General features: G+C 37.2%; 1 protein-coding gene and 1 non-coding gene across 2 annotated transcripts; both read right to left on the reverse strand.

Moving 5' to 3' along the window:
• Positions 1–4,015: 4,015 nt before the first annotated feature.
• Positions 4,016–46,688, reverse strand: LOC131158150 (uncharacterized). Its single transcript, XM_058112801.1, has 9 exons — positions 46,268–46,688; positions 37,035–37,244; positions 36,680–36,782; positions 36,231–36,310; positions 36,064–36,141; positions 35,413–35,504; positions 5,085–5,196; positions 4,563–4,688; positions 4,016–4,461 (listed from the first exon to the last, which is right to left on the reverse strand). Exons 1-9 carry the CDS (start codon positions 46,520–46,522, stop codon positions 4,345–4,347), a joined length of 1,173 nt encoding a protein of 390 aa, XP_057968784.1. The 5' UTR covers positions 46,523–46,688; the 3' UTR covers positions 4,016–4,344.
• Positions 17,561–17,669, reverse strand: LOC131159019 (small nucleolar RNA R71). The gene has a single exon (XR_009137633.1). It is a non-coding gene; the product is annotated as a small nucleolar RNA R71 (small nucleolar RNA).
• Positions 46,689–72,089: the final 25,401 nt, after the last annotated feature.

The raw sequence follows: 72,089 nt of genomic DNA on the forward strand, positions 1-72,089 counted from the left end.
AACACATAACTATACAAATATCCCCAAAAGTCATCATACGTCCTAGGGATTACACAAAAACATATCTCTCAGCTCGAATACTTACCCTGAAACTAGGGTAGTACCACAACCTCCTCTACCTTGGAGCTCTCTCCGCTTGTCTCTTTGGATCTCCTGAAATGTTTGAATTCTTGTGGTGAAACACCTCTCAGTAAGTGGGAATAAATTAATATCAATGTATGGCAGATGAGTTTTATATAATCCAATTTAATTAAAAATAACCCAGTTTTACCTTGGTAAAAATTAGGCAACACGAGAGGTTCGGTCGATTGTATTGAGGGTTTGGTCGACCACTTTAGGAGGTTCAGTCGACTATGGTTTTTTTCAACTATGAATATGGTCGACCGTAATGTAGGCGATTTTGAGTGATCCGAGGTTCGATCGACTAGGTTAAATTTGGTTGACCGAATTTGGATGTTCGGTTGACTAGACCATTTTTCAACTTCAAGTTCGATCGACCAGTGCATTGGGATTTCCCCACGTGCTAGTTCGGTCGACATGGGCATTGATGTTCATTTTGAGATTTGTCAACCAAATAGTCAAACCTTTGACCCTGGGTAGGTTCGGTCGACCGAAGGTCTATGTGCATTCTGGTTCGGTCGACTAAATGGTCAACTTTTTTGACCCAGAGGAAGTTCGGTCGATCGAAGATCTATGTGTGTTCTGGTTCGGTCGACCGAACACACAAAGATTGTGCATTTAAGTCCTATTTTTCTTTTGAAGTCACCCCTATTCATATGATTATTACTTCTAAGATATGGGAGACTTTTTCATGAAATATTTTGGGACCTATGGTCAATCTAAGGTCTTTGAGAGCCGACCGAAAAAAAATCCGGCATCGATCGACCGAAGGGTGATCCCTAAGGTCAAACTATGGTCTTGAGCATTCATCCTTATCATGCATGTAGATGCAGTTATTACAAACCATATTAAAATATTACAGACCCAAAACTTAAATGTTTTTACAACACAATATAGACAATGTCTTCATTCCTTTTGCACTTCGTATTGTCATATCATATGTCAGGTGATGTTGAATTTTAGCTTGGCTTCTATTTAATTCTTACCATCCGTGCATGCAAAGTGATAATCCTGCACACATACTCAATGCACAAGTAAGATAATTTGTATTTATCATAATCAAAACAAGATATGACCCAAAAAGTCAACAAAATCTCTGATTTTTAATTTTTTTCCCATTTGGTACTTCTAAGTTCAAGCTTTCAATATGATTTTCATTAAACAATTTAGTAAAGTAGTTTCGCCATCTCTCTTTTATGTCTTCTTTTTTAACAAAGACACCATCATCCTTATCCTTTATTAACATTGTCCTTGCACTTTCTTTCTTTAACTCTAGTAAGTTTATATACGTTCCTATTCCCTTCTTTCGTATCTAGTGAAAATATATAAGAAAAAAATTAAGAATTGTGAACACGCTACTTACTGGTCATAAACTCATTTACAACATATTATAAAGTTTGCTAATTAGAAATAATTGATGAATAGTAGTGCATTAGTGTATTTAACAAAATTTTGAAGAAAAAAAACACCCCCTCTTGATAGTTGGTTTAACTCTTTCAACCCAAAATGGCTACTCTCCCTAATACAAAGGATATCTTTCCAAGAAGAACAAGTGTTTCAAAGATTATGAAGACACTTACTTGTCATAAACTAACAATATTATTGGAAATTTTGAATTATATTATTTAGGAAATATGGAATATTAGTATATTCAATAAATTAATAAACACTTGCACATACACACGTAGTTGGTTTGACCTTTCCAAAGGAAAGACATAGACACCAAAATTTCAAACAATCTCTTCAATAAGCACAAAAGGAAAAAAAAAACACTAAACAACTATTTCACCAATTGAGGAAAACTTTAGAAGAAAAGCAAGTGTTTAAGGATTGGGTGTGGGAAATAAGAAACCTAAATTCACAATTGTAGCTTTATAATACTCAAATATCTGTAAGAAATAAAGATAAATAGGGGAAGCATATGGTCATTGTTATAATTCGTTGTTTACAAATAAAGTGGAAGGCCACTATAACTTATGATTAAAGAAAAAAAATTTTGAAAACACATTTACATTTTGAACTTTAGTCAAAAATGCATTTTTCTTTAACAATTTAATTTTTGAAATCTAACCATTGGTGAAAACTCAATTCTATAAATTGAATCACCTAAAGAAAATACTTTTTTGATTCCATTATTACGAGAAATATCTATTAAAAACATATTATTTTATGAAAAATACAAAAAATTTAAGCTAGTTTCTTTTCTCGTTTACCTTTTAGTTCCCGGGTGGCAAAACGGGCGGGCCGGCCGGGTCCGGGCGGGTCGCCAACGGGCGGGCGGGCCGGGTCCGGGCGGGTCGCCAACGGGCCGGGTCATAAACGGATTGGGTCTTTAACGGGTCAAGGTTAAACGGGTACTAATCATATAAACCCTAACCCGCCCGTTTAATAAACGGGCGGATCGCGGGTTACCCATTTAAAAAAAAATATATTATTTTAAAATTTTAAAACCCCAAATTACAGCACATCTCTCTCTTATTTATTTAAAAAATTAAAGTCCCAAATTACAGCTCACGGTTGAAGGGCCCAGAAGGGGTATCAAGCTTCCTCACTCACTCTCTCTCAAAGTCTCTCTCTCTCTCTCTCTCTCTCTCTCTCTCTCTCTCTCTCTCTCTCTCTCTCTCTCTCTCTCTCTCTCGCGGCTTCCTCACTTATCAGATTCAAACAAATCTCTCTCTCTCTCTCGACTTCCTCACTTATCAGATTCAAACAAAATCAGTAAATCACTAAGCCAGTAAAGCCTGAATGACCGTGAGTCAGCTGGAGACGGAGACGAAAATTGGGATGGAGACGACGGCGAGTCCAGAGAATGAGCAGATTTGTTATGGCAAATCAGACCAGACATGAGTGGAGAACTGTGAAGTCGAAGTTCGAACTGACCTGTCACCTGCGAGGTTGTAAGATTGCGATTGCGAGAGTAAAGAGCGAGAGTCGAGGGCTTGAGAGGCGAGAGGATATGCCGTAGGAGAGGAGACTATTTGCGAGAGAGAGGTGAAGCCGTGGAGTCGGGATTGGGATTTTGTGAGAGAGGGAAGGATATTGTAACTTTGCAAGTCTGCAACCGGATGATGATTGATGAAGATGGCCGCCCATCTCCCACACGACGAAGCAGAAGGGACGAGGGTAGTGAAAGCTAGCAGGAGGTAGCCGCGGCCACAAGGAAATTTAGGGTTTAAGGTTAATGTGTAATATATATAGAGGAATAGGAGCCAAATAAACGGGTCAACCATTGGGTGACCCGACCCAAACCTGGTTGACCCATTTATAAACGGGTCAACCCGTGACCCGCCCATTAAACTGCAATTAAAATCATTTTTTCCACCATTCAAAATAAGAGAAAAACTCATCAAAATCAATTATCTTTCTTTGCATCATAAATAATATTTAATTAATTTATGAGTTTCATTTATATGAACCATGTTTGTTGTACATTTTAAATTATGAATATGTTTGATGTGTAGAATATATTACAACTATTATATCTCACACAACAGACATAATTTATAATGGGTTAATCCTAGAACTTATATTATCATATGTACTAACTATTTCTAAAGTTTCATAAAAGAAATTTGTACATTTTTTATTAATTTCCATTGTTTTTCAAGTTGAAATGGAAATCGTCATCAAAATCAAAATTTTCATCCTCTTGGAGCTTCTAAATTTAAGTTGAAATCAAAATTTAAGAACTTGGTTATGACTGAACCTTTCATCTCAGTGTCAATGATTTCTCTATTTAATATGATTTTCCAGGTAAGAAACCCCAGGTATTATTGCGAAGACCCAAACAGTCCATAACAATTTAGAAAGGCCATAATGAACAATACTGACTACAAGGATAAACCATGCAGATGCCTGCTGCAAAATCCATTCTAGCCACTCATGCACTAGCTGCTGTTGAAGAGTTATGTGCCATTTCATAAACACGCTCCAGGATTCACCCAAGCTCGCCCAATTTCCAAACTTTACAGACTCAACATTTATTGTGTCAATTCTGAGATACTCAGAAATAAAAGAAAGGGGGGGGGGGGGGGTGGGGCGGTGGGCGGGGGAGAAGAAAATATTAAAATGCTCGAAGTTTTTCCATGTTACAAGTTCAAAAAAAGGTATGACTTTTCCAGTGCAGTAAACAATTCGATTTATGCTTCATCTCCCTTGTTGCTGGGGTTGTTGTATACATATAAAAGGGCAAATAACACGGGATGAGTTTGATATAAAGCAACTTTATTTATGCCAACTGCAAACGCCACCGCTATTTATTAGTTTCCAAAGAGCTTGTTTGGCTTCCTCTAGTGTTTCAATAGCATGCCCTTCCTCGAATGATAGCCTCTGTACATTAAACTGCAAAGGAACAAAGAAAATCATAAAATCCTATTTAAGCAACAAAGAAGGAATGCGGAAGAAAAGATGAAGCTAAAAAGGGGCAATGGCACAAGGGATACCTGAGCACCCTGACGGACTCGGATGTCAATTCCCTTGCTGTCGATTGATATAAGAGCAGCATCATCTATCTCACTTTCACTCGACAAAACCTCTTTTAGAGGCTTCGAGAACATTGCATTCAGTTCCTACAGATGAGAGAAATCAGATCATTTGTGCTCCAAAGTACTTGAAAACAAGCACAATCACACCACATGAAGACCAAATTTTCAAACTGTTCTGTCACCACCTTGCCTAGCTTAATTTGTTAGATTGCAGGCAAATAATATATACCAAGCACAAAGGGTAGCCCAAAGGCAAGTGAAAAAGGTAAACCAATGACACATAAAGCCTATTAAGGGGATTGGTATGATTTAACAAATAGAAGATAAATATGAGCAAGACAATCATAGCTCCAATACCATGTTAAGTCACCCTTTCACCCAAAGCTTAAGCTGTTAGGTTATGAGCCAACAATACATCAAGCCTTGCACTAACACATGCTTTCTTGAATTTAAACCATCCAAGAAATACAAAAAGCTCACCTTTAGATTTTGCTCGCCACCATCAACTGCAATTTTATCAGGTTTAAGGGCTTCATACTCCTTTACATCAACCCAAGCAACAGTGCCAAAACCACCAATGAAATATATGTCACTGGTGAAAAGCAAATAAACAAGGATGAGTACCTAATGCAACTGGGGCAGATCACCAAATACGGAAAAATTTTGACGCATTAGGTTGTAGATGAACTAAAATAATAGCTGTGAATTAGCCTACAGCACTGCAATTAAATTAAATGCATGCTAGAATGGCTGGGCTTGACTGCCACCAATATCACTCCCAAAGCAATATGTTCCAAGCCAGTTCAAATCCCCTCACCTCCCCCCACGCTGGGGAAATAAAAAAAACATTAATACAGCAGGTATAGAGTCGAACAAACCATGACAAATACAGAATGTAAGGGCTTAAAATTGTCGAATTTTCTAGGTAGTCACCTACTTTTATCCTTGACAACATGATGGAGGATGACCACATGATGGAGGACGGTCATCCAACATAAATTCAATTCCAATTACTTTCGTGTGAATTGTTGGAAAAGGGTTCATATAGCCGAGCCCACCTAGTGGACTTGAGGCTTCTTGTTGTCATTGTTGTTGCTCTCTAAGCATTGTAAGAAACAACAAAAATAATAATAGAATCCCAAATAGCAAAAATACAATTTTCTAAAATAATAATAGTACAGAAAAGATATTTCCCAACTAAAATACCCTAAATAAAAAATGAAAATACAGTATAATTTATGAAAATATGATCATTCTTGCTTCCATGGCATCAAGTTGCCCCAATAGTTTCCATCCCCAAATGATGTAGATAGTTGGGAGATAAGAGGAAAGAGAGAGAAATAGAAGGGTAAGAGAGAAAAAATCGGGAAGAGAATATTAAAATAGAGAGGAGGGGGAAAGGAGAAAAATAGGAGGAAGGAGCTATTGTGCGTTAAAGGGAAAAAGAGAAACAGGGAAATTATGATTTAAATTGATAACCAGCTCCAACATACAACTAAAAAATGCATAATTGCAAGTGAACCCCTAAATAACATAAAATACAGAACAAACAAAGCTGAGTGCATGCACCCTAATTTTCTAAATAGCCAAATAAGCAGCCTAAATGGTGCTTCCTGCCCTCCATCATCCTTCCCTGGATGAAAAGAACTTGAATCTGAGCAGTGAATGCAAATGCCAGTATAACAGTGGACAGCTTGAGAATGATCTTGCAAACATCATCCTTAGTAAATCATGTAGCATCTAAAACAAGACGGCCTTTTGCCACTGAACAAAATATTGGTGTAAACAACCCTGAGGAGAATGACAAACTAGTTGTCAAGAATAGCCTTGCCTGTATCTTCCGTGGTGGGGAAATGGGAGGAGCCTAAATGACTGTAAAACCTGTATGACCACTAGAAGACAGTGGCCCAAAGGTGCCTTGGTAAGGTGGCAAGTCCTCCACATTGAAAACAGGACTAGTATTCATACTTCATATGATTCGCAAATCACGCATATATGCATTAGGTCCAAGTTTTATAAGAAGGGGAATAGGAAAATGGCACAAAGATGGAGCTTCTTAAGGGAATTTGGGTACCGTTCAAGTCTAATGCAAACCATGGCACTATCAGCCACATCAAACTCTCTAGGGCTACCATAAACATAAAAGCAAGTACACAATCCATATTGTTCATAGGAAGTTTACACCAAACCTCAGCATGCAACTCATGCATGTGACAAAGACTCTACAAGCTCAGGAATATGGGCGTCGGAAAACATCAATTGGTGTATGAGACTTGTAACAAAATAGATACTCAAAAGGACCCCAACATGTGTACTTATTTGCAGAGTTGTAATAAGCAACCTTAACATTAGGTTGCAAAAAGTCTGAACTGGCCTGTTTTCCTCCTACTGAACATCTAAGAAAACCACTCAAACTGCAATCATTGATAACTGTCTGACCATCAGTTTGGAGACAACACTTCGAACAAAATATCAAGCAGTTTGGGGATGACACTCTGAATAAAACATCAAGTTAGTGCTGCACACCGTCAAAAGTGTCTTCCAAAAGTAACCAACAAACTTGATGTCCCCATTACAGTATAGAGCCTGACAAACCATGTTTGTGGGACAAGAGGCACGACCTTGGGAAGATTCCCATTGGAGAATAATTAAGATTTGGGTTAAGGGATTGTGGGTTTAATTAGTAGTTTATTATGTGCTTAGTTTAATTAGTTGAGAGCTTGTTTGCAATACTTGTGTATTTTAGGGGCACACTTGTAATTTAATGTAGTTTATTCATGTGTTTTGAGGCTTTATTGTAAAGAGTATGAAAGCCATGTAGAAGGAGGTCGTTGAATTTGAATTGAATTGAATGTGTGATTTCCACCTTGTATCTCCTCTCTCCTCTCTTACGTCTTCCTTCTTCCTTCTTCCCCTCTCCTCCCTTCTACCTCTCATGGCTGCAAATCCTTGATGCTGCCAGTGCATCATGTCACGAGCTAAGCTTGTTCAGGGCATTATGCTTGCCTGTGACCACTTGTCTCGTGTGCTTGAGATGGGTTTCCATCATGTAAATACTAGTATAGGATTATTTTCTGCTAGTAGTGTCTTTATATGCCAAAGAAGATAGTATGACTTCTCGGTCACTTTGATGTTTCCTAGTGTCAGGATGATAATTACATAAAAACCTCTTTAAGGGAAGAGTAAGTATTCATCAATCATTATAAAACTCACTAGCTATTGTCAACGTGTTTAACCTACTTGCCTCCCTTGCTAAACACACAATGTCAATGGAGGTGTTGTTAATGAATTGTGTAGATTCAATGTTTACTGCTTGCTTGCCACTGCTTTCATGATTGCTTACCGTTTCCGCTGCCATTTGATTGAATGCTAATGAAAGTGTTTCGTGGATGATTGTTGGTAAACGATAGGCTGGCTAGTTAAGCAAGAGTGCTTTAGCTAACGCCGCACAGCCCTTTCACATAGGTGTGAAAATACTCGGCCCATGACACTTGGTATCAGAGCCAAGGTTCAGTTGCTACGAGAATTCAGTTACCTTCGTTGTGGGATTTGGAAAGCTTTGGTAAGTGACCATGGCACCAAACAATGCTGAGAGGATCAGCGTGTTGGAAGCACAAGCTGAGGCAACGACCAACACTGTGGCTGCGGAGGTGACCCAAATGAGGGAATTTGTTGATGAAATGATGGGATCACAAAAGCATCAAGCAAGTTTGTTAGGTGAGACGTCAGAGGACTTTCGTCATACAGTGGAAACTTTGCAATTGCGGATGGTTGATCTAGATGCAAAGATGAATCTAATGGTTCTTGCTATAGGGAACTCCAACACTCCGAGAGTTAGCAAGACCAAGGTACCATAACCCAGGACGTATGTGGGTGCCCGTGGTGCCAAGGAGTTGGAGAACTTCTTGTTTGATGTGGACCAGTATTTTCGCGCTATGAGGATGGCCTCAGAACAGGTGAAAGTGGATACTACGACCATGTACTTGGTTGGTGACGCAAAATCGTGGTGGCGTACCAAGTACAAAGAAATTGAAAATGGAAGCTATGTAATCGATAGTTGGGCAGACTTGAAGATAGAGCTTAAGGCCCAATTCTTTCCTGAGAATGTTGAGTACAATGCTAGGAAAAATCTGAGAGACCTCAAGCAAAGTGGGTCAATCAGGGAATATGTGAAACAATTTTCTTCTTTGATGTTGGATATTTGGGATATGTCGGAGAATGACAAGTTGTTCTATTTTCTAGAGGAAATGAAACCGTGGGCAAGAATTGAACTTCATAGGCAAACAGTTCAAGACTTGTCTACTACACAAGCTGCTGCGGAACGTTTGACTTACTACGCTGGTGATGATACTGCTTCGTCCAAATGGTTTGGCAGAGAGGGAAATAGTGAAAAGTCTTTCAAGAAAGGCAAACCCAAGAGTGGGGGAGTCGACTCTAAATCATGAACCTCAAAGAAAGCTTCGTCATCAAAAGGATTCAACACACCCAATGAAAAAAGGAAGAGTAAAATTTGGTGCTACTTGTGTGGAGGACCTCACAGAGTGAGTGAGTGCCAACACAAGGGATTACTCAATGCCTTACAAGCTTCCCCTTCGGGACAAGTGGTGGAAAGCGAGGAGGAAGAGGATGATACCCCAAGGATAGGTGCAATGTGGCAGGTGAACGCATTTGAAAAGCAGGTGAAAGCACCAAAAGTTACACGAGCAAAAAGGCTAATGTTTGTGGACTTGAGGATCAATGGGAAGAGTACCCGCGCTATGGTGGATATGAGTGTTACTCATAATTTTGTTTCGCAACTAGAAGCATGGAGACTCAACTTATCCTTAGAGAAGCATAAAGGACGCATGAAAGTAGTTAACTCTGTAGCCTAGCCTACTCTCGGAGTAGCCAAACAAGTTATTGAGAAGCTTGGACGGTGGTAAGGACATGCGAATTTCATAGCAGTACCATTGGATGACTTTCCAGTCATTCTAGGAATGGAATTCCTAAGGGGGACGAGGGCAGTGCTGATGCTTTCAGCTGGTTCCCTATGTCTGATAGGAGATCACTCGTGCATGGTGCAAGTCGTTGCAACGAAAGGAGATGAAGGGAAGTCCCTTTCAGCCATACAATTCAATGAGGGATTGAGAAAGGGTGAGTAGACACATCTAGCCATGGTGGTAGTAGATGAACAAGTAGGCCAAAAGCTGGAGCCCATGACCATCCAAGCGGTGTTGGATGAGTACAAGGAGGTGTTACCGGATAAGCTGCCTCACAATTTGCCTTCATGACGGACTGTGGAGCATGGGATCGAGTTGTTGCCAAGAGTGAAACCAACTGCTAAAGAGCCATGTCGGACGGCGCCTCTAGAGATAGCAGAGTTGGGGAAACAGCTTGATGAATTGGAAGCGGGATGTGTTTGCCCTTCCAAAGCACCATTGGGAGCATCGGTGTTGTTTTAGAGGAAACAAGTACTGTTCGGCAAAGGAGATGACACAATTGTTCCTTGTGACTATTGTGAGACATTGGGGTGTTCCAAATTATTCTTTGTGACCGAGACTTAATGTTCACTGACAACTTCTTGACATAATTTTTCAGGATATTTAGGTCACATCTTGATATCTATTCGAGTTATCACCAACGGACAAACGGACAGATGAAGAGATTCAGAGAGCTACTAGAAAAGTACTTGTACCATTTTGTCAATGACAACCAGAAGAATGGGGTGCAACTACTTGATGTGGCTCCATTCTGTGGCAATGCCCAAAGGAGCTCAACAACCAAAAAGAGCCCTTTTGAGCTTGTTACAGGCCAGTAGCCGCTGTGACCTCACACAGTGGGTGAGCCGTACAGACGTAAGAGTCCTAGGGCGTACATCTTCACCAAAGAATGGAGACAGAATGCCGAGTTTGCCCAAGCCTATCTAAAGAAAGCTTATAAGCAGTTGAATAAGTAGGGAGATCAAGGGAGAAGACCGCAGCACTTCAACCATACGAAAGTGCATCATGTGTTTCATGTCAGTTGTCTCAAGCTGTTCAACGCCGACACCAATGATTTGAGCAGAAGTCAGTCAAACAGAGCAGAGTTGAAGACAGTGCCACCTAACAAACATGAAGTTGACGATATCCTTACAGACAAAGAGTTCATACCCTCAAGGAAGAAGCGACAGGAGTTCCTAGTGAAGTGGAAAGGCCTTGATGACAAAGAAATCAGCTGGATTTCTGTGGAAGATATGCAACCGATCATGGACAAAGTTGAAGTGTACTTAGCGCCAAGTTTACAAGGACGTCGACCGCATAAGTGGGGGAGTGTCACGAGCTAAGCTTGTTTAGGGCATTATGCTTGCCTATGACCGCTTGTCTCATGTGCTTGAGATGGGTTTCCATCATGTAAATACTAGTATAGGATTATTTTCTACTAGTAGTGTCTTTGTATGCCAAATAAGACAGTATGACTCCTCGATCACTTTGATATTTCCTAGTGTCAGGATGATAATTACATAAAAACCTCTTTAAGGGGAGGGTGAGTGTTCATTAGTCATTGTAAAACTCACTAGCTATTGTCAACGTGTTTAGCCTACTTGTCTCCCTCGCTAAAAACACAATGTCAATGGAGGTGGTGTTAATGAATTGTGTAGATTCAATGTTTACTGCTTGCTTGCTGCTGCTTTCATGATTGCTTACTGTTTCTGCTACCATTTGATTGAATGCTAATGAAAGTGTTTTGTGGATGAATGTTGGTAAACAATAGGTTGACTAGTTAAGCAAGAGTGCTTTAGCTAGCGCCGCACGACCCTTTCACAAAGGTGTGAAAATAGTCGGCCCGTGACACATCACAATGCTATTTAACAATGCCCTAAAGAACAACTTTGCTAAATGTGATTCATTAGAGGCTCTTACTACACAAACCTACCATCAGCAAATGCTTCTTATCTTTACTTAAAGAGCCAACTAACCAACCAACATACAAATCCTAAACAATGAAATTATTTGAAAAGGTGCGGGAGATGCATAACCCAGTGCCATGAACATGGGACCTTCATGGATAAGAAAGCTATAAACCCTGTAAACACATCAGACGCTCAAAGTCCCAATACCTTGGGATACATGAGACCAAGAATGAGCACAACTAAACACTAGAACAATGTTTGAGGACAAAGGGGTAGTTGTTAAGGAACCTACCCAACTAGTATGCTTAGCACTCAACCTTTTTGTGAACCCAAATATCAAAAAGCATGTGGTAAAAAAGAGGAGTATGGAGTCTAGAGTAAACGATAATATCTCCAATGTTTGAGGAATCTCCCAACAAGATAAAACTTTTTATCACAAGTTTTGTATTTTTGTTTAGTCTTCAAAATTTTCTTAGTAAAAAGGTATCCCACCAAAATCCTACCAATATATACCCCAATGCATCACAAGCAACCCTCAAAGACTTTACTAAAGTCTGGAGGCCCAAGTACATGTGGTTTAGTCATCTCTTGCTTAATCTCTCCAAAAGCTCTAGAAGCGAAAAAAGTTCAATAAAATTCCCATTTAAACAATTAGTAATATGAACTATAATAGTGCCAAAGCCCCACATGAATCTCTATAGTAAGTTCTAAAAGCCATCAACCTCAAGAATAGTCCTAGGCTCAAGCCACTTCGTAATAGTTCTAATCTCATCAAGACCAGCTGCTATACCTAGCCTAAAAACCAAAAAACCAAGAAAAAGCACCCTAGAATCTACGTGGTGTTTGATAATTGGGAATCAACTCCAGGAATCGGGATCGGAATGGTTGACTTCCATTTCTAACGTTTGTTTTACGATAACCTTATTTCGATTCCCATTCCATATAGGAATGGGATTCCCCTTTTTACTTACATTTTGATTCTTAACTTTTACTCTAGAATCGAATCCTAATTTCAAGAAACAGAGTATTTATTATAATATGATAATTTATATAAGACAATATAATATAATATATTACACAAATTCAAAAAATAATATTAATATTATGATATCATTATATATTTTAAGATAAATATTAAACCATCATTATTTATATTTTTTATTATATATAGTAACATTATAACATATAAAAATTTATCAAACAATATTAGATGTTAAAACATTATGATATACTTATGATATGATTATTGATTTATTATAATATTATTTATAATCTTAAAAATAAAATAAAATAAAATATTTATTATTATCATCAATTATAAATATATATAATAATAAAATTTAATAATGATATAGTATAGGAAAAAAAAAAATATAATACTATATTAAATATACGCAGGCACGTCTATATTATAATGTAATATTATATGTAATGCAATAAAATATATACTATAAAAACATAAAAAATAATATTAATATAATACTATATATAGTATAATATATATTACATAAATCTAATATTAATATTATGACATCATTAAATATAAATATATAATAATATATTATAAATTACAATATAAAATATTTTAACAATTATTATTAATATTTACATTAAATACAATAATATTATAACACATAAAAAGTAATAGAATAGTATTAAATTATAAAACACTATGCTGCAATTGTGGTATGAGTATTTATTTATTATATTATTATGTAGAACCTTAAAATAAGATAAAATTAATATTATTAATATCATTAATACAAATATATAATAGTAAAATTTACTAATTATACAATATGCAAAAATAAATAAAATACTATTATGCAATAAAATATAATGCTATGATGGTCGTTTTATTATATTATTAATTAATATTACTAATATCATCAATACAAATATATAATAGTAAAGTTTACTTATCATATAATATAAATTAAAAAAATATTGTGTAACAAAATATAATATGGTGGTTGTTTTATTATATTATTATTTTATATTAAATAACAAATTATGTTATAGTGTTATTATTATGAGGATTTTATTTACATTTACTAAATCACATATTAAATACAATGCTTATAAAATATAAGATAAAATATGATATTTATAATATAGTTAAAACAAAATAATAGTAAAAAATATGATCAATATAATACACGAAGTATAATCAAGTACATGATTATCAAAATCATTTTATTGTAAAAAATTATTTATTATATAGTTTAATAAAATAAAATTATTTAAAAATTATATTTATAATATTATTATTTCTTATTAAATTAATTGAATTATTTTTTTATACTAACTAGACTCATTTCCAATTTCTATGTCTATATATACCAAACACTATAATACAATTCTGATTCCAATTCTATGTCAAACCAAACATGAGAGAGGAATTTAGCATTTAGTTTCCGATTCCAGTGAATTCCGATTCCGATTCCGATTCCGATTCCGATTCCGACTCCAACTATGAACCAAACGCTACCTAGATTGTAGAAAGATCTACTCTTGAGCAGTTTGGGAGAGTGCCTGTAGCCTACTATAGACAAATATATCATCAAAATAGACAAGGAATTCCCCAATGAATGGCTGCAAATCATGAGTCATAACCCTCATAAAGGTGCTAGGGGCAGCAGAAAGTTCAAAAGACATGCCCAAACACTCAAATAAACTATATTTGTGTCTAGAATGCAGTTTTCCATTCATCCTCATTGAATTTAGCATAGTGGTATCCACAGCACAAATCAATTTAAGAATACCAACTACAGCCAAGTAACATCAACTATCAGGCTGTCCTAAAGTCTAGGCATGGCCTATAGTTTATGGTTTTTTTATGGATCCATGATCTAAGCAACATCCTCCAAGATTGTTCTTAGGAGTAAAAAGGGCTGGAACAACCCACGGAATAAGGCTATGCCTCACAAAACCCCAGTTCAAAAGCTCACTTATTTGCCTAGTCAATTCAGCAGGCTCCTTAGGATTCAATTCATGATAGGGAAGATTAGCAAAAGGAACAACCAAATCCACAACCCATTGAGTCTCTCTTGTTTGCATCTCCCAATGAGCTCATCTGGGACAACATCTGAAAACTCAATCAACAAATCTCCTACAACAAGAGGCAACTCACACACACAAAAAAAAATCACAAAGCACTAAAGGGATCTCCTTGAGAACAACCAAGCAGTGCTCACTCTTCGAAGTCTCTTTTCAAATGCCCTACCATCTTGGATATGGACTCCTTTCCTAACTGGACGTGTGGGGCTGAATTCTTGTTCCAAGAGTCCTTGGGCGAGGTGATTATGCGTCAAAGTTGCATAATTAGGCGTTCAAAACTGTTAATTAAATATTACAATTTCACTTAAATGCCTGATTATGCCCCGTATTTTAACATTGAGCTCATTCAATAACAGTGAGATAATAATCCTATTTTTGTCGTAAATTTACGGATATTTATGTTTAATTATTGCAGGATAATTTCCGTAAACCGGACCACGCACATGAGGAGAGCCCAGAATTGGAACACGTGAGCATGCGAGGAATTATTTACTTAAAGCCGTGTAAGTGAACTGTGTGCGTGCGTGAAAGGAAGCCGTGAAGGAGGCTATGCAACATAAATGAAGGCTACGCCGGGCCATGCATGCAACATACAAAGAATCCGAAGCCGTGCATTGAAGAACCATAGCTGGGCCGAGAATCAAGTGAAGACCCGTGAGAATCCATGCAAAACATAAAGCCGTGCATGAGCTTGCATTTCATATGGGTTGTATGTCTTGGGCAATGTACAAGGGCCCATGCGTGAAAAGAGAGCTTGGAGACCCATGGAGTGATGTGACTATGTGGATGGGTGCTGGGTTCTAAAAATGCAAGAAGCTGAGCCGTGGGAAGCCGTGTGTGCATTGGGCGTGCGTGACTAGAAGCAGCTAACAGCATTAGGGGCTGGATGTTAAAAGGGCCGTGAACTTCAATTAAAGAAAAGAGCCCATGTGGTGATGTGACCACGTAGGCCATGAAAAAGCTTGAATGCGCTTGGGGCTTGCTAAATTGTGCAAGTGGCTTTGGGAGGGAAAAGAAGGGATTGAAAAGTCAAAAAAGGGCGCTAGGGTTGCTTTTGTGGAAGCATTATTAGTTTATTATTTCTTTAGGTTTTGAACGAGGGTTTTAGAAGGGTGGAGAGGTCTTCTCTGGGGGTTGGCGCCGCACTCAGCTTGCTGCTGTGTCTCTCCTCACAGCATTGCCATATTCCTTGCTCTCTCTCTCTCTCTCTCTCTCTCTCTCTCCTCTTTAATTAAGTAGTTTTGTTCACTTATTATTTATTTTTCTTTGTCATTTTCCATAGATATTTTAATGTGTAGGGTGAGTTATTTAATGCATTGAATATTTATCTTAAAGTATTGTTGGGTTTATCTCTCTCTCTTATTTTGTTTCTTTACTTTAATGTTTGTTTAAATACATTGTTTGAGTAGTTAATGTTAGATTTAAATATTAATTTTTACTTTGTTATTTCGGTGGTCTATTAGATTAATTTAATTTCTTATCTTTTAGTTTGTTATTTTAAATGCTTCAATGTTGAAATAATTAGTTGTTTTAATTTGTTCGCTTTTATTTTAACGGTGCAATGGGTTATTGTGGAATTAATTTAAACTGGAAATTTTGGATTGCAAACATGAGTCGCTAAGTTCTACAACTTGGGTTGCGGGTCAATGTCGGTTGCTTTCCATGATCTATTAGCTTTCTGTCGATGTTATTGTTAAACTCTTATTTAGCTAAAACCGAAAATTGAAGACATCATTGATAAATCGCTTGCTCTTATTTCTTATTTTGTTGTTGACGTTAGGCAGAACAAAATCTTGATTTAATCTAAGATTTTCATAAATTAATTTTTACATGAAATTCAGTTGATGCTTAATGAGAGTATTTATTTCGTTCCGTTTGGATGTGACAAATTTACTCGAGCTTTAGTTTGAAAATTTCATCTTATTTATGTCTTGATTGGATTAACAAAAAGAGGAGTTACACCTAGGGAATTAGTAAATGGTGGAAGCAAAAGGACGTTGAACCCGTAACCCAAGTGTTTGACAAATTGCTTCAGTGAATTTGTTTTGTTTTGGCTATACATTATATAGTTATATTTTTGGAATCTTGGTAAAAATTCAATCTCATTTTAGCATTTTCTCAAGTACTTCCCATCTTGTTTACTGTTTTCAAAAACATAAAAAAAAAAAATTCAAAAAGAGTTTCACATAACATTTTACATCAACAGGTTTTCACTAAACTTTTACAAATACTTTGAAAATCAGTGCTCCCTGTGGAATACGATTCTGGACTTATCCTTGATACAACTTGACACTTCTACACTTGGAAACACAATTCAGAACAAGACAAGTTTTTGGCAACGTTGTCGGGGACCAATTGGTGTCATCAGAGTATTTTTCTGATTACAGAGAGGGTGTTTATAGAGCTATGAACGTCTTCGCAACTTGAGTGATATCTATTTCCTCTCCCTTAACCTGTTGCTTTTATTTTTCTTTTTGTTGTAATATATTTTTGTTTTATTTCATTTATACTGAGTTTGTATGTTTGGTTGGGCTAGAGATAATACATTTAGACTGGTTAGGACAGACTCATCAATCTCATCATCGAGTGCACCTGTTTCACTTGATTCACTCGAATCATCATCTGACACTCATAGCATCATGGCTGAAAATGAACATCATGATAGGGAGAACCCTAACAGGACCCTCAGAGAATACTTGCAGCCTGTTAGGATCAACACCCCATCTTGCATTATTCTACCTTTGAATGCAAATGCCTTTAATTTTAAAGGTGGGATGATCATTGCTACCTCATTTTCATGGCATTGAATCTGAAACCCCTATTTGCATCTCAAAGAGTTTGAAGAAGTGTATTCCACATTCATGGATAAAACTTACACTGAAGAGGTCATAAGATTAAAAATGTTTCCATTTTCGTTAAAAGACAAGGCTAAGATCTAGTTGAATTCCTTAAGACCAAGGTGCACTGGGACTTGGCAAGAAATGCAAACTAAGTTTTTAAAGAAATTTTTTACCATGCAGAGAACCAATGCCTTGAAAAGACAAATTATGAATTTTTGCCAAAAGGATGGTGAAAATATTTTATCATTGTTGGGAACGTTTCAAAGACCTTTTAAATGCATGTCCTCACCATAGATATGAGAATTTGAGGGTCATTAGTTTTTTCTATGAGGGGTTGCAAGGCAATTTGTAGAAACCATGTGCAATTGTGAGTTTTTCAACAAAGGGCCCGAGGAAGCTTTTGAATATTTTGATTATTTGGCTGAAAACGCCCAATCTTGAGATGTCTCTAATGTGTATGATAGATTTGAAACGCAAAAATGTGTTAGTGGGGGTGGTAAATATCAACTGAAAGAGGATGATGATATTAATGCTAGGCTTGCATCGATTTCTAAAAGGTTAGATTCCATTGAACTTAAGAAAGTAAATGAAATGCATGTATTACCATCATCTTCTGAAAAATGCAGCATATGTGAGGATCCAGGGCATGTGACTGATGCATGCCCAACAATTCCTGCTTTTAAGGAAGTTTTGCTTGATCAATCTAACCCAATGCATATGGTTTCTAGGAATTCTTCTGGACCCTATTCTAATACTTACAATGCAGGTTGGAGAAGTCATCCAAATTTTAGTTGGAAAAATGACCAAGTGGGGCCATCTACACAGGGACAAAGTCAATATGCTCCTTATGCAGCAGCTAGCCAAAGTTCGGGTCACTCTCATTTTGCAAATCTGCCTCCTCCAATGCAAAGAAGGGGAATGGAAGACCCCACACAGCAGCTAACTGTTAGTCTGCAACAGTTTATGCAGACTCAAAGCACAATCAACAACCAAAACTCCCAGGCCATCAATGACATCAGAGGGACCCTCACTAAAGTAACCACTACTGTAAGTAACCAAGAGAAGGGAAAATTCCCAGCTCAACCGCAACCCAATCCACAAGGGCAAAGTCAATCATCTCAGAATACTGGTGAAGGGGGCAATGTGAAATCAATGAAAGCTATTACAACTTTGAGGAATGGTCATGTTTTGGGTGACCCTGCCCATAGTGCAGAAAGTTCAGGTAAAAAGGCTAACCCTCCTCTAGATAGTGGTGAGTCAAGCACTTTAAATTCAAATGATAATGCATGTCCCATACATGTACCTTTTTCACAACGTTTGTTTTCTTTGCACAAGGATAAACAACATGCTGAAATCCTAGAAATTTTTAAGCAAGTTAGGATTAACATTCCACTTCTTGATGCTAAAAACAAATTCCTGCTTATGCAAAGTTTCTAAAGGATTTATGCTCCGTGAAACGCAAATTGAATGTGCAAGAAAAAGGCTTTCCTCATTGAGCAAGTTAGTGCCATTATTCAAAATCACACACCACCTAAGTACAAGGATCCTGGGTCACCTACTATTTCATGTGTCATTGGAAATTCTAAGATTGGGTAGGCCTTGCTAGACTTAGGTGCGGGAGTCACTTTGCTACCTTACGGTGTGTATGAACAATTGGGGCTAGGGGAATTAAAAGCCTCTTCAATCATTTTGCAACTTGCGGATAGATCCATAAAAATTCCTAAGGGTATTGTTGAGGATGTCTTGGTCCATGTAGATAAATTTTATTACCCTATGGATTTTGTGGTATTGGATATGAAGGTGTTATCCCACGCAAATTCTTCACTACCTGTGATTTTGGGAAGAACATTCTTAGTAACTTCTAATGCCATAATTAATTGTAGGAGTGGTGTTTTAAAATTGAGTTTTGGGAATATGACGTTAGAATTGAATATCTTTTAATTTGTGCAGGCAACCTCAAGAACATGAAGACATTCAAGAAGTCAATGCATTGGAATCCCTAATTGCAATCACTCCTTGGTTAAATTATAATTGTGATGAGCAGTGGGAGGATTTAGAAGACTCCTCTGATTTAACTTAGTCCACTAACCACTTTTCTTCTCTTTGTGCTACAGGAAATTCAATTGAGATGCAATGGAAGCTCAAATTTGAGCCACTACCAGCCATTCAAACCCCAGCACAACCATCCAATGAAAAGACCCCAGTGCTAGAATTGAAGCCACCACCACTGGAGCTGAAATACGCCTACCTCTGACCAAAGAAATCATTTCCAGTGGTGATTTCGGCATTGTTGACCCCTGATCAGGAGAATAAGTTGTTGAGAATTTTGACACAACACAAATCAGCCATTGGCTGGTCCCTTACTGACATCAAAGGTATAAATCCTCTCATTTGTACACAGGATATATCTGGAAAAGGATTCAAAACCCTCTAGAGAGATGCAAAGGAGACTAAACCCCACAATGAAGGAAGTGGTAAAAAAGGAAGTCTTGAAATTGTTAGACATAGGCATCATATATCCAATTGCTGACAACAAATGGGTTAGTCCAATACAAGTTGTTCCAAAATCTGGTATAACTGTGGTAGAAAATGATAAGGGAGAATTGGTGCATACTAAAGAGACCACAGGCTGGAGGATGTGTGTAGACTATAAGAAATTAAATGCCGCCTCTAGGAAGGGTCATTTTTCTTTGCCTTTCCTTGACCAGGTTTTAGAAAAAGTGGCGGGGCATGAAGAAAATTTTATTCGCAATTGAATCTTTACCATGGTATGCTGATCTTGTGAATTTCTTGGTCACAGGGAAAACTCCACCTCATTGGAATGCTCAGGACATCAAGAGGATGAAAGCTGAAGCTAACAATTTCTTTTACGATGATCCCTACCTCTTTAAATATTGTTCAGATCAAATCATTAGGAAGTGTGTGCCTAATAATGAAATTACTAGTGTCTTAAATTTTTGCCATACAGAAGCTTGTGGTGGACATTTTTCAGCCAACAAAACAGTGGCTAAAGTTCTTCAAAGTGGTTTTATTGGCCAACTATGTTCAAGGATGCTTTTGAGTTTCTGTAAAGCTTGTGAACCTTGTCAAAAATTAGGAGGAATCACTAGGAGAAACATGATGCCTTTGCAACCCATACTAGTGATTGAAATTTTTTATTGTTGGGGAATAGATTTCATGGGACCATTTCCTTCTTATGGCTATTTATACATTTTGCTTCTTGTTGATTATGTTTCTAAGTGGGTTGAGGCAGTCCCTTGCAGATCTAATGACCATCAAGTGGTTATAAAATTTTTGAAAGAAAACATTTTTACAAGGTTTGGCATGCCTAAAGCCATAATCAGTGATAAGGGCACCCACTTTTGTAACAAGCATGTTTCAAACTTATTGAAGAAGTATGGTATCCATCACAAAATATCTACTTCCTATCACTCTCAAACCACTGGACAAGATGAACTAGCAAATAGGGAAATTCCAAACATCCTTGAGAAAACTGTTAACCCAAACAAGAAGGACTGGTCTTTGAGATTGTTTGATGGTTTGTGGGCCTATAGAACAGCTTTTAAAACCATTTTGGGCATGTCTCCATATAGATTAGTGTATGGTAAGACTTGCCATTTTCCTCTAGAGCTGGAACATAGGGCGTATTGGGCTATTAGGCAATGTAATTTTAACATTGCTGAAGTTGGTTATGTGAGAAAATTGCAGTTGTCTGAATTGGATGAGTTGAGGATGGATGCTTACAACAAATCTAAATTGTCCAAGGAAAGAATGAAGAACTTCCATGACAAACACATTCAAAGTAAGACTTTTGAGCCTGATCAACAAGTGTTATTGTACAACTCTTGATTGCGCTTATTTCCTGGTAAGTTAAGGTCTCAATGGAGTTGGCCTTTTGTGGTAAAAAAATATTTTTCCTCATGGTGCTGTAGAGATTCTGAATCCTCATAATGGTAACGTTTTTAAGGTTAATGGTCAAAGGCTCAAGCCTTTTATCTCTAACTTTGCACCTGAGGAATCTACTCTACATCTGCTTGTTCCACTTAATATAGTTTTTTTCTTTTTCTTTTTTCTTTCTTCTTTTCATTTGTATTTTTATTTCTCTCATTGTTTTCTTTTGTTCTTTAGTTTTTTTTTTTTTTTTTATTTTACTTCCTAGGATTGCACTCTTTTCAAAGTTGTTCAAGTACTTCTTCTTCCTATTTCTTGTAATTTTTCTTTTACTTCTTTGCTCGTCTTATAGTTGTTTTGCTTTACTTGTAACTGCTCTCATTGGGTAAATTCTTTCATTTCTCCTGCATCATTAAGGACAATGCTACATTCTAGTTCGAGGGTGGAAGAGAATTTACTTTGTTGTTTGCATGCTTTAAACATGTGTAGGTCCACCTTTTGGGAAAGTATTGTTATTGAGCTCAAAGCATGCTAAATTCTTTATTTGTAAACGTTACATGCCAAAATTTTTTTTTTTCTTTTTGAGGATATGGAACATGTAGGATGTAGTGCAATCAGAGTTTAAATCAAAAGAGACCTTTATCCATTTCACTTAGTTTCAACCAAGAGAAAGGTGTTGAAAGTCTTGCTACACACACTACACAGGTCAGAAGACTTAGAAAGACTACCTTAGATCATTTTTGGTTGATGTATACTTCAGTTATTTGGGACTCTAATGAACCATATCCCAATGGCTAGGAAAAAAAGAGAAAAAGAAAAAGGCTTGAAGCAAATGAAAATGAGAAACAAGCCAAGGATCAATTGCAAAATGAAAAAAGAACAAAAAGGAGAAATAAAAAGAGGGAAACAATTATGTATTGGAAAGGGCTACCTATTACCGAGGTCCTAACTAAATAAAAAAAGTGGGTAACTTTTAAAGTGTAGTAGCATGAAAGCCACCATTGTACATTCATGCATTGGAAACGACTACCTGCTATTGGGGACCTAACTAAACAAAAAAGTGGGTGCCTTTTAAAGTGTAATAGTGTGAAAACCGCCAATACAATGGTTTTGAATTAGTAAGACCGTGCGATTGTCTCAGACTAATTTTTGTGATTGAAACCGTCAATGTCTATTGGTAGTCAATCTTGGAATTCCAGCCTTATTCTCATGACACGTTTGGTTGGTTTAGTAAATGGTGTATAAATCTCTCAGTTGATACGTAATTTGGATTAATCTGCTTCCTGTGTTCCTAAACTCATTGAGCATATTTCATGGTATGTGATTTTCATGAGTATTGAAATTTTAGTTGCTACTCCCTTGGTTTGATTGCATTCATGTTATTTGCTAGAGACTAGCAAAATGTTAGTTGGGGAGTGTGAATATGCGTCAAAGTTATGTAATTAAGTGTTTAAAAACATTAATTAAATATTACAATTTCATTTAAATGCCTGATTATGCCCCGTATTTTAACATTGACCTCATTCAATAACAATGAGATAATTATCCTATTTTTGCCATAAATTTACGGATATTTGTGTTTAATTATTGCAAGATAATTTTCGAAAACCAGACCACGCACATGAGGAGAGCCCAGAATTGGAACTTGCGAGCATGCGAGAAAATATTTACTTAAAGTCATGTACGTCAATCGTGTTTGTGCGTGAAAGGAAGCCGTGAAGGAGGTTATGCAACATAAATGAAGGCTACGCCGGGCCATGCATGCAACATACAAAGAATCTGAAGTTGTGCATTGAAGAACCATAGTTGGGCCGAGAATCAAGTGAAGACCCGTGAGAATCCATGCAAAACATAAGGCCATGCATGGGCTTGCATTTCGTATGGGTTGTATGTCTTGGGCCATGTACATGCATTAAGGAAGGGCCTGTGCGTGAAAAGAGAACTTGGAGGCCCATGGAGTGATGTGACTACATGTAGGGGTGAGCATAATTCGGGAAAAACCAAATTAACCGATTTAACCAGCTAAAATTGGTCAGTTCAGTTCGGGTAAAAAAACCAGTTCGGTCGGTTCAGTTGGGCTTCACCAAAATTCGGTGAATCGGGTTTCGGTTCGGTTCACAGCACATATTAATTCGGTTAACCGATTTATTAATTAATTAAATTTTAAAATAAATTATTATATGTTAATTTGTTAGGGATGGGGCTCAGCTTGGGGTGAAAAAAGGCGGAGTGGAGGGCTAGGGTTTAATTTGTTTACTATTTTTGCCTCTGTGCCGCAGCGAAGCTTTGGGTCTCCCTCCATCGGACCATCTCCATTCTCCACTCCCCACTCTCTCTCTCTCCACACTTTCTCCCATCCCTTTCTCCTCTCTTTTCAGCTTCTCTTTGCGGAGACGAGCAGTGCGTTTTGGGCACAGTGGTTAGGGCTTTTCTTTTCTGTTTTGGTCTCCATTTGCGCTGCAGAAATTGTTCAATTTGAGCGATTCAGCGACTGATTTGTAGGGTTTTGGGACTCGGGAAGTGTTGGGACTTTGTTCAAAGAACATTCTCCCGACAGTGGTTTCTTCAGCTCAGTGGCGTTTGGGTGCTGCAACTCTGTCTGCTGATTTTGAGGTGAAGTTTGGAATTGTAGCTTAATATTGAGAAATACCTTTCATTTTAGAAGTTCAAATTCTTCCAAATATATGTGAATGTGCAGAAAATATTGGAAAAAATTTAAAGCTGAAATTATGAAACTGTCGATGCCTTAAATTGTTCTTCAACTGCGTTGGCATAACATGAATGTTCAGAGGTGGGTGCTTGCTGTCAATGTTTTCCTTTTTAAAAACCCAGGAAAAGTTCTTATTAATAAAATTAATAAATAAGGTGTTTAATTAAGTTGGAATTGGTAAAAAAAAATTATAATTATATTATGTATTTAGCAATTAATTACAAATAATTTCGATTAAATTTGGTTAAATTCAGTTAATCGAATTACCTGAAAAGGTAATTCGGTCGGGTGAGGTGAGGTGAGGTGAGGCAGTTCGGTCGGTTCGGTTAACATCATTTATTAACCGAAATTTTCAGTTAATCCGGTTAATTGCCTAAATTTGGCCAAACCGACCATTTGCTCACCCCTAACTACAAGGATGGGTTCTGGGTTCTAAAAATGCAAGAATCTGGGCCGTGAGAAGCCGTCTGTGCATTGAGCGTGTGTGACTAGAGGCAGCTGGCAGCATTGGGGCTGGATGTTAAAAGGGCCATGAACTTCAATTAAAGAAAAGGGCCCATGTGGTGATGTGACCACGTAGGCCATGAAAAAGTTTGAATGCACTTGGGGCTTGCCGAATTGTGCAAGTGGCTTTGGGAGGGAAAAAGAAAGGATGGAAAAGTCAAAAAAGGGGGCTAGGGTTGCTTTTGTGGAGGCATTATTAGTTTATTATTTCTTTAGGTTTTGAAGGAGGGTTTTAGAAGGGCGGAGAGGTCTTCTCTGGGGTTTGGCGCCGCACACAGCTTGCGGCTGTGTCTCTCCTCACGACATTGCCATATTCCATGTCTCTCCTCACGACATTGCCATATTCCGTGCTCTCTCTCTCTCTCTCTTCTTCTCTTTAATTAAGTAGTTTTGTTCACTTCTTATTTATTTTTCTTCGTCATTTTCCATAGATATTTTAATGTGTTGTGTGAGTTATTTATTGCATTGAATATTTATCTTTAAAGTATTTTTGGGTTTATCTCTCTCTCTTATTTTGTTTCTTTCTTTAATGTTTGTTTAAATACATTGTTTGAGTAGTTAATGTTAGATTTAAATATTAATTTTTACTTTGTTATTTCGGTGGTCTATTAGATTAATTTAATTTCTTATATTTTAGTTTGTTATTTTAAATGCTTCAAGGTTGAAATAATTAGTTGTTTGTCTTTTATTTTATCGGTGCAATGGGTTATTGTGGAATTAATTTGAACCAGAAATTTTGGATTGCAAACATAAGTGGCTAAGTTCTACAACTTGGGTTGTGGGTCAATGTCGGTTGCTTTGCATGATTTATTAGCTTTCCGTCGATGTTTTTGTTAAACTCTTATTTAGCTAAAACCGAAAATTGAAGGCATCATTGATAAATCAGTTGGTCTTATTTCTTATTTTGTTGTTGACGTTAGGCACAACAAAATCTTGATTTAATCTAGGATTCTCATTAAATAATTTTTACATCAAATTCGGTTGATGCTTAATGGAAGTATTTATTTCGTCCCGTTTGGATGTGGCAAATTTACTCGAGCCTTTGTTTGAAAATTTCATCTTATTAATGTCTTGATTGGATTAACAAGAAGAGGAGTAACGTCTAGGGAATTATTAAATGGTAGAAGCAAAAGGACGTTGAACCTGTAACCCAAGTGTTTGATAAATTGCTTCAGTGAATCTGTTTTGTTTTGGTTGCACTATAGAGTTACATTTTTGGAATCTTGGTAAAAGTTCAATCTCTTTTTAGCATTTTCTCAAGTACTTCCCATCTTGTTTACTGTTTTCATAAACATAAAAAAAATTTAAAAAGAGTTTCACATAACATTTTACATCAACAGGTTTTCACTAAACTTTTACAAATACTTTGAAAATCAGTGGTCCCTGTGAAAAACGATCTTGGACTTATCCTTGATACAACTTGACACTTCTACACTTGGAAGCACAATTCAGAACGAGTCACGAGGGCATGGCAAGGTTAAGAATCATGTTATTTCCTTTGTACCTAAATAAATATGTATTACCCTTATTATGATTGGTGCATTCAAATCATATAATGAAGGATGCACTAATAGAGCATAGGCCAAATCCATATGTAATCCATGACCTATATAGTTTCCTAACTGGATGGGCACTTAACACCTCTGCAACTCGTAAAGTGGCCCTATTAACCCAAGCTACATTACAGGGCTTTTGTTTTTTTGGGGAATAAGGGGTGGCTGGTTGGTGGCTCAGCTTGGACCAAAGCAGCCTTAGACATAATATTCGGGCTACTTACCCCATTGATGACTAACTTATATGACCTATGACCACAGATAAAGAAAGTGAGGAAGATGGTGGTCATCTTCCAGTCATTATTATCCACAATGCCTGTTAAAACACATCTCACGACACCATGAGCGCTGTCTACCTCAAAGTCATCAATTATATCACCCTCACCTCTAGGGTATCCTACAGCATTCACAATCTGATTCTCACTCTCCTGTGGATCTACTAGCTCACACTCTAAACCTCAAGCTTGTTGGGGACATTTGGCAGCTATATGGCTTCTAGCACGATAATGATGATACTGGACTGAAGTGCTTGTTAACAGAGATAATTCAGGCATTTAGGCTGTAAATAATGCTGATTAGGCAGTAAAGAATGCTGAAAAACTGGCAGCATTTAAGTGCTGAAAATCAGGCAATTAGGCTGTAAATAATGCCGATTAGACTGTAAATAATGCTAAAAATCTGATGGAAAGGGCATTCAGACCAAAATTAACATGGTATCGAAGCCCCTCTTCCGATTCTGTCGTTTTGGTCTTAATCACTGGGTGCGATTCTCATTGCTGTTTTTTTTTTTCTTTCTTTCTCTCAGTTTCAGCAAGTTCTTTCTTGCTTTTCGTGGGCGTCGGCCTTCTCTATGGTGTCCACTTTGGTGGTTTTGAGTTTTGTTTGGGGTTGCCGGAATTTTTTTTTTTTGTTGCGCACACTGTCCTTCGTTGCAGGCTACTCATCTCGGTGTTTTTTCTCGTGGTGGCTGGGCATCTTTATGGCTGTCGGCAGTTTCTGTGGTGGTCAGCAGCTTCGACTCTCCCTGGTATGATCGACAAAGGTGCTGTGTTTCTTCCTCTGCTGTGTCGTTTTTCATGCAAGGCAGGTATTTCGAGTTAGGCTTCCGTGTTTGATCTGGTTTTTTTATTTCTGCTGGGCTTTTGTAATCTGGTTGTGTCGGTGGACCTCTTATTATTTGGATTTGGACTTGATTTGAGTTAGGCTTGCTGTTTATTTGGTTGACTTCTTGGGCTTTTTTTTTTTTTAGTGCCTTTCATCATGTCTATTGAAAAGACTAATGTTCGATTTACTGGAAAGAATTTCTCTACGTGGGAATTCCAATTTAAAATGTTCTTGAAAGGGAACGAATTATCAAATCATATTGATTGTTCTACTCAAGTTCCCACTGATGAAAAGGAATTTGTACAATGGAAGGTCAAGGATGCTAAGGTGATCTCTTGGCTTTTGGGGACGATTGAATCTCACCTTGTGACCAATCTTCGTTGTTTTACTAGGCTCAGGCTATGTGGGATTTTCTCCATTGTATTTACCACCAAGATCACAATGCTCGGAAGTTCCAATTGGAGTTGGAAATTAGTAATTGCAGTCAAGGTAATTTACCTATTGAACAATTTTATTTTGGTTTATTAATCTTTGGAGTGAGTATTCTGCTATTGTTCATGCTAAGGTTCCCCCTACGGCGCTCATGGCTCTTCAAGCGGTTCATGCTGAGAGTCAACGTGATCAGTTTTTGATGAAACTTCGACCTGAATTTGAGCTTGTCCGAACTAGTTTATTGAATCATAATCTGGTTCCTTCTTTGTATATTTGCATGGGAGATTTTATTGCGTGAAGAACAACGCTTATCCACTCAGATGGGTCTGACTTCTAAGAAGGTATTTTCTGAGGTTGTGATGTGAATGTAGCATATGCAGCACAAGAGAGAGGGAGGAACAAGTTGCAATGTTTCAGTTGCAAGGAGTTTGGTCATATTGCTCATAATTGTCCTAAGAAAGTTTGTAAGTATTGCAAGAAAGAAGGCCATATCATCAAAGACTGTCGAGTGTGACCTTAAAATCACCAATCCCAAGCTTTTCAAGCTGCTGTTCAGTCCTCTTCTTCTTCTTCTTCTGCGCCACCCACCCACTGTAAGCTTCTATTCTTCTGTTCTCACACCAGCAATGGTCCAACAGATGATTGTGTCTGCTTTTACGGCCTTAGGCTTGCAAGGTGCGACTACTAACTCAACTTCTTGGATTGTTGATTCGGGCGCTTCTAATCATATGACTAGTAATATGATGGGTCTCCTTGGTGTTCGTAAGTATAAAGGCACGCAAAATATTCAGATTGCTGATTGCAATACTCTTCCAATTATTGGTGTTGGTAATTTGGGCTCTTCATTTCGCGATGTCTTTGTCTCTCCTAGATTGTCTACCAATTTGATTTCTGTTGAACAATTGGTAGATAATAACTGTGATGTTCATTTTTCTCGTGGTGGTTGTCTTGTGCAGAATTAGGTGTCAAGGACGGTGATCGCGAAGGGACCTAAAGTGGGACGTTTATTTCCTTAATAGTTTTCTATTCCTTATGTTGTTTCTCTTGCTTGTACAGCTACTGCCAATAATTATGACGTCTACCATAAGAAATTGGGTCATCCTAATTCTGTTGTCTTGGCTCATCTTATGAAACATGGTTTTTTGGGCAATAAAGATTCCTTTTCTTCTCCTGTATCTTTTGATTGTGCCACTTGTCGTCTTGGTAAAACTAAAACTTTACCTTTTCCTATGCATGGTAGTCGTGCTTCTAATTGCTTTGAGATCGTGCATATTGATGTTTGGGGTGTGAGTCCCGTTATTTCTCATGGTCACTATCATTATTTTGTGACGCTTATTGATGATTATAGTCGATTCACTTGGATATATTTTCTCCATTCTAAAGCTGACGCTTTTTTTGTCTTTCAAAAATTTGGTGCACTTGTTGAGACACAGTTTAGTACTTGTATCAAAACTTTACGTTCCGACTTAGGGGGGGTGTACATGTCTCATTCTTTTCAAACTTTTCTTCAGCAAAAGGGGATCATTTCCCAGCGTTCTTGTCCGTATACTACTCAACAAAATGGAGTCGCTGAGCGCAAGAATCATCACTCTTAGATGTCGTTCGTACTTTGTTGATTGATTCTTCTGTACCATCTAAGTTATGGGTAGAAGCTTTATCTATTGCTGTCTATTTGATCAGTCGTTTGCCTACTACCACTCTAAATTATGATTCTCCCTATTTTTGATTATTTGGCATATCCCCCGAGTATCAATCCTTTCATACTTTTGGGTGTGTTTGTTTTGTTCATATACCACTTGAGCGTCACAAGCTTGCTGCCCAGACTGTCACGTGTGCCTTTATGGGATATAGTCCTACTTAGAAAGGATTTGTTTGTTATGATGCTTATGCAAACAAATTTTGGATCTCCCGGAATGTGATTTTCTTCTAAAATCAATATTTATTTCAACCTCAAGTTATTTCTGATACTCCTATTACTCTTCTTCCCGCTTTTGATAATGTGTCTCCTTTTATAGAGCGATTTAAACTAGGAGTGGTGTATCATCGACGTCCTCCTCCTTCAACGCCCCTTCCAGACACTGATCTGTCATCTGATTCTGTGGTTCCTCGGCGCTCCACTCGGGATACACATCCACCGGATAGGTATAGTTTTCCTCATAACTCGCTTATTGCCACTCTCGACACTATTTCTATTCCTCACTCATAAACCCAGGCAGCCACCCAAGCATGTTGGCAGCAGGTCATGCAAGAAGAAATCCAAGCTCTACAAGATAATCACACTTGGGATCTTGTGACTTGTTCCCTCTAGTGTCAAACCTATTGGTTGTAAATGGGTGTACTCAGTCAAGTATCAGTCCGATAGGTCATTGGACAGATATAAGGCTCGTCTCGTGGCTCTTGGGAACTGGCAAGAGTATGGTATTAATTACGAAGAGACCTTTGCACCTATTTCCAAAATGACTACTGTGCGAATTATATTGGCACTTGCTGCGTCGCAGGGGTGGTCTCTCCAGCAGATGGATGTAAAGAATGCTTTTCTACATGGGGATTTTGAAGGAAGAAATCTATATGTCTCCACCTCCCGACATGTTTGCTACACCTTCCTCAGAGGTTTTTCGGCTACGCCAATCCTTGTATGGACTGAAACAGGCTCCACGTGCATGGTTTGATAAATTTCGCTCTACCCTACTTGCTGTTCATTTTACTCAAAGTTAGTTTGATTCCTCTCTCCTTCTTCACAAGACTTCTGGAGGAATTGTATTGCTTCTAGTATATGTTGATGACATTTTAATTGCTGGCTCTAATACTGAGTTAATTAAGCAATTACAACAACATCTCAAGGCCTCTTTTCACATGAAAGATCTTGGTCTCCTGTAGTACTTTCTTGGCCTTGAGGTGTAGCTTACTCCGATTAGTATGTTGTTGCACCGCACAGATACACGCAGGAGGTGATTTCATTGGCTGGTCTCCAATCGGGTAATTCTGTTCTTAATCCCTTGGAGGTAAATCTTAAGCTTCGTCAAGAGGAAGGCAAGTTTCTATCAGCTTCATCCTTGTATTGGCAGCTTGTTGAGAGTTTAAACTACTTAACGATTACTCGTCCAGATATTTCTTTTGTTGTGCAGCAAATCAATCAATTTATGCAGGCTCCCCGACATCTTCATTTAGCCGTTGTCCGCCGCATTATCCTAAAGAATCTTCTTTACAGTTGGTGGGGTATAGTGATGCTAATTGGGCCGGATATGTGGATACTCGTCACTCTGTTACTGGCTAGTGCATGTTCTTAGGCAATGCTTGCACTCATTTCTTGGAAGAGTCAAAAGTAAGAAAGAGTTTCCAGGTTCTCTACTAAGTCTAAGTATCGTGCTATGTCTTCCGCATGCTCTAAGATAACATGGCTTCATGGGTCATTGGGTGAACTTGGTTTTCTCAGCTTCATTCCACCCCTCTTCATGTTAATAATACCAGTACTATTCAAATCGCCGCTAATCCTATCTTCCATGAGCATACGAAACATATCAAAGTCGATTGCCATTCCATACGCGAATATCCTTTGACAAACGAGTGATTACTCTTCCTCACATTTCCACCGAACGTCAAATTGCAGACATATTCACTAAAGCTCTTTCTCGGCACCGACATCAGTTCTTGGTTGACAAATTGATGGTTCTTGATTTATCAGCATCAATTTGAGAGGGGGATGGGGATGTTAACAGAGATAATTCAGGCAATTAGGCTGTAAATAATGCTGAAAATCTGGCAGCATTTAAGTGCTGAAAAACAGGCAACAACTATGTAAATCTCTTCTATATAATGAAAGCAAACCTGATGGAAAGGAAATTTAGACCAAAATTAACAGTGCTATGCCGCTACTAGCCCTGAGAATTCCAAAACAATGCACTAGGACAAATGATGGACTGAAGTCTTGGCACTACTCTTTAGAAGAAAAATGAAAGGGCCCTAGACTGTGAAATAGGTTTAGACTCATGCCCAACAAGAAGCAGCCTTTAGGTACTTTTCAATGACAAGGGCCATTCTGTAGGCATCTCAAGACAAACTCAACCTCTCCCCCCAATCTCCCCTTTTAAGACCATGGATAAAACCTAGTGACTGAAATTTATTCTCCACGAGAGTTACCCAAATAACTTATTCTTATGGGAGGGAAGGTTCTTCCGGGTTAATGTCTGCCAGACCACCTAATGACCTCTCATTGAGTGATGGGGGCTAGTGTAACACCCTAAGAGTAGGAGGTTTTGGTCCACATTTTGCATAGAAATGTAGTCCAGCCAGCTTCGTTTTGGAAAAATATACTTCCTCCTCGCCTCTTATGCAATGCCACTCAAAATAGTCCTCCACCTCTATCCAAACTAAGAAGGTACTAAAAACCAGTTTTCCATCATATATGCAAACATTAGCCGTGACCCTCTTAGTTATATCTCCTAAATCCTCCTGGCCTTGCCTAGATGGATATGGGAGGTGCCTAGTTGCTGGACATGGGAGATGGCCTAGGATTATGCTGGTACTCTGCATGGTCAATCTCATCAATGCTACCCTCTTCAATCTAAACTCTCAGTTGACTTGAGACTCAAGGAGGTGAACAGGTATGTTAAAAGGTCTTGGGGCCCAACTCATCCAGTTAGAAGCTACTTAAGAACAACCAGGGCTGACCCCAATGGAACACAAAGAACCATTAGATTGCCTAAATCAAGTCTTCCATTATAAGGCATTTAACCAATAACTTTAGAAATTTGAGCAAATTGTTCATTAAACATTAATAAATTAAATGGGAGAATATGTTACATCACCAAGGACCCCAAACACATAGTTGCATTCAATCTCAGCTACTTCTGCAATTTTTATGGTTGTGTTCGTCATTTGAATTTTTTGCAATAATCAATAGATTGAGAAAATCTAACAAACTCTCTCAAATACTCCACAAAATCCTGCAAATAAATCCAGATTCCAGGAACTAGATAAACTGAATCTTCCTCCAAAAATGTGGATGGTACGCCACAGTCCAATATCTCATAATAGAGACAAAATATAGTGAGTAGAGTCAAAATATCATGAGGAATAGCCAATTTCTCATGTTTGGGATAAATCAGCACAGAAAAATGAAAAAGAAAAAAAAAATGATATAAACTCCCATCACCAGTCATGGAGCACGTGCGCCACCAGCAAGGCACCAAGGCAATGATCAGTACGCTGGCAGATCAGAGGGTTGCAAGCTTGTTGGTGGTGGTCATGGGTCAAGAAAACTTCAACAAGAGGTTGATGATTTTGATGAGATGATGGCTAAAAAATCTTTGTCCTGCACATGAAACCACATATGTGGTCAACAAGTAATGAAATTTTGGGTAGGATATTTTTGGGGTGTCAGAAAAATATTCTGGCAGTATAGCCCACACAGAAGTGACAAAATACATAAGCCCCAATTTCTAAGTAACCCGACACAGACACCAAACACTAGAATAGACTAACAAAAGGGGGACTTGATGCCAGTCTCTAGAAGCCAAAGGAACATGATGAAGCTTTCCCCATTGACATAACTCATACTCAATATGACAAATGACTCAAACTAGGGACTAACTTCTTCAAATTCTACAAAGACGGATGTTGAACATGTAAATGAATCGGCAATAGTAGAACTGATGCAGAAAAAGCAACAAAAGAAAGGCAATGAGTCAAAGAAATAGAGATCATTAGACTCATGCCCACCATTAATCATCTCCCTAGCCTTCAAATCCTGAATCACAACAGAAATAGAAAAGAACGTGACCAAGGGAAATTCTACAAATAAGAGAAATTCAACTCCTAAGACCTGAGATTTCATTTCATTAGATGGAATCCAAGTTACAAATGAACCAAGAACTTCAGTGCTACCACTGTTCCCTTTATTTTTGCAAAACTCATCAATAGTAACAGATTGAAGCACATTAAACTCCTTATAGCCCCGTTTCACCTCTGCAAAATAGTCTGTATTTCTCTTCTTAGAGCAACTGACAGCAAGCCTTAACAGTAATGGTTTTTACATCCAAACATGAAGGAAAATCGTTCAATTACAGAAACAGTCTCAAGAATGGAGAGACAATTTCGTAATTTTTGCCCTCCCCAAACACCCAATGGCATGGGAGCCTTGTGCATTGGGTGTTACATTTAAGACAGCAAGTCTAGACTCTAGTAAGGGTGTCACATCCAAACTTGAAGATCAAAGGTTCAAATCATGGAAACAATCTCTCCAAGCTCGGAGGTAAGACAGCACAGCTCAAAAACATATGAAGGTAGATGATACATCCACACTAAAATTATTGGTAAATAATAACATAACGCAATCCAATATCTCCTTACATGCATTTAAATGTGCACATAGATGAACAATATCAGGCTCCATACAGCTCCAAAACAAACCAACCATGCATCCACTTCCTATCAGTGTGTTCTTCATTAGTCAAATGACATTGCTTCCTTGATCATGAGATATGTTTAAAGAGCCTTAGACCATTACTTACAATTACTACCATTCAACTTGCAGGCAGTAATTTGTTGAGGTAGCAATGTAGGCATAGTACTTTGCATAGGGTTCTTTGAATTCCACGAGAAACTCCAAAACAAACAGGAGTGACAAGAGAAAATCACACTGATATTGCACTAAACAGAGGACTAGCACACTGATAGACACAAACAAGAGACTAACGCGCTAATATTGCAATGAAAAACATCACATAAGTGCTACTAGCACATGCATCAAAACCTGATCATGTGGATCCAACCATGATCTTGTAACAATAACAAGAGCTCTTTCTCAGCAGAGATATAGAGCAAACCATTTGGCCCAGATCTGCTATTTAGACTCCCATGATGCATTTTTTTTTATTGATTTAAGTCAAAACACTTCTAGGGATTGCGACTTCAATGAAGGGAAAAATTGCAGTCAACAGGCAGCTAACGGCTGCAAATTTGAAGCAAACCACAAAATCATAAGATTCTCTAATCCAGAAAAACCCAAATTGACAGCCCTTGGAGTGAAAACCTCAAATTTTCTTGAGGGATTCTGCTCACCAAGGGAGATGCGTGATCTGTTGTGACCCTATGACCTAACAGAAAGCTGACATCACAATGACTGCAATAAGGGTGAACAGTGACTGAACAGTAAGGGTGAGCAGTCAACACACGATAAACAAGACTCGAGCATGGAGGATCAAAGGTTGCTCTGATACCATGTTACATTTTATGGTAGAGAGAGAGAGAAGAAAAGAGGAGAAGAGAACGAATTAACATACAGCTCAAACTTGCAAGGCTCCCTCTGACATTACGTTTCAATCATACATTCTTTGGCATAATGTTATATTTTAATCAAGAAAAAAAAAATCACAACCACAATAATTGATTAGTTAAAAATATAATAATTTTTTATTTGGTTGCATCTAAAAAAGAACATGTTATATATTGATAATTTTCACATGCACGGTGCTTTACAAATGTAAAACACAATTCATTTATAGGCACGCACTCACCTATTCTTACAGGCGCGCACACACCCTATTGTGTGCTAGCCCTGTATTGTCCGTCCATATCCCATCACTATCCCCATATCCATGTACATGCCCGTGTCCATGCCCATACTTCTAGTAACTTATAAACATCACCACAACCCAAACATACATTATACATGGGATCAGCTATATAAATCCTCTTCTGCCATGTTGGACAATCGAGGACAATGTCCTCAAAAAGTTGGGAATGCTATCAAATCCGCAGTCCAAGTTAATCATAGTAACTTAACATTTTACAAAATAAATTTGAACCATTTTTTTTTTAAATCAATCTCCATAAACTTATATCGAACCTTATAGTCTGCATTCTGAAGTAGTAGAAGTTCCCCCACTGTTGGGAAGGCCCTTGATGATGCTTAGCTATATACTGCTTATGAGCCCATTCCTGGCACATCATAATAAAATCAAAAGCAGCATGATTACAAAAGCAAAGCAAAGCTGAAATCCATGCAATATGTGTCATTAAAATCATTGTTTCCTCGACAAATGCCACATGCAAGTGGGTGCATAGGAATGGAGTAACTATTTCATACATGCAATGAACAAAAGTCTGCAAACAGCAGGATATCAACACCAATATAAATTGTAATGAATAAAATCCTTTTAGAAGGTGAAAGGGAGGGAAATAATTTTTTATTGAACCTTTGGAGCATTTACTAACTAACTATTAAAGATATCAATCCTTTTTGGGCTCCACAGCCAATGGTAACGAGAGTTGCATCCAAACGAGAAGGTGATAGGTACAAGTCATAGAAGTAGCCTTTTTCCAAAGGTGCGGGTAAGAAAGCCCACATCATGCCTTCCCTAGAACCCCAGTACAGTGCGGGACCCTTGCACATTAAGCACTGCATTTTTTTCCCCTTCTGCATTGGGTTCCATAGCCAATTGAATGGTGGAAGGCAAAACAAGAATTTCCATTAAAATATATTGAGAAAGGCAACCACCTGTTGATCTTCTGGTAGTGGCAAGACATCGCCAAAAATTGTTACCCTCGCATTTGATAGTCCACTCCATCCAGGAATCTAAGAAACCTAACTGTCAATAAAATTCATAAATAGAGAAATACTATAAATCCAAAATATATTTAAGGTGTGACGATGGGAGCACTAACCTGCACAACAAGGGTGCATCTTGGATCAGCTAACAAATTCCGTGTATGGATAGCCAATGGTGAGAATGAAAATATTGGATCTGCAAAAGCAGAATTGAGTTTAATCATGTTGACCACCCAATTTGTTGAGAGAGAGAGAGAGGAGTTAATAAATCCAATAAACAAGGTTAAAGGTCACATTTTACCCCCAATACAAAACGATAACCATCTATTTTATGAGGTTCTCTTTTCATTGGCGTTACTTCTCCAATCAACAAAAAATATAATCATGCAGATATTATCAAAGGCATAGCCTTTTCTGACATGAAACACTACAAGCTCCAGCATGGCCTTGTTAGATCAGCACAAGCATTGGCCTTCTTAGATCAGCACAAGCATAACTCAATTTGCATGTGAAAAGATCATAACATATAGGTAGAAAGACACACACAGAAAGTTAAATTACTTACGTCCCATAGAATCTGGTGCAAAATCTACCAGTGAACCAAATGGGTATCCTTCTCGACGGTGGTGCATCCGGGACATGACAGTGCATAGATGAGCAAACCTGGCCTTGAATCACAAAGTGGGCCAAAAGAAGGTTCATAATTCATAATTCATATTTCACATTTTGTGTGTGTGTGTGTGTGCATTAACGCACGCATGCACAACGTATGCATCTTAGTTGCGTACACAAGGCCATCAATTACTGATGCAAACAGAACTAATTCAAAAGGGCATGTATCAATCAGATTTTTCAGGTTAATTACAGTCATTATTCTTTAAATGCAATTATTATCTATAAACCAAAATAAAATCCTTCACCTGCTCCATCAGATTGCGCACTGCTAAGGCAGGTCGAGGTAAACCATGAGCAGAGGTAGCACTCTGCACTCCACCAGATATTGGGGTTCTAAAGAGCCCTGCCCTCGTCCCTCCCCCTGCTGCACTTCCATATGTGACTGTAAGAGGCACCTCCATCTTTAATGCTTCTTTTGCATCCTCTTCACATTTGTTATTGTCATCTGAGTTATCCTTCAAAGTGGATGAAAGGCCACAACAGAAAAGAAAAGTATCATTTGCCATATTCATTTATAAACCACATCATAAAAAATTAATTTTACTTCTCATAGTGGAAAAAATAGAAAATCATCAAAGATGATGCTCCCGCCTTAGAAGAACTGTAAAAAAAATGTGAACTTTAAAATGAAGCAATTAGTAAATCTCAATGCCTTAAAAAATTCCTATTCTATTCTTTAAAAATTCACAAGCACCACGCATGTTAAAGTGAATCATTTTTTCGTCTGCATTAGGGAAATCAGTGAACTTAAAATAAACAAGTCCTTCTGCTTTCCAAATCAAAAGATTAAAAAAATAAAAAGGCGTCCCTGACTCCCTATGCCACAAGGCTCCCTGCTCCATCAGGGTACGGGGAGGGTCATCACAGTGTACACAGCCTTACCCCGGCTTTTTATTCCGAGAGACTGTTTCCTTAGACTTGAACCCATGACCAACCGACAAAGGAACAACCTTACCGTTGATCCAAAGCCCGCTCTCCAAAAGATAAAAATAAAATAAAAAATGAAAATGAAAAAGAGCAAGCACAACACATTATATTGCATAGCATCTACATACTATTTGTCTACAAAAGAGAGATTGCAAGATCACATAGTGCGTAGGACGAGTACCAAGACCTTGGGAAGATCCACGTTGGAGAATAATTAATGAGATGGTTCTTTTGACCAGGTTGCTTGATTCCTTTCACATTCATTTGGAGAGTGATAATAGGGGTTGGAGTTTAGATCCTTCTAGGGAGTTCTCCTGTAAATCTTTTTGCACCTACTTGACTTGTGATTCTACTGCAGATCCTTTTGCTTTGTATCTTTTGATTTGGAAAGCTAAAGCTCCTAAAAAATAAAAGCTTTCATTTGATTGCCTCAGAAGAGAAGATCTAATAAGGCACTGTCCCCCGACATTTGTGCCCTTTGCAAGAGTGAAGAGACTTGTGCACATCTCTTTCTCCATTGTCCTTTCACATTGGCCATTTGGAATAAATTATACATTTGGTGAAAAATGGGTCTGCCCATACACTTTGAGGCCTTTTATACCATAACTTTCAGGGATTTTGGCAAAGGAAAGGATAGGAAAACTCTATGTTGTTGAACCGTCATGGCTATCTTTTGGGGTGTTTGGTTGGAAGGAACACTAGAATATTAAAAGGTGTGGCTACTACTAACAACTTTCTTTGGAGTAGAGTGGTATATCTTGCATTGTTGTGGGCATCAGTAAATGGTCTTTTTGTCATATTTCTCTGGAAGACTTACAGCAGGATTGGTTGGCCCTGTTACAATGAGTTTAGTTCTCTGTTTAGGTTGCATTCTTCATAACTAGTTTTTATTGAAGTAAAGGGAGGATTTCTTATTCTCCCTGTCTTTTCTTTTTTCTTTTCCTTTCTCTTTCTAATTTTCTTATGTACATTCTTCTCTCTTTAAGTACAATTCTTTGTTTATAAAATAACAATAATTAACAAGAATTCGTATAAAAAATTGTTGGGTTTCGTTAATAGCTGATTGTGTGTTTAGTTTAGGATTATGTGTACTTGGAGTGTGTTAATAATATTTGTGTAGTCTAGGGGTATGTTTGTAATGTAACTAGTTTTAGAGGTTTATGTGTAATTTCATGTGAAGAAGTTTTCTTATAAATAGTGTGTGAAAGCCATGTTGTAGGCAGTTGATGTTGAATTCAAATCGAAGTAAAGCTGAATTTCCCCCTTGTATCTCCTGTCTAGGTCTCTCCCCCTTTCTTTCTTCTATTTCTTCATATTTTTCCCATGGCTGCAGACTATTGATGCTGCTGCTGCATCAGTTGGTATTAAAGCCCAATATCGATCTTTGTTCTTCCATTTCAATCCCCCCATCTTCAACTCAATCTTCTCTTCTACCATGTTCATCCAGAACCTAACCCAGAGCCTTATGAGATGTCATGGATTGATAACACTACCTTAAATGTTTATGAAAGATGTTTGGTTCCTATCCAAATGGGTGATTATTTTGACAAAGTTTGGTGAACAATCATACCTATGATGATTGGCAATGTACTCCTTGGTTCTCTTTGCTTGGATGATTTGGGTACGACTCAAGGACCTAAGAACACATATATCTTCCACTATAATGGTGAGATCATTATGAAGCTCGCACTACCAATCATCCAAGACAAAGAAACCTGAAGACACTACAAGCAAAGTAATGAATATGTTTGAAAACATCCAAAGTATTTCAAACATTCCTATTATTGAGTTTGTCATTCCCAATGTGTTTATTGATGCTAACTCTTAATTCAAGTCTATGATGATGCCAAAGGATCGTGGTTTCATATATCATTCAAGCACTTGCTTTCAAAGAATCCAAGTTTGCTTCTCAATTCTGATCCTCCAACATTTCAAAATTCAAGGCTGAATTTTTTTCTAACTGGGGGAGACTTGATGTAGGACAAGAAGCAAGACCTTGCAAAGATCCATGTTAAAGAATAATTAAGAATTGGGTTTTTGGGTTTAATTAGCTATTTGTGTGTTTAATTTAATATTATGTGCATTTGGGGGCATGTTTGTAATATTTGTGTATTCACGGGGTATGTTTGTAACGTAATTAGTTTTAGGGGTTTGTGTAATTTCATGTGAAGAGGCTTTCTTAAAAAGAGAGTGAAAGTCATATTGTATGCAGTTGACGTATTGAAGTGAACATAAGTTTCCTCCTGGTATCTCCTCTCTTCCCCTTCCTCTCTTCAACTTCTTCTTATTTCTCCCATGACTGCAGACCATTGATGCTGCCCCTACATCACTTAGGTTATGCTTGGTTTGCGTCTTCACAAAATGGAATAGGGTGGTAATGGAATAGAATTTATATAGAAATACTTATGGAAAAGTCATTTGTGCAAAAGTTCCCGCAGCAACACATGTTAGGATGACAGCTGGAAAATGGTAGCACAAGTGCAGTCACCTCTTATCGAAGAGAAACTATCTACTCATTTTTCAAAACATGAGAGCACCATATTATGATGGCATGATAAGTTTAGTGGCAAACAATTTCGCTGACTACGTATTTTAGGGAGAGAACTGACGGGAGAATTAGGATGGAAGGCATAAAGACAGATGGAGATACAGTCGGAAGGAAAAAAAAACGCATAGCCTGAAAAAAAGAAAGGAGGGGTACAAGAAATCATTGGTAAGAGAGGTGTAGGCACAGCCAGCATGTCAATATTACAGTGCAGATCCAATATGCAATAACAACTCAACCTATGCTAAAGATAGGCTTATAAACAAAACTAATATGCCCCAAATGCCAATTCAAGGGGCAGATCAATGTTTGATATAGGGGAAAATAAAATAGTGGAAATCCAGCCAATTTCCATAAGAAGGAAATACTAATATGCCCCAATCATCAAATTGAAGAGGCAAATCAACGCTTGACACAAAGAGAAAGGAGAAAAGTGGAAACCCATTCCTAGCTCATTTCATTCTATGAACCAGAGGTAACATTAGGATGCACCATTATCTATCATGAAGTTGCAACTGCTAAAGGAGTTTGCAGAAAATTTAATAAATTAGGTGTGCTTCATTTTTCTGATGCTTTGAGTTGTTTGAGAATTAACAGCACTTAACATTAGCATGTTTTAATGTTGCTTCTTTTTCATTGACAGATGCTAACAAATTATGTGGAAAAAAATGTAGGAAACCTTACTTTTACATGTTTTAGAAACATATGCTAATGCAGGTTTTAACTCTATAGCGACTTCCAGCGGAAACATTTCCTCCCTCTTCCCTATCAACCTAAGAGCCTGTAATGTGCCATGTGTCTATTCACCTTGGAAACCAGCTTGCTTCTATTTTCTGCACTCAATCTTACTCTCTCTCTCTGTCAACCTCACTCTCCTTCTCTTGTTCTCTGTCACACCCACCCTGCATACAAGTCGGGGAACCATGCGCACCACTGTCCTCCCTCTCTCATTCTACTTCATCTCAAAACATGTTTTCATGTCAATGTTGTGAAGGAGTGTGAAGCGCTGCTATTCATCAACCCATTTTGGATGATGAGAGCTACTATTAGGGCAGCATTTTTTTGTTCTTGGCAAAGACATTATGAGCAATTTCATTGCAGATAGGGATGCAGGTTGGATAAGCCACAAGGAGCATTTTTCTGCCTTAGATTTCTATTCATTTTGATCCCATACAAATCTATTAATGACAAGAAATAATTGCAATGGAAGCAGGATAAGAAATCCTCACAGAAAGAATGCGCAAAAATACATCAAAGCTGCCCTTACATCCCTTGGATATCGGACAGCTAGAGACCCCAAAATCCCAAAAGAACGTGCCCAAAAAATCATGTGTATCACTATGATGCTTTCCCTATCAACTTGATCATAATTATTCGGCAGTGCAAGAATGCAGAAAAAATTGGATCAAGCGATTTTACTATTTTAGGTGTAGAAGGCAAAATCACAAGAATCTTTGCCCAAATGGCCTACTTGAGTTCAATTCTTTTGATTAGACCAGAACAATTAATTGCACAATTAGACGATCCGCTAACAATGGTTCATATTTTTATGCCAAAGCATTTCAGGGGGTGGTTGTACATCAAAGCAGGACTATTGTTTTGAAGTGTGTACCATTTTGGTCATCATCATATGAAATTAGGCATTGGTACTTTATATTCTTCTTCCAACATGCATTGCTTAATTTTCGTATTAATGCCTTAATGGACAAACTCTCATGAAAACATGCCATTTGTTCCACCCATCCAGATTTATTGAATTGAGTGCAATATTTTAAAAGACGAAAGCGTGAGGCGAGGTGTTTTAACCCTTAAGCAGCAAGGAGTAAGCCTTAAGGTGTTGGAGCGTAAAACTTTCAAGAATTTTATTCTTAGATAAAAATATGTAAATAAATTAAATATATTTTTAAAATAAAGAAAAATTACGAAAATCACAAATATAATGTAAAACAAAATCAAAATACATGTTGACCATAAAAAAATTGCTAACACTTGAACTCATTATGTAAATCATTACAAGAGACACCTATAGCATTACAAAGTTCCAATTATTTTCAAGATCTAAGATACAACTTTCAATTATTTTGGCAAGGGTGAGGTTCAAGAGTTTTAGCAATCAATTCATATTATAACATTCTTTTTTATTTAAATGTGTGCTTCACCTGTGTAACACAAATTCTTTGTACACACAGTCGGTCCCAAGCCCAAATAAAGGAGTAAGGTTGTGTTAGGTACTGATAGTCAGCATGAAACTTTGTCAGATCTTATTATCATGAATTCTTACCAAATTTACCTAGGTCAAGGGAATAGACCGGTTGGTATAAAAGGGAGAGGGTTAATAAGTTAGCACAAGAAACTAAGATAAGATTAGCAGCTTGGAATATAGGGACTCTTACAGGAAAAAGTATGGAAATAGTGGAAATAATGTTTAGAAGAAAAATTAACTTAATTTACCTTCAAGAGACGAAATGGGTAGGAGAGAGAGCTAAAGAAATTGAAAAATCAAGCTTTAAACTTTGGTACACTGGTAAAGTGAAACATAAAAAATGGGATGGGTATTATTATGGATATAGACCTAAAAGATAATGAAGTAGATGTTAAAATAATATGGAATAGGGGATAGGGTACCAAGGAAAGTTCTTTGATATAAGGGAGTTTGCAGTAGATATACAGAGGTCATTAAGGATATGTATGATAGAATAGTGACTAACGTTAGAATTGTAGAAGAAGATTCTAGAGAGTTTCCAATCACAATAGGTGTACATCAAAATGAGATCCCTTGGTGTATGTTGTTTGCAAATGATATCATGTTGATTGACGATGGTAGAAGCACGGTAAAATCTAAGCTAAAACTTTGGAGATCCACATTAGAGTCTAAAGGGTTTATGATAAGTAGGAATAAGACAAAATATATGAAATCTAATATCAATAACGTAAGGAGTAGCAATAGAGAGAAGATTAGACTGGATAATCAAGAAATTAATAGTATTGATAGATTTAGATATCTTGGATCTATTATGCAAGCTGAAAGGGAAATGGAAGAACATGTAGTACATAGAATTAAGACAGGTTGGTTAAAATGGAGGAGTACGTCAAATGTATTGTGTGATCGTAGAATACCCTTAAAATTAAAATGAAGGTTTTATAGGGCTATAAGGTCAGCTATGTTGTATGGTTCAGAATGTTAGGCAACTACGAAATAGCATGTACAAAAAATAAAAGTTGCTGAGATGTGTATGTTAAGGTGGATGAGTAGTTTAACATTAAAAGATAAAGTAAGAAATGAGCATACACGCAATAATTTAGGTATAGCACTAGTTGAAAAAAAAGATAAGAGAGGAGTAGCTTAGATAGTTTGGGCATTTGAAACGCATGCCTAATAGAGCACCTATGAGGAGTGAGTTATTGTTTTTGGCATGAAAAGGGGTAGGGGGATGCCTAAAATAACTTGGAATGAGGTAGTGAGGAAGGATTTAATAGCCCTTAATCTAATAAAGGAAAATGCGCTAGATCGAGTGAATTGACAGAAAAGGATTCATGTAGTCGACCCCACCTAGTGGGACTTAAGGCTTGTTGTTGTTGATGTAGCTTTTGTTGTATTTAAAATTTTCAAACCAAATATGACTCAAGAATCACACACCCAAAGTGCATAAGCTTCAACTAAAAAGGCGCAAAAGGCACCCCTTATGACAAATGCGTAAGCCACAACTTGTAATAAGTTAGCCATTTTGAAATTCAGTATTTCAAATTGAGCCTCAAGGCGTTTTAGGCATGTTTTGCCATGAGGTGAGCCTCAATTAAGCTTTTTAAAACATTGATCAAGTGTCTTAGGCTTGCTAGCATTGTTTTTGTTTTTGTATTAAATATTTTTTCCCATAAATTTTTGGAAAGAACGTTACATTACCTTACATGTTTTATTTTTTTAAGCGCAAATGACACTAATCTCTTCTAAGATTTGGTAGAAAGATAGCGACCATCCCTGAGGTTTTAAGCATTCCAAGGACCTCCCCTAAGGTTTTTAAAAATTCCAAGGACCTCCCCTAAGGTTTCAAGAATTTGACAGACCTCCCTTGAGATTTGCTAAAAAGGCATAAACACCTCCACTTGTATTTTGCGAAAAGATAAATCCTTTGAGGAGTGTTAGTATCCCAAAAATCAAATGTCAGGGGAGGTATGTCACATTTTTGAAACCTCAAGGGAGGTCCATGAGATTTTTGAAGCCACAAGGGAGGTCCCTATCTTTTTGTCAAATTGTAAGGAAGGTCAATGTCTTTTTCCGTTCTTTTAAAAGGAAGAAAAACAACACAAGAACATTTTCTCAATCTTTGTTAAACAAATAAGTTTTAAAAAAAAAAATCAACTTTTCCAATGCAACCTGGGATATTAAAAATACCAAAAGCCGCAACATCCACAAGAAGTACATTTGATGGGAAATAGCAAACTAATAGATGCATAAAAGAGGCTTATGGGTTAATAAAAATCACATATCCTTATACCAAGAGCACAACCCATATCTCATGCCCTTGAATCATTTCTTATTAGTAGGATATAATGGGTGGTAGCAACAGATAGCATGCCATTGCACAACCAATAGCAAAATCACCATGAATCTTAATTTTAGAACCCCAATCCAAAAATATAAAATCAACAATTGACATAGGTATGGAAGTTCCTAGATGATCATCTAGATAATACAAATGATATGAATTATGAAGTATCTAAAGGATGAGATGGACAATAGAAGAGCTCAGCATAGACATAGATTGGGTTATATATGTAAACTAGTGTTTTAAAAGGCTCAATCAAGGCTCGCCTTGAGGCTTGCCTCAAGGCAAGGCATGCTTAAAACGCCTTGAGGTTCAATCTAAAATACCAAATTCCAAAAAGGCTAACGCATTACATACTAAGGCTTACACATTTTTGCAAAAAGCACGCCTTTTGTGCCTTTTTAGTTGAGGCTTACACATTTTGGGTGTGTGATTCTCAAGTTAGAATTGTTTAGAAAATTTTAACTACATGTTTGTACAAAAGGAATGTCATAATATGAGTTTATTTCTAAAACTCTTGAACCTCAACCTTTTCAAAATAACTAGACTTGTATCTCAAGTCATGAAAATAGTTTGAACTTTGTAATGATATAGCTATCTCTTGCCATGATTTATGTCATGTATTCAAGTTAGCAATTTTGGAATGGCCAACAAGTATTTTGCAAAGTACATCTCGTTTTCCTTTTTTACATTATATTTGTGATTTTCTTAATTTTTACTTTATTTTAAATATATATAATTTATTTAACAAATTTTTATCTTAAAAAATAATTTTTCAAAAGGCTTATGCCTCACCTTTTGAGGGCTAAAATGCCTCGCCTTATGCCTACGCCTTTTAAAACGTTGATGTAAACAAGTCGAGCAAGACAATTCTCCCAGTCTATCCTATGCTGAGAAATACCAGTTAACACAACAAAGGCAAAACATAAAATAGTTGCCTAATGCCTAGCTTCTTACTAAAACCATTCTTTGATCTTAGATCCCGATTGAAACCTTCCTTATGTTTTTCCGACATTCAAATTCACCTAGTTCCTTCTAAAAAATAATACTTTTCCATTCTTAACTTTAAAAATATTCATATTATGCTTCCTCACACCCACCAGTGCCCTAGTTTTACACCTTCTATTCTTCTACTTTTTTTTCCCTTTTTCTAATAGCACTTCTTGTTTTTACACATCCAAGGCACTAAAATTCAATAATTAATTCCTCTGTCCGGTAGCTATGAAACCAGAGGGAAAAAATGAAAAAGGAAGACTGCAATTTTATATTTTCCCCACAGTTTGAAGCTTGATAAATTGATAATCAAATAAAGTCTCATAGAATTGTTCCTCTGATTCCCCCCCCCCCCCGGGCCGCTTTCAAAGAGAATAACAGCAGATAATGTAAAACTTCAAAAATACTATATATAAACAAAGCATAAATTTTCAAAACTGGGAGTTCGGAGAAAGAAAGAGAGAGTTACCAGAGACAAAGACATGGTTTCTTCAGAAACCGACGCAAACCCATTATCAAACCCCTTCTTCTCCTCTTCACCTTCGCCTGAAACCTCCCGCGTGAGAGCAAGAACTCGAAGCTTCGAATAGTAAAAATGATTATCACTGATTTTGAGACCCCAACTTCGTTTATCGGATGGTTTCACGGGAGAGACCGGTGTTTGAAGAACAGGGTACCTTTCCGAGAACTTGGAGACAAACACAGAGCTCGAGAGCGCTTCCATGGAGGTAGACAGAGGGTAGATTTTATGAGGGGTTTAGTCAAAAAACATTGTGGAGACAATGGGGTTTTGGGGTTTTGGGCATTTTGAGGTTTCTGTAATTATGTCCGGGAAGTATTATTGTGAGAGAAAGAGAGAGAGAGGACCCCAAAAATGGCAGTTTTCCTGTATGGGGCATGGACATAATGTGCTTTCCAAAAAAGGAAAAAAAAAAAGTTGTGGACATGGCAAATAATAATGAGTGCCATTAAAACTTATTATGTTATGAGAAATAATAATAATAATAATAATGGTTTTAAGAAAAAATAATAATAAGGATCTTCTTCTAATTCGTGGCTGGAAATAAAAAAATATTTTTTTTTACAATTTCATATTATATTTTCTAATGGTTATAAGAAAAATTAATAGTTTTAATATTGATTCTTATTTTGATTAATAAAAAATTTTATTAATAAATTCAATCAATTAAATTTTTACAATTCAACAAGTATGCAATAAATTTAGATTATTTTTAAAAAAATTCAATCTCATTCTATTATATTTTTGTACAATGTAAATGACTGATTTATTAAAATTTGACTTGAACATTGAAGTTATATAAATGTTTATAATTAATCAAGCTATTAAATGGAAGGTTGAACTATTTTTTTTTTTTTATTTAAGTAGATGTGAATTGATTTAAAACTCTTAAGGCCATTTTTTGGGTTGGATGTCCCGATGGGTTGGAGCTCTACAAAGAACTTTCTTAGATTTCCTTAAATAGTGTTATGTAAAACCCCCAAATATGCACAGCAGAATGTATATTTATATATAAAGAATCAAACAGACATTACAACACTCTAATGATGAAAATACAGAACAATCCACAACCATAGCAAATTAATAAAAGTAATAACAATCACATACAAGAGCAAATGGCAAGAATTCACTCTCTTCTTGTGTAAATTTTAAAAGCAATACAAGAACCCTCTTAATTCTCTTAACAACTATCAACCAACCCTTTAAATACATCACAAGTGACATATATATAGAGTTCCTAGAGGTTTTCTATAGAGATCCGATGAATTATATTAATTAAATAATGGGAGGAGGAGAGAAAAGGGAATTGAATTTGGAATTCAACAGGGATCTCGTTGATGAACGCAGCACATTCGTTGATGAACACACTTGATGGGATCGTCGACAAGGACATGCGTCTCGTCGACGAGAAGATACCAAGAGGCAATCTTCAGTTTTGAATTTTGTCGATGAGGAATAAGCAGTCGTTGATGAACTCCCTTCGTGACCTTGTTGACGAGGTGACATGTCTCGTTAACGAGCGCGGGTGTATAAATAGCCTAAACTTGGTTTTTGCAAAAAAAATCACACACACAACTCCTCTCGCTTACTCTTCTTCGGTTTTCCTCCCTTCTCTCTAAGATTCTGGATCCATTCTTTGCTAGATCGACAATCTGAAGCCGCCACACTACTCCCGGGGAAGTTCTCTTCAAGTCTACTAGAGTAAATCGTTGGTGGGGTTAACTTGGACTCTATCCCAAATTCAAGGTAAGACTTTATGTTGAGTATTTAGCTTTCCTACAGTTGTATAATAGGTAGTACTCGAAGAAATACTGAAGTTTTGTTTGGGGCAATGTTGTTTTCAGGGTGTTGAATGGGGAACCCTACGGGTGCAAGACTAGTCATTTTAGGAGCTTTTCAGTAGTCAGGTAAGGGAGTAAACTAAAACAGTAATTTTTTCATAAAAATTATTATTATTCAATAGCAGATTAATTTTAGAAAGCATGTATTATGTATGAGTATATTTGGGAAAATGTATACATATTTGGGAAAATACTACTGTTACACAGGAATATAAATTTTTAGTATGAAATGTCAGGAAGTGTGATTTCAGAACAAATTTCATGATTTTATTCAGTTTGTGTGGCATGAATATTATTTCATGTTTATTATATTATGTTAAGTTAGATTTGCAGAAAAAGCATGTTTATAGTTATTTTCAAGAATAATATGATAAAACAGGAAATTATGATTTCAGAACATATGATAAACAATACATATGCTCAGTTCGGTATTTATGAAATGTTCGGCTTAATGCCGCAATTTTGCATGTTATTCGGCGCAAAACCGCAGTTATATATGTTATCCAGCGCAAGGTCGTGATTATTTATGACATAACAGAATTCAGAAAATTTTATCAATTTATTTACGTTAAAACAGTATATTATCATGTACTATGTTATCAGAACCTGGATGATAGTTCAGATAAGTTATCAGGAGCATGGTACCGTAGTTATATAGTTCAGTTCAGACTTGTGCCAACCGCTTCTGCCAGTAGAGGGGGTGGGAGATGGATAGTCGATGTGGCTTTTAGTGTAGAGTTATAGACGTCCACCTGGCAGTTCGGACCAGGGTGTAGCGGGTCCATCGTACTTACAGACATTTTTGACTCGACAGTGGTCGACCAGCCATTGTCGGGTCCCACCTTCGGGCTTCACAACCCGTCATGGGGGTAATACATGATATCAGCTAGCTATCCATCTTAGGTAAATTTCAAAATCTCTAGTTATATTAGACGATTTTATGAACAATGAGATGCAGTACGATTTAGTATAACGATGAATTTGTATGTTTATCCAATTATGATATTATCAGTTTTTCAAACATGTGACATGTATTATATATTTATTATAGCACACAAATATTCATGTTTTCACACAACTGTATTTAGTTTATTTCCCTTACTGAGAGGTGTCTCACCCTAACTTAAACCATTTCAGGGAACCTAGAAAGACAGGTGGACCGAGCCCCGCGCCATTGAGGCGGTTGTACTACCCCACTAGAAAGGTGAGTCTTTTGAACTAGGGTCAGTAGGTTTTTGAAGTAGGATTCTAGTTTTATCTTTTGATGTTTTGAGGATTGTATATATATATTTACAGAAACATGGTGGAATGCAAGTAACTCTGGTGTTGTGTTATATGGTCGGGCAGATGAAATTTATATTACTACTGCTTAGGTGTTTGTTGTGTATGACAGGTATCTCCTCATTACCCATGGGTTCGGGTTGACTTTGTTATGCTTTATGTTAATGGTATCTGGGTATTTAATGTGGTTGATTATGTAGTAAATTTAACAGGTCGTTACAGTTTGGTATCAGAGCCCAAGTTGCTAGGTTTTATAGACTTTAGAATGCAGCAGTAATATTACCAGAGTATAGGATAAGAAAATTTGAGGTCTGGTTTTGTAGTCTAGATGCAGAACTTCCGTGATGGTTTGTGTGTCTTTCCTAGGGTGACGATTTCAGGAAAACCATGGTGAACTATTGTCGGGTTGGGTATCTAGGTTGCAGGATTGAACCTTGAATTAAGATCAGGGATGATGAATTAGTTAAGTATATAATATACTAGTTAGATGATATATTATGGTAATAGGGCCTAAGCTAAGTTTATTGCCTTTTTAGGATGGACTTTGGAGGTAGTAGCGCCCATGCTAATGGTAATGAGGGTGCTGGGCCCTCGGGTGCTACGGGTGGCAATTCAGATGCAATACTGCCTAACGTGGCTCAGCAAGTCATGGATGAAATTTCTAAAAACTCCAGAGGGTAGGGTGGTCCATTTGTAGGCCATAATAGTTCGATTGAGAAGTTTATTAAGATGAATCATCCGACTTTCTCTGGAGGAATTGATCCTGCAGTTGCTGAAAACTGGATGTAGGAGATTGAAAAAGCGTTTGCAGTGCTACAGTGTACTGAAGAGCAGAAGGTGTTGTTCGCTACGTATAAATTGACAAGAGAGGCCGAGAGATGGTGGACGACAATGAAACTTATGGAATAGCAGAGGACAGTGCCTATAGAGATGACATGGGAGCGATTTAAGGAGATATTTTTCAATAGATATTTTCCAACCTCGTACAGGGAAGCCAAGATTGAGGCGTTTTTGAATTTGAAACAGGGACAACAGATAGTGCAGCAGTACGCGGCGAGGTTCATTAAGTTATTTCGCTTCGCCCCGTACATTATTCCAGACGAAAAGAAGAAGGTAAGACAGTTTGAAAAAGGTCTGAGGAGAGAATTATATAAGCAAATGTCGATACTGAAATTGCAAGATTTTGCTGGGCTGGTAGACAGGGCAACTATGGAAGAAGCTGGAGAACGGTTGGAGGCTGAGGAGCAGAGATAAAGGAAGAGATCCACGCCTTCTGGTTCCTAGCAAGGGCTCAGTCGTGGTTCGTCAAAGAGAGGTGGCTACTATAGGGATGGGAGGCAGGAGTTAGGGAATCGTGGGTTTCAGGGTATGCAACATTTTCTAGCTTGCCCGACTTGTAGGAAGCGACACCCAGGTGAGTGTCGTGTCGGGCAAGGTATTTTCTACCGATGAGGGGAGTCAAGGCATATGATGAGAGATTGTCAGACTCAGATTGGAGCTGCTCCCGTTCCTAGACCTGCTCGAGGAGGCTATCAGGTGCCTCGTGGAGGTCAACAAAGGAATATGGCTCTAGCTAGAGTTTTTTGCTTTTACGTCGGGTGATGCTGAGACAGCTGGCGACGTGTTGACAGGTATGGTTAGCATGCTTCCATTTAAATTTGTTGTATTATTTGATTCAGAAGCCATACACTCGTTCGTGTGTATGAGGCTTATTAAATTGTGTGGGGTAGAAACACAGTTATTAGCCAGTGAACTGTTAGTAACTACACCAACCAGGTCAGTAGTGAGGTGTAGTAGGGTGCTCCGGGCTGTCTAGTTGATATCCGAGGGAAAATTTTGTCTGCTGATTTGATAGTGCTGAACATGAACGGGTTTGATGTAACATTTGGCATGGATTAACTAGCAGCTAACTTTACCAATATAGATTGTCATTCAAGAGAAGTGATATTCAAACCTCTAAGAAGACCAGAATTCAGGTTTATAGGGTTGCGAGTGCAATCCCCACCTTATTTAGTTTTAGCTATTCAGGCGAGGAGACTGCTCTTGAGTAGTTGTCAAGAATTCATGGCCTTTGTGAAGGAAATGACCAGGAATGAATTGAAGTTCACTAGTACGCCAGTAGTAAAAACGTTTACAGATGTGTTTCCAGATGAGCTATCAGGCTTGCCACCTGATTGTGAGGTATATTTTTCTATTAATCTGCTTCTAGGTACAGCATCGATCTCTAAAGCACCTTATCGAATGACGCCAGCAGAATTGGTAAAATTAAAGAATCAGTTGTAAGATTTGCTTGATAAGGGATTTATACGACCTAGTGTATCTCCGTGGGGAGCTCCAGTGTTATTTGTAAAAATGAAAGACAGGTCCATGAGGATGTGTATAGATTATAGGGAAATTAATAAGGTGACAATCAAGAACAAGTATCCTCTACCCCGTATAGATGATTTATTTGACCAGCTCTAAGGTACACAGGTTTATTCTAAGATTGATCTCAGATCAGGTTATCATCAAGTAAAGGTAAGGGCAGAAGATCTATTGAAGACAGTCTTTCGGACGAGGTATGGTCATTATGAGTTTCTTATTATGCCTTTTGGTCTAACGAATGCTCTTACAATATTCATGGATTTGATGACTAGAATCTTCCACCAATATTTAGACCAGTTTGTTGTTATTTTTATTGATGATGTACTGGTCTATTCGAGGAGTTATGAGGAGTATGAGACGCATTTGAGGCAGGTCTTATAGACGTTCAGGGAAAAGAAGTTGTACGCCAAGTTCAGCAAATGTGAATTTTGGCTCGAGAAGGTTGTGTTTTTGGGGCATGTTATCTTAGGGGATGAAATTTTTGTGGATCCTAGTAAAATTGTTGCGATAGTGAATTGGGCTAGATTGAGGAATGTCTAGAAGATCAAGAGTTTCTTGGGGCTAGCTGGTTATTACCATCGTTTTGTTGAGGGATTCTCAGCGTTATCAGGGCCTCTGATGCAACTGACTAGGAAAAACGTCTGATTTGAATGGGATGACAGCTATGAGCAGAGCTTCTAGGAATTGAAGCAAAGGCTTGTCACGGCACCAGCGTTGATCATCCCGTTAGGGGGTGAAGGTTATGTTATCTACAGTGATGCGTCCTTGAAGGGACTTGGTTGTGTATTGATGCAGCATGGTAGAGTGGTAGCGTATGCTTCCAGGCAATTAAAAGAGTATGAAAAGAACTATTCTGCCCATGATCTTGAATTAGCTACAGTAGTACATGCATTGAAGATTTGGAGGCATTACCTGTATAGCGAGCGATGCAAAATCTACTCTGACAATAAGAGTTTAAAGTACTTTTTCACTCATAAAGAACTGAACATGAGGCAAAGAAGGTGGTTGAAGCTTATTAAAGATTTTGATTGTACTATCAGTTAGCACCTAGGGAAAGCAAACGTGGTAGCTAATGCACTAAGTAGGAAATTTGTGGGACCAGCGCTAGCAGCTATGGAGATTCAGTATCCGATCATAATGGATCTAAAGAGACTTGACATAGAGTTAGTCAAGAGTGATCATTAGGCATGTATTGCCAGTTTAGTGGTGCAGCCTACTCTGCAGGAAAGGATTAAAGTTGCTTAGAAAAAAGGATCTAGAATCAGCAGAGGTAATGGTCATAATACAGAGTGCTCAAGGAGAGGAATTTTGTATTACAGATGACGGAACTTTGAGGTTCCGTTCCAAATTATGTGTTCCTACTGATGTTGATATCAGAAAGACCATTTTAGAAGAGGCTCATAGATCTTTGTACATAGTTCATCCCGACAGCATGAAAATGTATAGGGATCGGCGAGAGTCTTATTAGTGGAGTGGTATGAAGAAGGAGATTGCTGAGTATGTAGTATAGTGTTTGACGTGCCAACAGGTAAAAGCTGAGCACCAGAAGCCAGTAGGTCAGTTGCGGCCACTTTTTATCCCAAAGTGGAATTGGGATCATATATCTATGAATTTTGTTTCAGGGTTGCCATCGGCATTGCATGACCAGAATGCGATCTGGGTGATTGTAGATTGTTTGACTAAGACAACCCATTTCCTTCCCATCAAGATTAGCTACTCCATTAACAGACTGGCAGAGATTTATATTCAGGAGATAGTTCGTTCTCACGGTGTGCCTGTGTCTATAGTTTCAGATCGAGACTCGTGTTTCACGTCACGATTTTAGAGGAGCTTGCAAAAAGCCTTGGGGTCTCAGTTATCTTTCAGCACGACATTCCATCCTCAGTCAGATAGGTAGACTAAAAAGACGATTCAGATATTAGAAGACATGCTTCGAGCATGTGTGCTGGATTTTGGGGGTGGTTGGACTCAATTCATGTCGTGAGTGGAGTTTGCGTACAATAACAATTATCAGGCCAGCATTGGCATGACACCGTTTGAGGCACTTTACGGTAGAAGATGTTGTTCTCCTCTATATTAGGATGAGATGGGTGGATGGCGAGTTATGGGACTAGAGTTAGTACAACAAGCATGTGATAAGGTTCGGCTCATCAAAGATAGAATCAGTGCAGCTCAGAGCCGACAGAAGAGTTACGTCGATAACCGCCACAGGAAATTGGAGTTTGATATTAGCAATCATGTGTTTTTTAAAATAGCTCCATTAAAAGGGGCTATGAGATTTGGAGAGAAAGGTAAACTTAGCCCTAGGTTCATTGGCCTTTTTGAGATTCTAGAGAAAGTGGGGCCAGTTACCTATAGGTTAGCTTTACCACCTGTGTTGTCCAGGATACACAACGTATTCCACGTCTCCATGTTGAGGAAATATGTCCCAGATCCTTCTCACGTGATCAGTTATGGTGAATTAGAGCTTAGTGATTCATTAGTTTATAAGGAGGTACCAATACATATTCTAGACAGGAAGAGCAGGAATTACGTAATAAGAAACTAAAAGTCCTATGGAGAAATCATGCAATAGAAGAAGTTTCTTGGGAACTCGAGGAACAGATAAGGTAGAAATATCCGCATTTATTCAGTAGAGTTCAGTTGTAATCAGGAAGTGTAAGTAGTAATGAAATGTTTCTTTTGCAGGTTAGTCAATGTATGTAATAATTTAGTTAGTAAGTAGTATTTTGGTTTTGGGAGAATTTTATTTTGTATATGTAATCTCCCAGAACTCTGAATGTAACCACGATATTCCTCCGCCATAAGTGAGGGTACGTAATAAAATAAGTAAACTGTTTGTTTTAGGGGATGGTGAATCATATAGAAAGTAAATTTCGAGGACAAAATTTTTATAAGAAGGAGACAATGTAGAGACCTAATGAATTATATTAATTAAATAATAGGATGAGGAGAGAAAAGGAAATTGAATTTGGAATTCAACAGTGGTCTCGTCGATGAACGCAACACGTTCGTCGACGAACATACTTGATGGGATCGTTGATGAGAACACGCGTCTCATCAACGAGAAGATACTGTGAGGCAATCTTTAGTTCTGAATTTCATCAATGAGGAATAAGCATTCGTCAACAAACTCTCTTTGTGACCTCGTTGACGAGATAACGTGTCTCGTCAACGACCGCAGGTGTATAAATAGCCTAAACTCAATTTTTGCAATAGAAATCACGCACACAACTCCTCTCTCTCACTCCTCTTCGGTTTTCCTCCCTTCTCTCTAAGATTCTGGGTCCAATCTTTGCCGGATCGACAATCCAAAGCCCCCACGCTACTCCTGGGAAGTTTTCTTCAAGTCTGTTGGAGTAGATCATTGGTGGGGTTAACTTGAACTTCATCCCAAATTCAGGGTAAGACTTTATGTTGAGTATTTGGCTTTCCTATAGTTGTAAAATAGGTAGTACTCGAAGAAATACTGAAGTTTTGTTTGGGGTAATGCTATTTTCAAGGTGTTGAACGAGAAACCCTGCGAGTGCAAGACTAGTCATTTTAGGGGCTTTTCAGTAGTCAGGTAAGGGAGTAAACTAAAACAGTAATTTTTCCATGAAAATTATTATTATTTAATAGCAGATTAAATTTAGAAAGCATGTATTATGTATGAGTATCTTTGGGAAAATGTATACATATTTGGGAAAATACCGCTGTTACATAGGAATATATATTTTTAGTACGAAATGTCAGAAAATGTGATTTGAGAACAGAATTCATGATTTTATTTAGTTTGTGTGGCATGAATATTATTTCACGTGTATTATATTATGTTAAGTTAGATTTACAGAAAAAACATTTTTACAGTTATTTTCAGGAATAATATGATAAAACAGGAAATTATGATTTCATAATATATGATAAATAGTACATATGCTCAGTTAAGTATTTATGAAATGTTCAGCACAAGACCGTGATTGATAGCCGACGCAAGGCTATAGTTTTGCATGTTATTCGGCGCAAGGTCGCAGTTATATATGTTATCCAGCGCAAGACCGTGATTATTTATGATATGACATAATTCAGAAAATGCTATCAATTTATTTATGTTAAAATAGAATATTATCATGTACTATATGTTATCAAAACCTATATGATAGTTCATATCAGTTATCAGGAGCACGGTACCGTAGCTATACAGTTCAGTTCAGTTTAGACTTGTGCTAACTGCCCCTGCCAGTAGAGGGGGTGGAAGATGGATAGTCGATGTGGCTTTCAATGTAGAGTTGTAGACGTCCACCTAGCAGTTCGGACCAGGGTGTGGCAGGCCCATCGTACTTACATACATTTTTGACTCGGTAGTGGTTGGCTAGCCATTGTCAGGTCCCACCTTCGAGCTGCACAACCCGTCATGGGGCTAATACATGACATCGGCTAGCTATCCATCTTAGTTAGTTTCAGAATTTCTAGTTATATCAGATGATTTTATGAATAGTGAGATGCAGTATGATTTAGTATAACTATGAATTTGCATGTTTATCTAGTTATGATATTATCAATTTTTCAAATATGTGACATGTAGTATATATTTATTATAGCACACAAATATTCATGTTGCCACACAACTGTATTTAGTTTATTTCCCTTACTGAGAGGTGTCTCACCCTAACTTAAACCATTTCAGGGAACCCAGAAAGACAGGTGGACCGAGCCCCATGCTGTTGAGGCGGCTGTACTACCCCATTAGGAGGATGAGTCTTTTGAACTAGGGTTAGTAGGTTTTTGATGTAGGATTCTAGTTTTATCTTTGAATGTTTTGAGGATTGTATATATATATTTACAGAAACATAGTGGAATGCAAGTAACTCTGGTATTGTGTTATATGGTTGGGTGGATGAAATTTATATTTACTACTGCTTAGGTGTCCGCTGTGTATGACAGGTGTGTACCCGTTACCCACGGGTTTGGGTTGACTTTGTTATGCTTTACATTAATGGTATTAGAGTATTTAATGTAGTTGATTATGTAGTAAATTAAGCAAGTCGTTACGTTTTCCCTCGAAACCCTAACCATACTAACGTCTATCTTTCAAAACTTGAAATTTTTCCTGGGCATACCGAGCCAAACAGTTGACGATTTTAGGCAAAATAGAAATCCATTCAAACATTGCCCCAAATCGTCGACAGTTTGTCCTAGTATGTTTTAATTTCCTTCATGCTTTCCCTTTGTGTATGTTATCCACTCAGTATGTGAGCCACAATTCACAACAATCTCCACCTTATTGAACATGTGCCCTTTAGGAGAAACCGAAAACATAAACCCGTTGCTCCACCTTGAACTTAGGACGTTAGGTTGGGACTGTCTCCCGTCTAACAACTAGAGATAAACACCAAGTCCAAGCAATGCTGCTTGAACTTGCCAATGGCAGCTACCATTAACCCCGATTCAATTGTAAATGTTACACCCAAAAACTTCACCCTATGCTTCCAACAAGACCTTCCCACAAAGCCACCCTAAGGTAACACCAATCTCCCTACAACCATGTCCATGCGAATCTTCAAACCAAGACCCTTCTTGGCCATACCCAACACATTCATGTTAAAACCTTTCAACAGAGTTCCCAACTGATAAGCCTCGATCAAAGCCTTCCTAGCTAATAAAATGTCATTCACACACAACAGATACATCACTTTTTTGCATCCTATCACCCTCTTCCACACTAGAAGCCTCACCAACTCCCACATCTGGTTCAAATACAACGACTTCATCCCCTCCACCGTAGCACTTATCCATCTATTTTTCCCTTTGTCGTGCACTGCAACTTGAAAAATAGTAGGAACCTTACAGCTGGTAGTAATGAATGCTTAAAACTCTAAAATGCCAAATTTATACCTGAGTGGTGGTCTTGATAGTGCACATGAGTCCATAGTGATTCTACTAGTCTCTCAATCTTAAACTCCCTGCATTATGAACAAAGTCATCTTTGCTCTGAGTTTGTTGTTCCACCTGCATCACATGCTCATTTATACTATGATACTATTGACCCGAGATAGAACTCCCTGCATTTCTGCCCTGAGTATCTAACTCCATTTGAATTACATGATTGCTATTGCCGCAGTTTTTTGAGTTTCTCTTTCTTTACCTGACTACGCTGCCCTATGACTTTGTCATCAAAAATCATGTCCTCAATCACCCCTTTGTTTGCCACAGGATCACCCAGCTTTCACCCACCTTTCTTATACCCCAAAAAAATGTATTGTTTTGACATAACACCAAGCCTAGATCCTCCATCACTAGAACAGTGCACCAGTAAACATCCACTTACACCCGAGTAGCCTACTGTAAAACTTGCCCATAATTCACTTGAAACTCTATTATCTAGCAATACCTTTGGTGATCAGTCACATGAGAAACAAGCCATACTCACTGACTTCACCAAGAAGTACCCTGCAAGCCTTGGATGTAACCTGCCCTACTTACAAAACTTTTTGGAGAAAACTAATGTACTCAATCTTAATGTTTGACTTGAGGATCTTTTTTCCGGTCTGGTTCTCCACTTCAACCACAAGTTTAACCTGTGAAACACATCAAACTTATGCCACATAAGATAAACCAAGATCTTTAATGATACACCCATGTAAAACATATGTTTGCCTTGTGATGCTATCCTCACCTATCCCCAAACATCTGAATACATTAAATCACATTTATGCTTTAACTGCATATGTCATAGCACATCTAACTCAGATTCTACAGTTGCAGCTCCACCAACAACCGTATTACCATGCAATGCATAGATATTTTCCGCTATCTTTTCTCCTTTCATCACTATCAAGTCGCCTTCATACACTTTCATTTTCCCACTTTCAGACTTGTAACTATATCCGTTACAATCTAAAGTACCTAATGAAATAACATTCTTCCTTAGACCCTATACATGTCTTATATCACATATGGTTCTTACAACACCGTCATACATTTTGATTTTGACATTTGCAATACCAAATATTTTGCATGAAATATCATTTTCCATCAAAACACAACCAATATTTATTGACCTCTAGGTGTTGAACCAATTTTTCTATTTGTTGTCATGTGATAAGAGCATTCAGTATCTAGGATCCAAGAATCATCCGTGAGGAACTCCAAACCTGATGAAACACATAGCATGTCCCTATCACTGCATTCTAAGTCTCCTTCCACTACATTTGCATATTTTGAGGGACTCTACTTATTTTCAGCATTTCCATTCTTCCACGCTGGACATTCCGACCTTATGTGCCCAATTTTACCACACCTAAACCATTTCACGTCCTTCCTTTTCCCGAACTGCAGCCGAGATCCACTCCGGGACTTAAGTCTTCCACATTCTAATAACTCTTCACCACAAGCTCTTTACCATGTGAATCTTCATCGCTGGCCATTTTTCTTTGATGAAAATTGAGCAATGCTTTTGTTACCTTTTCCAAATTTAGGCTTTCCTTACCTCGTGTAAGAGTGGTAACCAAGTTTTCATATGTGTTTGATGTAGGTAGGGAATTTAATAGCATCAGCACCTTGTCTTCCTCCTCGAACTTTACATCAAACATGCACCAAATCACTCATAATCTAATTGAATGTGTTGATATGCTGGTTCAAATCCGGACCCTCCACCATCTTAAGCCAATACAGCCTTTGCTTAAGAAAGAGTTTGTTTGATAAACACTTAGACATATATCGGCTTTCTAGTTTATACCAAAATGTTGCCAAAAATCCTCATCCATGATGTGGTACAACACGTCATCAGCCAAACACAGACGAATTGTTGATACAACCTTTGCCTCTAATTCATTCCAAGTTGCTTCATCCATGACTTCATGTTGAATTTCGTATAAGACCTTCACCATGCCTTGCTACACCAAGAGATCCTTCACCCTTCTCTACCACAAACCAAAATTCCTGGTTCCATTAAACTTGACAACGTCAAATTTTGCAGATGAAGATCCAGAGGTCATTATAACAATGCTCTGATACCAATTTGTTGTGTAAAACCCCTAAATATGCACAATAGAATGTATATTTATATGTAAAGAATCAACTATACACTGCAACACTCTAATGATGAAGATATAGAATAGATAGCCTGCACTTAAGAATGCACAAAGCACTAAAGTAGGGATTTGAGAAAATCCATTATGCTTAAAGTGTAGGGAAGGGAAATCAATATGGATAGGGAGAGAGTTTAGCATTAACATAACTATGTGTGCTTACCTCTTTAGTTGCCCCTCGATGCTTATAACTAGTGTTTTAGGCAAGGCTAGCGTTATGATTGTTTACAATGTGTCTAATATACATGACATCTTTGCCACCATAAGTTTTGGTGGGAAACACTTTCTGTAGGTGTAGGGTAATCTATGCACGTCTTGGTTGCTTCTTTTGGGATCTTGAGACCTATGTGAGTGTGTTAGAGGCACTATTCATTATTTGGCATCTTTAATTGTTTGGGATTTGCCATGTATTGGATGCAAACTTATTTCTTCCTCTTTTTTTAAGAGTTGAAGTATTCCTTCTTTTATTTTATTTTTTTCTCTTTACTCTCTTATTGATTAAGTGTAACCCTTCATTTTCTATCAATAATCTCTCTCTCTCTCTCTCTCTCTCTCTCTCTCTCTCCCCCCCCCACCTAATCCTACATTCTTTTTGACAAACTACATGTTGTTTTCTTCCAAATCCTCTCCTTTACTTAGCACCCTCAACACCCTTTTATGTACAAATTAAGTGCTCACTTAAAATCATATGTTATTAATTTACCTTTTGTCCTCAACCTTTTTTCTTTTGTTATCTATATCTCTTTTAAATTATGATAATCAAGGTTGGCATATTTCAGTAAGGTGGATCTGCTACCATGCCCTTGCCCAAAATATGTAGTTCTCAGTGAACGACAACCTTTCGATAAGGGCAAAGGTTGCCCTCTTGATTCCTTTTATAGATAACCCTCAAGGACCTAGGTTTGATGTCTTGATTCTAGAGGGGACCTTTAAGGATGAATTAAGTGAACCTTTAAATGAGTAATGTTCCTTAAAGTTGAAGGACCTTTATGCTTAAGCGGTTGGTTTATGAATTTCATATTCCTTTCGATATCCTTTCTTACTTACCAAAGTCTTTGGATAGAACCTATTATCCTTTACCTAGAGATATTCGTGTCTACAAATCTCAACATGCACACTTGGGATTTTTTACCTTGATAGGAATGGAGATCGAAAAAAATTTGGTCTTATTTTATCTTTTAAGGTTCTACAAAGTTGCCATTGACTTTTGTTTGCTCCTGGTGTAGTTAGGCCACCTAATTATTACCATTTTAAAGAAATCCTTTGTTAGACCTAGGCCTAGTCTCTGAAAGGCAAGTCCCCATTCAGTCTATAAGCTAAAGTTGATACTAGCGGTCTCAATACAATCGTTATACAAGAGGTACCTACTTAGCAATGTATGATCACTAAATCAAATTAACAATCATTGAATTGGCCCTAATTACATTCTCTTTTGAGTTACTTTGCAGTGCTTATGATATTCTAATTCAGAGATGCAAGGATTCGCTCTCCTTAACAAACCTAGGAGGGTGTTAGTGCCCAATTAGGGAATTTGTTGTTAGATTGATTAAATTAGGTTTTGCAAGATTTAACAAGATGCAACCATATGATAAGGCATGATTAACGAAGATAGATCTATCAATGAAGTAAGAAGAGAAGCCATCATGCTAAAATATGAAACAAAATACATCAAATAAAGCAAGAGAGCAAATTAACTCATAATCATCAAAAGGAAACCCTAATTTCGTGATTTGTTTTGCATTTCTTCAATTGTTTTTATGAATTTTGACAAATTTGAATCCCTGATTTATAAAGAAACCTAAGAAACCCTTGAAATATGTCCTAGAAATTTTATGAAATTTTTTGAATTTTATGAAAAATTTCAGGGTCTGTTTAGTTGTGGAAAACATTTTTCATGCATTTTTCAAAATTACAAAAAAATAGCTTTTTATTTATTTTTTCAACATTTGTATGGAATAAATGAACAATAACAAAAGGTTTTGGGGCACCATTTTCTTATGAAAATAGATTTAATTTTCACTTCTATTTTTACATAATTAAAAAAATGCCTCTTTGTTATACAATTTTCTAAATTTATATAAAAAAATTAGAAAACATATTTTCATTATTTTCTTGATTTTAACTCTACGGGAGCATGGAATTCGAATTTTAGATTTTGATTTGTGTGGTTTGTATATTGAGTTTCTCCAAAATTCACAAAAGACCAAATCCAAATCCCAAAATCTAAGATTTTTCATACCATCTTATATAGTTTTTTTTTTTTTTTTTTTTCAAAATTAGAAAAGAAGACGTATTTTTTTTAAAATTATTTAGAAGTCTACAAATGAAAAAAAAAAAAAAAAAAAAAATTGCTCTGTGCAATTTATCTTTTTTTTTTTAATGTTTTTTAAAACTAAAAAATAACTTGAAATTTTTATAATTCTTCCAAAAACTTAAAAATGGAAAATACTTATCACAACTAAGCAGGCTAGATTTTTTTAGATTTTCTTAGTGATAAAATAACAAAATAATAAGATATTAATAAGAGTAGCAATCACAATCACCTAAAAACTCTAAATAATAATGATGAACAATTTATTAAAAATAATTATGGTATTTCTATATTTTTTTGAGATTTTTTTTGTAAATCAAAAATATACTTACACACACACACACACACACACACACACAAAAGATATTAATAATACAAGCAATGTGTAAATACTTGAGCCAATAAAAATTTTATATTTTCTAAAAGTCAAAATATGTTTATGATTTTTTTCCTTGTTCAAACCAATTTATAAATAAATAATATTTTGAAAATGAAAATAGAAAAAAAAAAATAGAAGATGTCACACGAGCAAGTGCACATGAGCACCTCCCTCTCCATTAGCCACAAGCACTTTATTGCTGTTTTTGTCATTTATTATACCACTGTCATTGGTTCTAACGGGTCCCCAAAACATGCACAAAAACCCCTTTCCTTTCAAGAACTTTACAAGGGGGTTGGAGCACCTTATACTAGGAAGTTGGGTTGTTGGTGGTGCTATTTCTCCAAATTCTAGTGGCCCAATCACTAGGCAATTGATGTCGATGCTTTATTTCTTTATTTTTTTCTCTTTCCCTTTTTCTCCCAACCCCCATCTCTTTTTAGATGTTTCAACAACAACCTCATATATATTTAAAGTAAGTACAATTCTTGCCCCTAGGCATAAGCACAAGTGGTAAGGACTTGCGTCAGACGGTCTTGGACAAAGGTGAAGTTTGGGGTTCAAACCCTGTCGCCTGAAGTGCACATCTGCGATTTACCTCCTACGTGTTGGTTGATGGCACAACTGGTGTAGGCGTGAGATTAGTCTAGTGCGTAAGCCCAGGATACCTGACAATATATATAAAGTTAGTACAATTCTTTGACCAACTCTCTTGACCAACAACCAAATTTTAACAAGCACTAAAAACAAAGGCAAGAAGAAGCAAGAAATAAGAAAAAAAATGAAAAAAGAAGAATACAAAAAGGAAGAACAATAGATAATGAGGTGCATGACCATGGCAATCCAAAAGTCTAATCTATATATGAAACCAAGGCAAGGAAGAACACAAATGCAACTTCAAACATAATAACATATTCAAACAAGAACAACTAAACAATCATAAAAAAAAAAAAGAACAAAGAATACCCATCTTATACAATTCTCCAATAATGAATCCTTCAAGCCACCTTGTTTAAGTTTCATCTCTCTTTAAGACTTCCTACATATCCATCTTCTCTTTGACTTTTCCTTTTTACCTAAATTTTCATGCCTTTTTCTCTAAAATAATGGTCTCCATTTGGCCTATGATTCAAAATCAAGTTTGGGGGTAATATTATGCAAGGGAAGGTACTAACACCCTCAAAACACTCGCTCTATGAATTATACCTACGTAGCAATGGATGATCACAAAATTGAATAATAGTCTTTTTAACTTTGCCTTCATTACCCTTCTTTTAAATATTGAGTCACCATGGATTCCTCACAATAGTTCAATTTAGAGATAGAAGGATTATCTTACCTCAAAAACCTAAGAGAGAGCTAGTGTACCCTTTTATGGAATCCATAGTTGGATTAAGAAAATTAAGGTTGTCAAGATTTAACAAGATACAATCATATGTGTAACGACCCAAAGAATAATGGTATTTAAATAATAAAAGAAAGGGGAATGGAAACCGGAAACAGAAGGAAGCAGTCGACTTCGTTGACGAATGCTTCGCGTTCATCGACGACATTGCATTTTGGAAGGAAAAACCAGGGGAAAGTTATCAGGGCCTTGTTGATGAACATAGGGGATTCGTCGACGAAGGCATAAGAGTATTCGTCGACGAACACAGGGGATTCATCGACAAGAAAATATCGAGAGAGGTTTGAGCCGACTGAATTTCGTCGACGAGGACTGAATTTTGTCGATGAAATTATTGAAGGATTCGTCGACAAATGACGTGACTCGTCGACGAATCTAGTTATATATATATACAAAAAATCCAGAATTTACTTCAAAATTAAGAAATCTCTCTCCTCTCTCTCTCCCCTTCAGTTTTCTCTTTTTCTTTCTTTGATTTCGGGTCAGATTTCTGCCAGTTTGACTATCGGAAGCTACCACGACGCTTCTGGGAAAATTTTCTGCAAGTTTGCCGGAGCAGATCGTCGATGGGGTTGAGTTGGAAATCATCTCAAATCTAGGGTAAGGCTTTATACTCAATATTTGGATTTTTGACAGTTGAGGAAAGTGATATACGTGTAGAAATACTGAACTTTAATTCTAGGAAATGTTGTTTCCAGGGTGTTGAGTTGGGAACCCTTCGGGTGCGGGACAGATTTTCTTAGGGGCTTTTCAGGAATACGGTAAAGGGATAAATTAAGCTAGTATTTGTTGAAAATATGCATACGATTATAGCATCTGGTTTCAGGAAAAATAAATATATTTATATATGATCTATATTTGGAAAAAATATTGTTAAAAATGATGGTATGTTGAATATGTGAAAATCTGTTAGTGTGGCATGAGTATAAATGGTATGAAATACTGTTTTCTGGGAATGTGAATGATACAAAATTTTATAATGGAAAATTGGCATACGGGCCGATATTTTTATATATATGATTTGTCGGCATACGAACCGAGCTATGTGTATGATTTGCCAGCGTACGGGTTAGGCTATGGATATATTTTGCTGGCGTACGGGCCGAGCTATGGATGTGATTTGCCAGCGTACGGGCTGTGCTATGATATATTTTGCTGACGTACGAGCCGTGCTATGGATGTGATTTGCTAGCATACGAGTTGTGCTATGATTTGCCAGCGTACGGGCCGAGCTATGATAAAATGTGTAATACTGGCGCACATGCCGATGATTTTCATGATATACGTATATATGCAAAATGATATGATTGATCTAATAATTAATGATATGAGATATCCATGTATCACAGTTTTAGTATATGTTATATGATATTAGAACCTGGTTGGCTTGGTTTAGGCTAGGACTTGCATGGTACCGTTACTATGTGTCCATGGTTTTCGTGATCATGATATTTGTGTTAACGCCACTGTACGGAGTGGTGTGAGATTGGATGGTTGATATGGTTTTTAAGAAGTGTGTGTGATCGCCCCTGGTGTACGGACCAGGTTAGGTAGACCCATCGGACTTACAAACTGTACTTTTGACTTGGCAGTGGTCGGCCAACCATTGTCAAGTCCCGCCTTCGGGCCACACAATCCAGTCATGTGGGGGTAATACATGACAACAGCCAGCTAACCTACCAGGAATGTTTTTGTGTTATTATTATTATATGAGATGAGATATATTTATGAAAATGCAGTATGTTCTGCCATGTTTTGATGATATATATGTTTTCCCAAATTTGACAAAACAGTGCTGAATATGTTATGTGTGGTATATGTAGAATATGAAATACTCATGTTTCCACACACTGGTATTAGTTTATTTCCCTTACTGAGAGGTGTCTCACCCTTAAAATTTTATAAACTTTTTTAGGAGCCCCAAATAGGAGAGCGGGAAAAGTCCTGTTGATATAGTGTTGTTTATCTGCCCTTTTTGAAGGGTAAGTTTTGTAGGGACAGTTAGATTTTGTGGGAAATGTCCCTAGATCTTATTTTTGGGATGTATATATAGAAATACAATGGATATAGTGACTTTGGTATTTATAGTAATGTGATGGATGTTTCTGGATTTATAATATTGTGATTGTATGTTTCCTGCTTCTTAGGCTTCCATTTTGAGTTCTGATGTATCCCTGGTACCCACAGGTCCAGGCGGATTATGATCTACTGAGTTGGAATATGTAATATTGATTTTGTTATTATATATAAAAAAATGTGGAGCAGGTCGTTACAACATGCAAATATAATGATGACAAAGAAGATCTATCAATAAAATAGGAAAAGCAAGCCAACACGCTAAACTAGGCAAACAACATACATCAAGCAAAGCAATAGCTACAACTTAATTTGGAACCATCTAAAAGCAAACCCTTACTTTCTTCAATGTTTAATGATATTTGGCATATTTGAAGCCCTAGTTTACATAAACAACCTAAAAATCCCCTAGAAAGACATCTATAAACTTTAGAAAGTTTCTACAACTTTCCTAAAATATCATTGATGATAATCACCTAAAAACTAGTAATGACAATACTGAACGATAGACTCTAGCTTATTAAAATCAACTTTGCAGGCTTAATCAACAACTACTTAGCAAAATATATATTTTTTTCCTAAAAATGTCATCCATAAACTAGATAAAGATTTAAATGTTTTCTTTGGCATGGAAATGATTAGAAATCTTATGGTTGCAAAGTGAAATGGGAAAATATTTTCCTTCCCAAAGAATAAGGAGGTCTTGGAGTAAAATCTCTGTTTGACTACAGTGAACTTGTTGCCATCAAGCTTATGTTACATCTATACACTTCAAAAGACTTCCTATAGGTCATCTGGAGACACACCTACAAGCTTAAAGAAGAAAGTCTATGTGCCATGAAGATTTCCTGGAACAACACACTTGGATATGAAAGAGATTTCTAAAATTCAGACCACTAGCCTACGAAAGCATCACAAAAAATGCTGGGAATGGAAATAATACTTTTCAATATTTTGATAATTGGAATTAAGATAATCGCCTCATTGACAAATATGGGAAAAACATTATCACTACGTTAGGACTTCCCATTCAATCAAAGGTCAAAGAAATGATTGCAAATAATGATTAGAATTGGCAAAGGAGGCCCTCATCAATTGTTCTAACTATAGAGAGAAACATTCTCTCCACTCTCTATAGTTCAAAGGGTCACTTAATGGTTTACACACTAACCTCCCTAGGATATTTCTTAATGAAATCAATTTAGGATTACATAAGAAACCCAAACCATGTCCTACATCAGACAAGTATTGTAACGACCTGCTATTTAACTGTGTTTTTTTTTTTTTCATCTAAAATGTTCTGATACCAAACTATATTACATCCAAACATCAACCTAAGCAGCCAGAAGGAGAATCAACTAAACATAACCACATATAATTTTATACAATACTAGAGTGCTAAATTATTTCCCAAAATATACATGTACTACTGTTCCACAAGATACCCTTAACCAGGCTGGGGCTATACAAAATACTTCAAAAAAACATACTCACTATCTACTGACAGAGCAGTACCGCAACCCCTTTATCTGCAAGCCTGGTTTGCTCGCCTACCTGAGCCACCTGAAAAATGTTAAATTAATTAGGATGAGCCAACGCTTAGTAAGACAAAATATGCTGTTACTAGTGTGTGGCAAATGAGTACAATACCATGAAAATCTGTTTCTGCATAAACGTATATAACTGAATCTGAAAATACAGTACAAGTAATAAAAACCACCACCATTTCCGTGTTGCTTAACATATTAGTATTTTAGGTTACTATTCAAAATACTTCTAATGTACATAAGCATATTCTCTATCTTTGTAAATCTGTATATACATAATAATAACTGAAAACTTTCCCCGTGGATAACTATGTGTCATGACTTAACCCCTCATGATAGGGTTGTGCGGCTCGTAGGCGGGATCTACACTTGTTGGCCGACCAAAATAAATCACTATACTCCCTCGGTCTGATCTGCCCTCCTCAACCCATATCTGATGGGGAGCCTGTCCACATCTAGGGCACTATACGATCAACCTACTACCACGTATTCTCTAAATAGGTGGTTGCACTCATAACTGAAATATCTGTAGCTACGGTACCGTGCACTTTAACTGCATGGTCCAACAGGGTGTGATACTATATAATACATCTATATATATAGCTATCTGATTTACCATGATTATGAAATAACTGTATTAACCATGACAATGAAATAAACTATAATGAACTGTAATTGTATCATCTGTATCTATGAACTAAACTATAATCTGTACGTCATGGTACTGAGAACTGTATAATCATAATACTGAAAACTATATAATCATGGTACTGAAATTCGTATAATCATGGTACTGAAAACTGTAAAACATACTTTCGTACTATTTTCATATTCTCAAGCCACACAATACTTTAATACATAATATTCATAATTTAATAAACTGTATAATGTCCTGCCGTGAATAATAAACTGGTAAAAATATACATTTCATACTAAAAATCATTTTAAAATTACCTAGCATAGCACATTTCCCTTACCTGACAACTGGAAAGCCCCTATGGTATATTGGCCTAACACTCGCATGGCTTCCTACACAACACCCTAAAAACAACATTTGTCAGAATAGAATATCAGTATTTCTTTGTCTACATCATTTCCTATAACTGCCAGAAAGCCAAAAACTGACTAAAAGGCCTTACCCTGAATTTGGGATGAAATCCAACTCAATCCCACCGACGATTCGCCCCAGCAAACTTGAAGAAAATTTCGCCAAGAACGTCGTGGTGGCTTCAGACAGTTGATCCGACGACTGGCGGGGCCGTAGGAGAGAGAAAGGGGAAGTATTTTGCGCTGAAATGTGATAAAAATTCGATTTTTCACTATTTATAAAGTTGGATTCGTCGACAAGACATGTCGCCTCATCGACGAGTCCTTCAATAAATTCGTCGACGAACCTCACCCTTCGTCGATGAAATTCAGAGTAGCCCAAATCCTTCTCTCGGTATTTTCTCATCGACGAGGACGGGACCTCGTCGACGAAGTCCTGAAGAACCCTCGTCGACGAACCCCTATATTCGTCAACGAGGCCTGGAAATTCTTGAAATTGTTATTATTCCCAAAAGTACGATGTCGTCGACGAACGCGGAGCGTTCGTTAATGAAATATACTGCCTCCTTCCATTCCTATTTCCATTTTCCTCCCTCTTTATTATTAAAATACTATTATTCTTCGGGTCATTACAAGTATCATTTGGACAAAGCTTCACATTCTCAAACAAGCTTTTATTGCTTAGACTGCCATCCAAAAATGTTTAGCTACCTTGCAAAGACTTGCTTCTTGGTGCTATATGTTGACATTGGGTTTGGTTTGAGTTGCTAGAAAGAGGGAAAAGGGGTCCCTAAATAAGAAGAAAAGAGCTTCAAAGAAAAAGAGTGAGTTATATGATACCAAGTCACCACCTTTTTTTTTTTTTAGCACAGGGAAATTGAAGAAAAACCCTAAAAAGGGGGGTCTATGAAAATCAAAATTTTGAGTTCAAGAGTATATTTGTGCATAGGGAGGGTGATTAACCAACCACCTCAATGATGATTAGCTGTTTAGCACCCCTATCCGAACCTATTTGAGGAATGATTACCGTACATATGTGTGCGTGCCTGTATGTGTCTTTCAAAAAAGTTGACGTTTTGCGAAACCTATAAAGGGGACCGAACCCCATGGAGGCTCCACTACTCATGCTAAAAAACGATTTTAAAAAGGATGGAAAGGAAAATTTTGGGCCGAACCTACCCTTTTTGGGGTAAGCTGCCAACATACTCGATGATTATGCGCTTAAATGGCGTAATTAGGTGTTTTAATTCATGCATTAAGGCGTATATTTTTAATGAAATGCCTAATCACTCTCAATATTTTAACATTATGCTCTATTTATAATATTTGAGTTTTATTTAATAATTTCTGAAATTTTTTTCGTATTTTATCGCAGGGTAAATTATGGACGTTAAAGCCGACAGTACTTTGTAATTTGGTCATAATTCCCCTACTCGAACTTCGATCGACGTGATTCGAAATGTTGTATCCAAGAAAGTGCTCTACAACTTTCGTGTTTTGAGCTTTGAAAGTTACAGGCTCTAGGATGGTTAAACTTGGGCATGTTATTTGGGAAACAAAAAGAAGAATTAAGAAAAGAAAAGAAAAGAAAAGAATATATATATATATATATATATATATATATATGTAACAACCTAGCCCTTTATACAGACTTGTACCTGATATACATATATAAACAACCCACCCTAAATAAGGACATATGAGTGTAAGTCATACACAACTATAGCGGAAAACATAAACATCCATCGGGATTTCTATTAGACATATGCTAGATTCTTACAATCTCCCAAAAAGATATTCCATACCAAGACTAGTACACACATACAAGACTTATGTAAGTTAAACTCAAAAACCACCTCCCCTGTCCCTCTAGAAACTAGGACTGACGTCTAGTAGAACCTAAAACAAAGGTTGTACAATGGGGCCAGACACTTCTCAGTAAGGTGGAAAGTATTACAACAGTGTGTGACTACATTGCGTATATTTTCATTAAAATATGCTAAATCTATGGCATATTTGCAATATTGTAATATAAGAGATCTATGGACATAAATCCAGTGACTTTAACCATTTTAGTTTCTCAATCATGCATATGAATATTAGAACAACGACCAGCTTGGTATAATATAATACGCCTATTTACCCCGTGGCACGGGTTGTGCACTGATAACTCTAACATGCCCTGTTTGTGTAGGCACTATCAAGTATCTATTATAAAGTCTGACTGCCCCCCACCTAGTCCATTATTTCACAAATGGTTTCATTACTCTTGCAAGCCGGCCATCTTTGTACCCACACTGATTCACATATGTGGATGCACTGTACATTACTAGCTACGGAACCGTGCCTTTAGTAACAAGAGTATCTTTCAGCCCTAATAAACTGAAGTATGTTTCAACTCCTTTACACTAAAGTATCTTTCAACTTCTTTGGTAGCAAGCTATGGTTCCATTTATCATACATAAAATTTACAATAAAACATAGTAATCTATGCATTTCTAGTATTTTCACAAACTCATACAATCGTATCATAGTATAAACCGGCACATGCTCTCTCAGTTTAACCCTTTTTACGTATACAACACGGTACATATCCGGCATCTGTTTCCCACATTTTCAGTATCGCAAAATAGAACTCAGTTTCCATACTTCATACAAATATTATAAAAGATCCACACGTTCCATTTCATTACATATGTCACACTTGTTTAAATGAAAACCCGCTAGATCGTATAAAATTCCATACCATCATGTAAATAGAAAATAAAGGACTCGAGCATCTTCTACGTTAATAATAATGCAAATAAAGAATTTTTGTAAAGTTTGGAGATCATATGCCAAAATCCGTATTTTTACCAAAACCGTAAAAATTGTAAAACCGACATTTTTACCTGGTGCAATTTAGCAAATAAGCAGTCATATTAAACGAACCTTTTAGTGATTTAGTTTTACAAAAAGACCGTTGCAAAAAAAATTCCCTTTACCTTAAATCTGGAAGTAGAAACATGTATGGAACGATCCAAAACAACAACTCGGGATCCTCGAAACCTAAAAACCACAGAACATTACTTCACTGAAATCTCAACTACTATATAACTACCTAATCGAAAATGAAATCAGATCCTTACCTCGATTTTTGAGAAAACTTGAAAATCTTCAAAACGATGATCCAATCCGCTATATTTGTAGAATTTCCTCCTCCAATCCACACAGGAACATTCGTTTGTAGAAACAAACGACGAACGACGAAGGATTGTAGAGAGAGAGAAAGAGGGAACCCGTTGGTTCTAGAGAGAGAGAGAGAGAGCTTTGGGGTTTTCTTAACCCTTAAGCAACTAAAAAGGATATTTATAGGGCCCTTGATCGAGTCAAACTCATCGACGAGGCGGCGCCTTCATCGACGAGCTAGCCACACAGCTCGTCGATGAAATACCTTCGTCGACGAACCCCA

This window comes from Malania oleifera, chromosome 6 (genome assembly GCF_029873635.1).
Source record: "Malania oleifera isolate guangnan ecotype guangnan chromosome 6, ASM2987363v1, whole genome shotgun sequence".
Lineage (NCBI taxonomy): Eukaryota > Viridiplantae > Streptophyta > Magnoliopsida > Santalales > Ximeniaceae > Malania > Malania oleifera.

Coding starts and splice junctions, on each gene's coding strand:
- LOC131158150 (XM_058112801.1), bottom strand. CDS start 46,522: ATGGAAGCGCTCTCGAGCTCTGTGTTTGTCTCCAAGTTCTCGGAAAGG. Junction 5,197..35,412: donor TTCAGAATGCAGACTATAAG/GTTCGATATAAG, acceptor GCTTTTCACCAG/TGACATATATTTCATTGGTG. Junction 4,462..4,562: donor GAGTCCGTCAGGGTGCTCAG/GTATCCCTTGTG, acceptor GTTCCTTTGCAG/TTTAATGTACAGAGGCTATC.